This window comes from Phyllostomus discolor, chromosome X (assembly GCF_004126475.2).
Source record: "Phyllostomus discolor isolate MPI-MPIP mPhyDis1 chromosome X, mPhyDis1.pri.v3, whole genome shotgun sequence".
Lineage (NCBI taxonomy): Eukaryota > Metazoa > Chordata > Mammalia > Chiroptera > Phyllostomidae > Phyllostomus > Phyllostomus discolor.
Window position 1 is genome coordinate 71,485,384 of NC_050198.1, and position 72,089 is coordinate 71,557,472.

The following is a 72,089-nucleotide window of genomic DNA, read 5'->3' on the forward strand; positions in this document are numbered from 1 at the left end:
AAACACTATGGAGGACATTCGTGCCTTACTTCTGAATTTCATGGGAAATCACTTGATTATGATACTTGCTCATAGCTTTTTGATACTCTTTAAGTCTTCTTCTATTCCATTGTACTTACAGTTTTATAAGGAGTGGATTCTGATTTTTATTAATTAATTAATTAATTTTTAGGTAACATTGTTTAATAACATACATTTCAGGTGTACACATAATAATTCAATATCTGTATACTCCAGTGATTTTCAACCTTTTTCATCTTATGGCACATGTAAACTAATTACTCAAATTTTGTGGCACACCAAAAAATATATTTTTTGCTGACCTGACAAAAAATAGATATAATTTTGATTCATTCACACCAGCCATCTATTGTTGTGTTGGCTGTTGTCATTTTTTATTTGACAATCTAAGGGAAAAGAGGTCAGTGTCCCTTGACTAAATAGTCAGGTAGTGCATGTTCTAAAAAGTCTTGAGGCATACTTGCTGAAAATGAAAATGGTATGCTCTATTGCATACTCACCACCAAAAGTCTACTTTCCATCCATTAGCATATACAGTGGTACCTTGGTATTCATTGATAATTCATTCCAGAATTCATGACAAGTGCTGAGACCCATAACTACTGAGCTGTTTGCAACCTACTGTGAGACTGACACATCAACCTCTGTTTCATCAGGACAGAGGGGCACCAAGTAGCGAGCAAGCAATGAGTGCTGAAGTATTTTCTTATCAAAATGCGATGAGTACAGGGTTTGATGGGTTCTGAAGCTGATGAGTAACAAGGTATAATTATATTTGATCCCCTTTACACATTTCACCCTCCCCCACCTCATTCCCTTCTGGTAACCACCATTCTGTATGTATCTGTGAATTTGCTTTTGTTTTATTACATTTGTTTGTTTTTTACTTTTTAGTATTATGTTCCAGGTATGAGTAAAATCATATTGTTTTTGTCCTTTTCTGGTTGGCTTATTTCATAGCTGCTGATTTCTATCCAGTGCCTTTGGGCCATCCATTGACAGATGAGGCTAAATTAAAATTTAAAACTTTGTAATAAGTGCAGAAGTGAAATACAGAAACTACCCTAAAAAATAAGGAAAGGAAAAACTGGAATGTAGGGTTTTCATGAAACTAGGAGATAAATGTTAGATGAAAGCACAGTTATGAAGGCAAAAAGCAGGTGATCAGGTGGCTGAATGATGATAGCTAGCACTAGAAGCTCTCACAGTTTCCCATGGACTGTTTTAAGTGTTTCATGTATGTTACCCCAGCAAAAAGTTGTCTTTATTTTTAGAAACTGAACCAGAGACACCTGAATGCTCACGATAGAGCTGGTTCTGATAGGATTCTTAAGAGCTGGAAAATTTTAGTTTAAGGTAGTTATAAACTTAGCAAGTAATGCATATGTTAAAGCTTTTGTTTCAGACACTACAGATAAGGCCCATCCTGGCCCCTGGGAAAACAGCTGACCTCCTGGAGCACTGCTAAAGCTCACCGCCTGGGGCCAAGTGGAGGCATCCAAACCATTGTGTTTCAGGGAAGTGCAAATGAACGCCTGCCCCTGGGAACAGCTAACTGCCCAGGACAGGAATGTTAGTTTCTTCTACTTGACCCTCCCTGAATTTCAAAACCCCTCACCACACCTTGTTTATTCCCTGCTATAAAAACCTTGGCCTGGAGAGAAAAGAGGAGATGGTCTATTAGGGTATGAAACTGCAATCTTCTCAGATCATCGGCCAACTGAATAAAGCGCCCATAAAGATTCAATCGCTGTCATTGCTTATTGGGTTTGGCAGTGACAGGCAGCCCGAACTCTGGTGTCTTTTCTGGTTTCAGTTCTGCTAGTGAAAATTAATTGAACTATACACTTATCATTTGTACATTTCTGTATTCTGTGTAAATAAGAAGTTTTAAAAATAGATTAAAAACAAGTACATGAAAATGAACACAAGAGGTTATAGACTTGGAGACAAGTAGCAGTAGTAGAGTGTGCTAGATTGAAAAGAGGGAAACTAAAAGAAAGTCAGGTTTTTTTTCCCACACCCAGTTCCCAGAATATAGGCAGCCAGGCATATATCCCACATAGGAAATTTAAAGTATCCTCTGGAGAACTGAAACCCCAGGGAAAAACTAATGATACCATAACCATAAGCATCCTGCCATCCAATCACCATACAACAAAGTCCTCCTCACACACACCAGGCACATAGAACTTACAATCAGCTTTTTAGTGCCTCATTATTCAATATGAACAAATGATCAAGGATTTCAGAGGGACTTCTGGCCAAGATGGAGGTGTAGGTAGACACATTTCACCTCCTTCAACAACCATAAGAGGGATCATAACTAATTTCAAAACAAAAAACACCCAGAACTGCCACAAAATTGAACTATGTGGAAGTCTGACAAATAAGGATTTAAAGAACTGATATGCATCCAAGTGAGTCGGAGGGGCAAAGATGGGAGCTAGGGTGGAGAGGCCACAGTGTGATGGTGATGCAGCAACACAGCAACTGGCCAAACAGGCAGTCCCACATTTATGTATGGTGAATAAAAATCAGGAAGTTTACCTGAGGAGCAAGCTACTCCAGCCCCAGGCCAGAATGCGCAGCCCAGGGCTCCAGCACTAGAAACAAAGCCTCATAACTTCTGGCTGTAAAAACCAATGGGGGTTAGGGCAGCAGAAAAAAACTGCTGGTCTCTCAGGAAAGTGTGTTTAAAAGGCCCACACAGTCAGTCCTAGGACATACGCAAACCCACCCACTCTGGGACCAACACCAAGGCAACAGCTAGAGGTGCGCCAGTCACACACAGGAGGTGGGTGAAGTGACTGGAAGCAGGGTGAGTGCCAAGCAAGCCTCCAGAAGCCAGGCAGTGGCATTGTCCCTCTCTGACCCCTCCCCCACATACACAGCAAAAAAGCGGTGAAGCAGGTTGCCCTGCCCTGGCAAATACCTAAGGCTCTGCCCCATAAAACTTAACAGGTGTGCTAAGTCAGGGAGTCAAAGCAACTCTACCTAATACACAGAAATAAACATAGTCCAGAGGCTGCCAGGCTGAGGAGACAAAGAAATATGGCCCAAATGAAAGAAGAAAACAAAACTCCAGAAAAAGAATTAAACAAAATGGAGATATCTAACCTACCAGATGCAGATTTCAAAACACTGGTGATAAGGATGCTCAGAGAACTCACTGAGTATGGCAAAATCATAAGGGAAGAAATGAAGGCTACACTAAGTGAAGTGAAAATCCACAGAAAACCAACAGTGAAGGGAATGAAGTCAGGGTTCAAATCAACAATTTGGAATATAAGGAAAAAATAAATAGTCAACCAGAACAGAATAAAGAACAAGAATTCAAAAAAAAAAAAACATAAGGATAGGCTTAAGGAGCCTCTGGGACATCTTTAAACATACCAACATCTGAATTATAGGGGTACCAGAAGGAGAAGAGGAAGAGCAAGAAATTGAAAGCTTACTTGAAAACATAATGAGAGAAAACTTCCCTAATTTGGTAAAGGAAATACTCATGCAAGTCCAGGAAGGACATAGAGTCCCAAACAAGTTGGACCCAAAGAGGACCACACCAACACACATCATAATTAAAATGCCAAAGATTGAAGATAAAGAGAGAATCTTAAAAGCAAGAGAAAAGCAGAGAGTTACCTACAAAGGAGTTTTCATAAGACTGTCAGCTGATTTCTCAAAAGAAACTTTGCAGGCAAGAAGGGACTGGCAAGAAGTATTCAAAGTGACGAAAATCAAGGGCCTATAACCTAGATTACTCTATCCAGCAAAGCTATCATTTGTAATGGGAGGGCAGATAAAGTGCTTCCCAGATAAGGTCAAGTTAAAGAAGTTTGTCATCACCAAACCACTATTATATGAAATGTTAAAGGGGCTTATCTAAGAAAAAGGAGATCAGAACTATGAACAATAAAATGACAACAAACTCACAACTATCAACAACTGAATCTAAAAAACAAAAACAAAACAAAGCAAACAACTAGAACAAGAACAGAATCGCAGAAATGGAGATTATTTGGAGGGTTTTCAGCTGGGATAGGGAAGAGGGAGGGTGTGGGGAAAGGTGCAGGTATTAAGAAGCATAACTGGTAGATGTAAGATAGACAGGGGGAGGTTAAAAATACTGTAGGAAGTGGAGAAGCCAAAGAACTTATATGCACAATCCATGGACATGAACTAAGGGGGGGATTGCTGGAGGGGTGGGAAGCAAAGGGGAAAAAACTTGGACCACTGTAATAGCATAATCAATAAAATACACTTAAAAATAAAGTATTTCAGAGAGTTCATGGACAGTTCCAACATAAAAGCCGGAGGCTAAAACAAAAAACAAAAGAGGAGGCTTAGATAAAACAAAGACAATGCAAGGAAGAGTCAAAAACATAAAGATAACTGGTGTGCTTCTACTCCAATTGGTATATTCAGAGAAATAAGACAACGTTACACTTATAAAACATCAAACAGGATTGAGTGGAAAAGAAGGCCCATGTGGAGGCACACCACTGTGAAATTTCAGAATCCAATAGTTAAAGTGCAGACCTTAAAAGCTTCTGAAAGCAGGAAAAAGTAAAAGGTCCTATACAAAGGATTAAGTGTAAGAATTACATTGGTTTCTCAACAGAAATAGGCAAAGCTGAAGTGGAGCCATGGCACTCTCTTCAATATTCTTAGTGAATATCATTTCCAGTAGAGAATTCTGTATTCAGCCAAACTATCAATTGGGTATTAGAATAGAATAAATACATTTTTCTCAAAAGATTTCCTTCCATGCATACTCTTTCAAAAATGATTGGAGGACATGCTTCACTAAACCTAGAGAGTAAACCAAAAAGGAAGCCATGTCATCCAGACCCTGATGGGTGTGACTCCATTAGGCTGGTTCAATTTCCGGTCAGGGCACATGCCTGTGTTGAGGGCCAGGTCCCTGGTTGGGGGCATGTAAGAGGCAACCGACTGATGTGTCTGTCACACATCCATGTTCCCCTCTCTTTCTTTCTCCATTCCCCTCTCTTTGAAAATAAAATAAATACAATCTTTTTAAAAAAGAGATGGCATCCAGGAAACAAGATCTGACAGAAGGGATTGGAATATGAAGACATGGGGCTCTAAGATTAAAAAAAAAACACAACACAAACTACTAGATTACCCATTAACGTAATCTGTGGAAAGTTATACTGAAAGTTTGTTGGATAGTTTGGGAAGACTTAGCCATAGGCACAAACAGGGCTGCTGTGTACAGCTGCTCAGGCTATGTGCTGCACAGCTATGTGGGGCATCATAGAGGACTAAGCAAATAAAAAGGTGAGATAATTATTAAATCCAGAAAAATAAAAAGGTTGTTTAAGAAAGGAAATGTAATCATAATACAGTACCTGGCTCACCAGGAAATTATTTATACGTAATCATAATAATGTTGATGGAAGGAAACTTGGCTTGAAGTAGTGAATACACACAGAAAAACAAAACAAAGAATTATCACAATAATGTAAACAATTAGATCCCTTTATACAAAAGCTGCTATAATTCTACTGAGAATATGAAGAGAGAATAGGGAAAAGGTAAGAGGGCTAAATAACCTACAAACATACTACCCTAAACAAGCCAACTCTTGTCCAATCTTGAAAGCTGAGAAGGGTTGGGCCTGGGAGTGCTAAATTAATCATGCTACTGTGCAATGGAACACTACACAGCCATTGAAAAGAAAGTTATGGAATTGTATATCTGAAAGGTGTGTATGATGCATTAAGTGTGAAATAAGCTGTAGCCCAATATGTGTTGAATAATCCCCATTTTGGTTTTAAAATTATTAATAGATATATTTGCCTTATATATTCATGTAAGCATAGTAAGTCAAGAAGACCATAAGGCATACTATTGATATAGGGAATTTCTGGGAGATGGTATTAGAGAAGGGCACATATATTTTTATATCTACATCTATATCTGTATATCTATATGTGTATCTATCATCTGCTATAGGGTTGGCAAGAGAATAACCTCTGGTAGATATGGTGATGGGTCAGGTTAGGTGAGGGGGATTGATTGTGGGGGCCAGAGGGGGAGGTCAGTAGAGTCTTTGTCCCTAGTTCCTGTGCACAACTGTTGGAGAGACCTACTGGTGGTTAATGGTCTCTGAGTAGGCTGTTGGTGGTATTTGCATTCAAGACCTCTTTTTGGTGCTGCGAGTGGCTCTATTAGAAGTGAGGTGGGCCTAGTATTTAAAACAAGAGTTTGCCAGTTGTTGTAGGCAAGATCTCTGGGCTGGTCTACAATGTTGGCTCTACAAGGGTTCAGGAAGGTCAGAGATCTATCTCTTGGGGTGGTGGGTGCCAAGGAGCAAAAGCTACTGTCATAGGAGGTTCACTTGAGCAAAGTTTCCCTGAGCTTGAGCCTGACCTTTCAGGCCTGTGTGTGGAATTGGGAGAAGCCCCAGGGGGTGGAGGCTTATCTTGGGCATTGTAATTGACACTGGAAGAAGCTATTGTTTACTATTTATGGTTCTGCAGGATATGTCCTGCTCAAGGGTATATATGACTGAAGGGGTCCGTGTGTTGGGGTGGATTAAATCTAGCCTATATTCTGCTTGCCAACAAACTTTGTACCCTAATGCAAGGATGCCACTGTCAGAAGAGAAAGGTGAATGTTTTTATACTTGGACTACCCAAAGGGGTGCCTTTTTCTAATTAATTTACCCCAAGAGGGCCCTTTTTCTTTCACAGTTTTTTCTTCTCCAGGGTGTTGCCTGCTAGTTGCTGCTTTGACTCTCTCAGAAGCACTGATATGCAGATAGAAGATTTTTAAATCCTAATGGTCCTGTTTTGGAAGTTCTGAGTAATCAGAAGTCATCACTGGAAGAGGCCTTTCTGCTTGCGTCTCAGAGCAAGCCCTGGCCATTCTCCTTGCCTCAGGCAAATTGACACTTTGGTCAGATTAGATCAAGATGACAGCCTAAATGTTTGTTACTTTGTTCCCATCCTCTCCTCCCCAAATTCCTTAAAACATCAGAATGGGGAGGGGGAAGTGGTGGTGGGGGGAATGGATACAACTATACTTGAACAACAATAACAAATATGTGGGGGGGGCAAAAATTAAGCAAAAAAATATCAGAAGAGCAAAAGAACTCAGAGTGGTATTAATTAATTAAAGGAAAATGTACTATCAGTAGTTCAGAAATTGAGATGAATTCCTTAAGGATCCGTGGCTGGTGTGGCTCAGTGGATTGAGCACCAGCCTCTGAACTAAAAGGTCGCAAGTTTAATTCCCAGTCAGGGCACATGCCTGGGTTGTAGGCCAGGTCCCTGGCTGGGAGTGTGCGAGAAGCAACCAACTGATGTTTCTCTTGCACATTGGTAATTCTCTCCCTCTCTTTCTCCCTCCCTTCCTGTCCCTCTGAAAATGAATAAATAAAAATACTTTTAAATGGTTTAAAGATTTAAAAAAAGATTTTATTTATTTATTTTTAGAGAGGAAAGAGAGGAAGAAAGAGAGAGAGAGAGAAACATCCATGTGTGGTTGCTGGGGGCCGTGCCCTGACTGGGAATTGAACCTGCGATGCGTTGGTTCGCAGCCCGCGCTCAATCCACTGAGCTATGCCAGCCAGGGCAATAAAAATATTTTTTTAAAAATGAATTCCTTGAGTATAGAAATCAGATATGATCATATTGATAAGAGAGAAGAAGCCATCCAGTCCAAGAGAGAAAACCTGCAAGAGAAAAGTACTAGAGAAAATCAGATCCCAGAATGAATAAATTCAAAGAGTAGGAGTGGAAGAGGCCCCCTCTGGTCAATTGGAGAATCGTATTCAGAAAAGAACCAGTTGAACCCTACTGTGATTAGCCCTCTCCATCTTTTCCCCCAACCCACCCTAAGGTTAAAGACAAAAATTTCATCAAAAGAAAGTGAGCTATTGCTACCAAATGTTTCCTAGTCTGAGTATAGGATCCTAGAAAACAAGAGTGGACCTTGATGTAATTTGGCCTTCCCCGTGATATATAGAAAAACAAAAGAAGAGAAGGAACTTCGGTCAGGAGAGAAATACACTGGAGTCCTTCCCTGCCACAGTAAAATTGTTTTGGCAATTTACAGGGAGTGGAAGGAAATGGCCTTTCTGTCTCCTGCATACCCACCCACTTTAAAGTGAAGCCTGATAGGTGAACGCATGCAACTCACAAAGCTCTCCTCCTCAGGAGACAGGCCATCCAGGGACACATAACTACAGAGTAAACCCAGACAAGCTATCTTTGTTGATGCATCTTGTCCCTTATTCACTCACATGCATAGACAATAAAGGATAACCAGAAATATTTGGAAAAAAATATACAACATAAAAGAGAAGAATCAAAAAGAACACATAGAACAATTGACCCTGAGTGGGGAAGGAGGTGAGTGAAATAATTTACAGAACAAAACTGATTTTCAGATTCTAATTTTCCTGCACATTGAGAACACATTGCAGACATATTCAGAACCTTTGTGAATTACTCAGGTAGGTATTATAGCAAAGTAAAACATGAAACTTAAAAAGAGGAACATGTGGAATATAAGAAATATTGGTAAGCAAAGAAATAGTAAAATTTTGAGTTGTTCAAATGCTACCAAAAAAAAAAAAAAACCCTACTATTTGAATCAGACAAAAACAGAATTCAGAGCTAAAAATATTAAAAGAGACAAAGGGATATTTAATATTGATAAAAGGTGCAGGCCACTAAGAACATGTGATAATCATGGACCTTTAATGCACATAACAACATGAATTAGAGTTATATAAAGCAAAGTCTGTTAGAAATATAAACAGAATAAAAATTTACAAATAACTAATCATGGAGGAAGGAGATTTTCTTCTCCTCTTCTTCTTTTTCTCCTTCCTCCCTTCTCTCCTTTTCCCTTTCCTGCCTTCTCCCCTACTTTCCTCCAAAAATATATATTTAGTACCTAATATGTGCTAGGCATTGTGTTAGGCACTATGAGTACAATAGAAGCAAAACAAGCCTGATGCCTGCATCCTGAAGCTTACAGTCTAGTCAGGGTGACAAACATTCAAATATTTATTCTAATACATGAAAAATTGTAACTGTAATGAGTGCTTTGTAAGAGTGGTACACAAAGGTATGAGAGGTCAAGGAAGGTTCCCTGAGCAAATGAAACCTCCCCAGAAATCTGAAGAATGCATTGGAGTTAACTAGGTGAAGAGGGAGAAAAGACATTCCAAGCAGGGGAATGTCCAAGCATGTCCAAAGGTCCTGTGGCAGGAGGAAGCTCAGTGCACATGAGGGATGAAAGGGAGCTGGTGCAGCTGTAGCTCAGTCAGCAAGTGGAGAATTTTATAAGATGAAGGTGATGTAGATACAGGCCAGGTTATGCAGGGCCTCAAAGGCTGTATTAATGATCTGTGTCCCTATCCTAAATACAATAGGAGTTATTGAAAAGATTAAAAGTGAAAAGACTGTAAAAGTATTGGATGAGGGGCCAAAATCAAAGTAGGGAGTTCAATTAGATGGCTGTAACTACATGCCTGGTGAGAAAAGAAGATATCGTAGAGGTGGTGAGAGTGGTAGACATAGAGATAGAGGAAAGCTTTAACAGAGATCTACTGGACAAAATTGACATCTAGCTGGACATCCAGCTTCAGGATGGCTTGTGCGTGATGATGAGAGAATATAGCAAGAATGACTACTTGGTCTCTGGCTTTTGTAAGTGGATGGTGATGGTGCCATTCATTGAGAGAGAGAATGTTGCAAGAGGACCAATTTATTGTTTTGGTTTTAATGAGGGGGAGGAAAAGAAGAGTTTCATTTTGAATATGTTAAATTTGAGGTGCTTTTGAGACATACAAGAGGAGACGTAAGAGGAGAGGCTATAACTAAGTTGAATGTTAGCATTTAGTGGTTGAATTAAAGGAGGTAAGAAGTATCCAGAGAGTCTGAGGAAAGCCAGGAGAGTGATGTGTCAGATAAACAAAGGGAAGAGAATGTTTCAAAAGGAGAGAATGATTACTTGTGACAAGAGCGGCTGACAGGTTAAAGAGTGATGAAAAGATGTTTATTATATTTAGCAACATGAAGGCTGTTTTTAATGCTAATTTTTTTTTGTATAACACACAATCCCCCAAATTCAATGACTTCAAACTATATTATTATTGTTATTATTTTTATTATCATCAACATCATCACATCTCATGATTATTTGGGTCAGAAATTCAGATAAGGAAGATCAAGGATAACTTGTTTCTCCTTCATGACATGAGGGTCCTTAGTTAGGATGACCTGAATGACTAGAAACTAGAATAGTTGGGAACAGGTTGGGTATCTTTCTCTCCAGATAGTTTCTCCACATGGCTAGCTTAGGTCTTCTCACAGAAAAATAGACCGGGGTAGACAGACTTACATGGTGCCTCAAAAGTCCAAGAGTGAGTACTCCAAGAGGCCCAGGTGGAAACTGCAAGGCATTAAAACTAACCTAGTTTTAAAGAGAAGGGAATTAAAGTTCACCTCTTGAGAGAGATACAGATAGAGATCAGGACGGAAAATGGGATCATGGGGGGAGAGGGAGAGAGGGAGGGAGGGAGGGAGGGAGGGAGAGAGGTTGAGGGGAGAAATTTATAAGGCGATGTGGAAAAGAAAGTGGAAAAGGGTGTGCTCTCCCTCCTTGGAGCACTTCCTCTCCTTTCCCTTCCTCTTTTCCTTTTCCACAGGTGTGCATCTCCTAAACTCTAAGGGACCACACCAGGCTTGCAACTAGGAGAGCAATTGGCACTGCCAGCTGGTGTTGGGCTAACCCCCTGAACCTGTCTCCAATGCCCCCTTTTCTCTGACTTCTCAGTGAGCCAAAGCAAACCCGCCTAGGCTCTCTTGTTTCTTATATTCTAAGTCTTTCCTTGTTTCACTGTCCCCAGCTTTGATAAATGTATCCTCAAAATAAAAAAAAAGAAAGTGAAAGTTATGGAATTTAAAAGTCAGGTGGGATCAGTTTCAGAAAGAGGGAGAGCTATACAAATAAGAAAAGTTAAATGGAATAGGATGGGGTAGATAGTTTTAAGTTGTATGTTTGGTAGCAGATAGATGAGGCTAATCCCATCTTCTCTTCTATTCTATGTATAAAGTAGAATATGATGGAGCAGGGGAGGCTTGTGGAAGTTTGGGAAAAGTGGAAAAGGAGTTCAGAACAAATTGGCAAGAGGTAAGTATTAGGATTGCTAGCAGACTTTCGGGCATATTTGGGGTGAAACATTTCTCTCAGAAATCAACAGATCAGGTGAATAAGGAAGGATATAGAAAAGTTCATAACACTATTTAATAAGTTTGATTATATATGAGAAATTACCCTGTACAGACATAGAATATAATTTCTTTGCAAATGCAGAAATCATACAAGAAACATTATCTGATCACAGGGCAATGACATTAAAAATTAGCAAGAGAAAAACAACCAAAAATATCAACACACAGAAATTTTTTCTGGTTAAATTCCCTTAACAACAGCTTTCTTCAGATATAATTTACATAAATTATTTTGATAGTAATTTACATACTATGAAATTCACCCTTTGAAAGCATACAATTCAATGATTTTAGCACATTCACAGAGTTATGAAACCATTGTCATATTCTAATTTTAGACCATTTTTTCCACCTACAAAAGAAACTCTGTATTCCTTAGCTGTCACATACCCTGACAACCACTAATCTACTTTCTGTCTCTATGTATTTGCTATTCTGGACGTTCCATATAAATGGATCCATACAATATAGGTGTTTTATGTCTGGCTCCTTTCACTTCCCCTAACATTTCAAGGCTCATCCATGTTGTAACATGCAGTAGTACTCCATTCCTTTTTCATGGCTGAATAATACTTCATTGTATTTATATGCCAATTTGTTTACCAATTCACCTTCAGTTGAAGGCCATTTGGGTTGTTTTTATTTAATTTTTGTAATGTATTGATTTTAAAGAGAGAGAAAGGGAGAGAGAGATAAACATTGATTGATGTATGTCACAACAATGATCCAACCAACTAAGCCACCAGGCCAGGGTTGATTGTTTGTACTTTTCAAAAAAGATTTTATTTATTTGTTTGTTTGTTTGTTTGTTTATTTATTTTTACAGAGAGGGGAAGGGAAGGAGAAAGAGAGGGAGACAAATATCAATGTGTGGTTACCTCTCGAGTGCCCCCTACTGGGGACCTGGCCTGTAACTCAAGCATGTGCACTGATCAGGAACTGTCCAGTGTCTCTACATCCTCTCCCATACATATTGTTATTGTCTTTTTTAACAAATAAATTTTATTTTATGCTATAGAAAAACTGAACTGAGTAAAGCGATAGGGGGAGATGGTATTTTTAAATGGGGTGATAGGGCAACATCTTATCGAGAAGGTAACCTTTGAGTAAAGGTCTGAAGGAAGTGAGGGAAGTAGTCATGTGGAGATTTGGGGTAAAGCTTTCTAGGTAGAGCATCCACTGGAAATACCCTAAGGTGTGTGCATGCCTGATGTGTTATAAAAAGAGCAAGAGGTCAGTGTGACTGAGAAAGAGTAAGAAAAGGCAAGGAGGGGGAGTAGGAAGTGAAGTCCAAGGAGTAACAGTGATCTAGACAAAGACCGTGTAAGCTATTGTGCAGATAATGGCTTTACTCTGGTTGAGATGGGGAGCCATCAAACAGGTTTGAGCAGATAAGACTTTAATTTGACTTTCATTTTTAATAGAAAAATCTGGCATGTGTTGAGGAGAATGGATTGTGGTGGGAGAAAGAGGTAAAAAGGACCAGCTTGGAGGTATCAAAATAATCCCAGCAAGAGATGATGATGGCTTGAACCAAGATGGTGGCTGTGGAGGTCATTAGAAGTGGTCGCATTATTTATATATGTTAAAGAGTCAGTAGGATTTGCCAATATCTTGGTTGTGGAGTGTGAAAGAAAGAGATGAGTCAAGAAAATTCTCACCATTTTGGACCTGAGCACATGAATGGATAGAGTTATCAATAACTGAGGACCATGACAGAAACATTGATCGGTTGCCTCCCGTATATGCCACAACAGGGGATTGAACCCACAACCTTCTGGTGCACAAGATGACACTTCAATTAACTTAGCCACCAGGCCAGGGCTCTTTTATTTTTCAATTACAATTGACATTCAATATTTTACATTGGTTTCAGGTGCACAGCATAGTGGTTTGACAGTCATACACTTTACAAGGTGTCCCCACCAATATTTCCAGTATATAGTTATTATATTATTGAGTATATTCCCTATGCTATACTTTATGTTCCCATGACTATTTTGTAATTACCAGTTTGTATTCTTAATCCCTTCACCCTTTTCACCCGGTTCCCAAACCTCCCTCCAATTTGACAACTATCATTCTGTTCTCTGTGTCCATGAGTCTGTTTCCATTGTGTTTGTTCATTTATATTGTTCTTTAGATTCCACATACAAGTGAAATCATATGCTATTTGTCTTTCTGTGACTGACTTATTTCAGTGAGCATAATACCCTCTAGGTCTATCCATAGTGTTGTAAATGATAAGATTTCATTCTTTTTTTTTTTTTTTTTATGGCTAAGGGATATTACATTGTATATGTGTACCATCACTTTTTTCTTTTTTTAAAAAAGATTTTTAAAATTTATTATTTATTTTTAGAGAGAGAAAGGAGGGAGAAAGAGAGAGAGAAAAAAACATCCATGTGCTGTTGCTGGGGGCCATGGCCTGCAACTCAGGCATGTGCCCTGACTGGGAATCGAACCTGCGATGCTTTGGTTCGTAGCCTGAGCTCAATCCACTGAGCTACGCCAGCCAGGACCATCACTTTTTTATCCACTCACCTACTGATGGACACTTGGGTTGTTTCCATATCTTGGTGATTGAAAATAATGCTACAAGGAACATAGGGGTGCATATAACTCATATTATTTCAAATTTGTGTTTTGTGTTTGTTTGAATATGTACCCAGAAGTGGAATTTCCAGGTCATAAGGCAGTTTCTCTTTTATATTTTTGGGGAGACTCCATACTGTTTTCCGTAGTGGCTGCACCTGTCTGCATTCCCACAAACAGTGTACTAGGGGTCCCTTTTCTCCACAGCCTCACCAGCACTTATTATTTGTTGATTTATTGATTATGGCCACTTTGACAGGTGTGATACACTATGGTTAGTGACATTTAGCATCTTTTCATATGTCTATTGACCATCTGTATGTCCTCTTTGGAGAAGTGTCTAGAATCAGTTTTGAAATTAATTAATTAATTGTTTTTACCTGAGGGCAGAAGAAGGATTGTCTGGAAGTTGTAGTGTGGCTGCAAGAAGATGCCCACCTTGCCTCCTGACTCTACAGTACATGCAATGTGTAGGTATGAATTGCTTTCATTTGAAAGGGCTATAAGGGAAGCTCCATCCTCATGGGAAAGCCAGAATATCAGTGCATATTCAGAGATGAGTTGGAGGATAGTAGGAGAGCTTGTTAATCATGGTGTCCAGGAGGCACAGCAGAAGCGCCTGGAAGCTGAGGTGGAAATGAGCCATCAGGTGGGGTGGAGAAGAAGCACAGAGAAATGTGGGAATGAAGTTGGAGGAGAGCAATAACAACAATAACAATAGTAATTTAATGGTTACAATATACCTCAGCAATGCTTTGCATGTATTATCTCATTTAATCTTCATAACCTCATAAAGTAGAGCCTTTATTTTATAGACCTAAAGATAGTCACAGAATTAAGTGACTTGCCCAAGGTCACATAGCAAACTAGTTGAACTGGGTGCTTACATTTTGGGTGATGAAAAAGGAAAACAGGGATGTGAGTGAGGCACAGTGGCTTTGGCTTATCACAAGTGTGGCAAGATGGTTAGTCCTAGAAGTCTTCTGATAAATGAGGTGGGGGGGGGAGGTCTTAGGACTCTTCAGGTTTAGCTGTATTTGGTACTAGAGGTGAGGAGCTGCTGTTGCATTGGTGTTCCTTATATTGCTCTGTATATTGTTCCTTATATTGCTCTGAGGATCCAGGCAGGGGCTGGACCAATGTAGTTTCTCTCCTGTGCTCCCCAGAGTAATTGGTGGTGTGGATAGCACTGTAATTCTTAGCTATATCTTGCCCTTTTGGGGATATGAAGCCAGCTGCAGGGGTGAGGCTGACAGTTTGTGGGAAAAGTGACCCTAGTGGAAAACTTCACAGGCTGTGAAGCAGGTAGATTCTCAGAGATGTGAGGTCCTGCAGGAGTCTGGAGGTTGAACGATTCCTTCGTGCGGTGAAAGCAGCTTTTGCAGAGTTTAAAGCTGTGGTCTAGCTCTTAAAGGAACTTTTCTTCACTGGACACCCTGAAGGGTTTTGGTGCCATGCTTATTGCTCAAGGAAACTTATGATGAAGAAGTAGGGGCCTTACTACAAATCCTTTGGGCAGCATTGTATAGCCTCATGTAAAGATGATCCTATGAAAATTACTTCAAAATTCTAAGAAGGCAAATACAATCATTAAATATTTACTGTTTGTTCTAGTTACATTACTTATTGTAGTAAAATGTATGATAGACTTGGGTTTTCTGTGTTCTGTGCTGCATGTACATTGAGGACCCTCGTAAAATAAATTGCACAGAACACATGTACAAATTACGGTACAGAGCATGTATGTCTAAAACATAAAGTTCCTTTACAAGTATTTATTGCATGGATAAGTGAACTTTATTATTTTAATTTGTAAATGGTTTATTTTGAGGTACCGTATTTTGCCATATAATGTGCACTTTTTGCCCAAATTTTTGAGGGAAAAATAAGGATACACATTATACATGAGTAGTACAAATTCTGCATCTATATAAATATTTTTTAATTCTTTTATTTATGCTTCTGTATTAAAAGTGTAACTCTAGAAAGTAACTATGATATCCATATGCAAGATAATATTCTCAAATATGATATTCAGTTTTGTTTCTAAATATAAATAAATAAATAATTGAATTAAAAAATTAAAACAAAATATTTTTCCCTCAAAGTTTGGGCCAAAAACATGGGCATGCATTATGCATGGCAAAATATGGGTATTTATTCTTTTGTGACATATTGTTTATTGTAGTGGTGATTTATTTGATTAGTCCTTTGGCAGGAGCAAACTCCCAATTATAACCTTGGAAAACCAGAATCCACTTTATGATGATACCATTTACAACACTAAACCAGAAACACATTGCAGTGACAAGTACGCCCTGCTTATATGTCTGTGATGGTAGGTTATGAATGAAGGTAATTATGCACACATATAGAGCTCAATACCTCATTAATACTAATGACCTAATGGCATTTGTTATAACTCAGATTCAGTTCATGTGATTATCAGAGTGTATGAAAGTGGATTAGCCCTGGCTGGTATGGCTCAGTGGACTGAGTACCAGTTGTGAACCAGAAGGTTGCTGGCTCTATTCTCAGTCAGGGCACATGTCTGGGTTGTGGGCCAGGTCCCCAGTGGGGGCCATGTGAGAGGTAACCACACATTGATGTTTCTGTCTTCTTTCTCCCTCCCTTTCTCCCTCCCTTCCTGTCTCTCTAAAAACAAATAAATAAAACCTTTAAAAAAAGGAAAAAAAGAAAGTTGATTAAAATATGTATGTATACAACCTAAAATTAATATATTATTAAATGTCAACTGTAATTGAAAAAGAATAAATTAAGAAACATTTATGTACATGTGCTGCATATATATTCCTGTGCATGTGTGATTTGTCATAGTTCAGATAACATTTAATTTTATAGAATTAAAAGTTGGCTGTTGTTGCTTTTAAAAACAGATTTTATTTATTTATTTATTTTTAGAGAGAAGGGAAGGGAGGAGAGAGGGAGAGAAACATCAATGGATTTCGTCTCACACACCCTCAACAGGTGACCTGGGCTGCAACCCAGGCATGTGCCCTGATGGGAATCAAACTGGTGATGCCAAAACCTCTGAGCCACACCAGTCAGGAGTAGCTGTCATTTCTGACATGGCAAATATTCAGCGTAAAACTTTTTAATAAGTCTAAAATAAATAGTTTTCTGAAACCAAAGGTTCAAGAGATTAGGAAGTCCATGTAGGTGTTAGTAATTTTGGGGTCCACCAAGAGAAATTTTCTTTACTAGTGGAATATTTACAGGGTCTGCCACCAATAAGCCCCTTTGTTATTATAAAATCTTTTATTATAAAATCATAGAATATAATTCCATAACATAACATCACACTTGAGCACACCATGACATTTTAGGTGAAATGTTCAAATTAAAACTATAAATTATTACACTCATATTATTCCCCTACCAACCACACTTAAGCAGGCATTAGTTCTGCCTGAGCTTGTAGCTGTTACATTGTGTTATATATAGATCGAATACAAATGATCTGTTTTCACTCATCTTAAACTGCTTAATAGTAACTGTTTATTGCTGTTATAATGTATTCATTGTTACATGGCAGGCTCCCAGAGTGATGTGAGAATTGCCAGGGGAGGAAAGCTCTTTGGCAACAAAGTTGATACTGTAGCACTAACCACAGTTTGGGGGCTGGGCATCAGGTTTGCATGCTTATAAACTCAACATTCTGAAGATCTGGGAGTTGATTGATGCTGGGAATGCGAAGTCATGACGAGGTTGTTCAGAAGAGGCGGATGTGTAAACCAGAATGCCAATTTATTAATTTACAAACAATTGTTCACTGGATTTGATTTTAATAGAAAAGTCTGTGGGTAGATCTTCTTGGGAAGCTAAATTACAATCAGAAGATTGTTGATACCATAGAACCAAGGCAAGGGGAGTTAGCTGCACAATTCAAATGCATAGTAGCATTTGTTTTGATTGCTCCCAGGCCCGTCTCTCCAATAGAGACTAGAGTATTTCCTCCATGGAGGGACTCCTGTATTTGTTTTACAGGTCCGGACACATCTACCCCAAGGCCTGGGGGCAGTGCCGGTTTCCGTTGTTTTCATTCTTCTATGCATTGTTTGCTGATAAAAAAGCCTTGGTTCGCTCTCTTTTTTAAAACAACACATGAGTAAAATCTGTTTCCTTAGCTGTTATCTCTTCCATCAGATTAGTCTTCCATTGCTGGACTATAGGTCATTCTATCAGTCAAGGACATTGTCTTTCTTGATTTGTAGTGTAGCTTATTTTATAGGTATTGGGGTGAGGCAGGGGATGGCAACCTAGAGGATAATTCTATGAAGGAACTCATGGCCAGTGAATATGGTTGCCAGAAATACAGGATATCCTAATTAAATTCAGAAAACACATTTTTTCGCTGTGTGTGTAAAATTCAAATGCAACTGGATGTCCTGTATTTTTATTTTTACACTTGGGAAGCCCACTGGTACATTTACATGAGAGTAGGTCAGCCTGATTTTATGCTGGTCCGCAAGCACCAATCCATTCGGTGGTGTCAGGGAACAAAAATGCTTTTGCACTAAAAAATTGTTTCGATGAATAGTAGATTTCAAGGAAACACGAAAGAATGTTGATCCTTTGAGGAATCCGTAATGACGAAACTGCCATAAATAGTACTTTGATTCCTCCGCCCCTCCATTCTTCTTTCCCTGCATCTAGAATGATTACTGTACTTCTTCTTCCTTCTCAAGTCCCGCCCTTTCAGCTACCCGCTCAGGAGAGCAATCAGTTGCCCAAAAAGGGCCAGCAAAAGCGCCGACGTGTTCAGAGGAGCGGAAGTAGTCAAATTTCACTGAGAGTCGTAAAGTGCGGCTGCCTGTCTCCCTTTCCGGAGGACTGCAGCTCCGTTTGTCAGTGCTGGCCTTCCTCGTGTAAGGGGAGCTGCCGGACCCTTGATAATTCGATTTTTTCCCCATTCCAGGCCCTTCCCTATCGTCGCCCCCTTCACCTTGGATCATGTTTAAGAAGTAAGGACATGCTGTGGCCTCCATCCGCTGCTCACAAAGGTGGTGGGGGTGGGGGTGGGGAAGAGGGCGAGAGCAAAGATCCTCTTTCTCTCTCCCCCACCCCTGCCATCCTTACTCCCCAAGGTTTTCTGTAGTACTATACTCTCACTTGCAACTTGCAACACTTCTCTTAGCTTTCCATCCCTAGTCCTCAGTCGGGTTTTGGCTCTACCACCTTTATTTTCTGTATCTGTACCCCTCTTTCTCTTTTGCCCGCCCCTGCCCCCACAATCCTATCTCTATTTCTAGGGTTCTACCAATCACATCCTTGCACTGTGATTTAGGCGTATATCCTCTTTACCTAAGAGGAGAAGCCTGCACTCACTGCCATATGTTTATTAGTTATGAACTGAATAAGGGAAGGCTTGACTTCCTGGGTCATGGGAGTGAAGGAGTCTGGGTGACAGGAAGCAAGCGGGCTGTCATGCCTATTGCCTAGCTACCAGGTTAAAAGAGCGTGATTGTCCCATAGACTGGCTATTCAGTGTAAAGAAGACAAAAATTCCTTGGGAACCTACCTAGTTGGTTTCCCTTCCAGATTTGGTAGACGTAAAAAGCAAAGGGGAAACATGGGCAAAGGAAGGTGGGTTTTGTTCACGACATTTTCAGCAAAAATGAATAGGGATTTTAGAAATCATCACCATCACTTAAAAAACATCTCAGTACATTACATAGCCTAGCACGGACTGATTTTCTGTGTTGTATTTGGATTTGTCTTCTGTATCTCAGAGCTTAAGAACTCTTTTGTTTTGACTTGCTTTTGTTTTCCACACAGGTTTTGTTATAGGAACAAATCTCTTTCTTCCTGTTCTTCCTGGGTAGGGACGAATAAGATTTTCCAGAAAAGGCATTTGTGTAGCTGATTACAGATTATAATGTGAAATATGCCTCATATCCTCCCTCCCAGCTAATTGTGTATGTATGACACTTTATTTAATATTGTAGTAAGACATTGGTTTTGCAAGACAGAATAAAAGGTAAATGGTATTTTTAGAAACAATTGATTTCATTATTATTTTAGACATCTGAATTCTTGCTTGGGAATAGATGACTAGTGACAGCATTACCTTTAGCTGTTCTGATATGTCTACTCAGAAATGCCTTTTTTTCTTGCAAAAATCATTTGGCAGATTTGATGAAAAAGAAAATGTATCCAACTGCATCCAGTTGAAAACCTCAGTCATAAAGGGTATTAAGAACCAACTGATAGAGCAATTTCCAGGTATTGAACCATGGCTTAATCAAATCATGCCTAAGAAAGATCCTGTCAAAATAGTGCGATGGTAAGTCTTTATTTTTCTCTATGTAAAGCTCAGAGTAAGTAGCTGAGTATCATATCATTAGACTGCACTCAAAATAAATGGAATTCTTTTCACATTAACTGTTGATAGATTATGGAAGTAGATAAATAGAATATGTAAAACTAAGCAATATTTCTATTTTCAAATGTTTTCCTGTTTCTTAAAAATAGCTTTATATACTGATTTCTTTATCAGACTTAAATGCTTTTATTTAGAATTAATTTGTTTCCATTGTACTTTAGAGGTTTCTTCTATTGAATTATCTAGCAATGAAATGAAAATAATAACATAAAGTAAAATTGATTGTAGCAGCTCAGATTTTTTTTCTTTTTTCTTTTCTCTACTTGACTAGTATGATAGGTAAAACAGTTTAAACAGGTTTTTTTTTGGAGGGGGGCCTGGATCTTTATTGATTTTTTAAAATTATTTATTTATTTATTTATTTATTTTGAGAAAGGGGGAGGGACAAAGAGAGGGAGAAAAACATCAATGTGTGGTTGCATGTCTGGTGTGCCCCCCACCGGAGACCTAGCCTGCAACCCAGGTATGTTCCCTGACTGGGAATCAAACTGGGGACCCTTTGGTTTGCAGGCCGGCACTCAGTCCACTGAGCTGTACCAGCCAGGGCTTTATTGAAATTTTTTAAAAGCTTACTGTATCTCTGTATATGCATGTTTCATATTATACATTATTTAAAGGTTATTTGGCATATTCATTTTTGAAAGAAAATATCTAACTTGGTACTTTGTGACATTTGTCTTGCAGCCATGAACATATAGAGATCCTTACAGTAAATGGAGAGTTACTATTTTTTAGACAAAGAGAAGGGCCTTTTTATCCAACCCTAAGATTACTTCACAAATGTAAGTCTTGTTAGAAAACAATGTATTTAAGGATATGGAAAGACAAAAGGAGCTGAAAATGACATCTGGTCATTAACTTCTTTATTAGTACTAGGTAATATGGAATATAAAAAATGAATTCCCATATGGTGGTAAATCTGAAAAATGCAGTTTCTCATGCATTCCTGAAAGCCCAAGCAAAAACATTCATTCATTCATTCAACAAATATTGAACTTAATATGTGCTAGGCACTGAGCTAGGTACTGAGAATATGATGGAAAGCAAAGACAGACATGGTCCCTGTCCCTGTGAAACTAACACTCTAGTTGGAAGAGTAGACAACAATTAGGTAATTGCACAAGTATATATTCACACATTGTGACAGGTGTTGTGAGCAATTCTTTTAAATTTATATCTAGATTTGCCTTCCAGAGATAATTCTATGTAAGGGTGTTGGAGTCAGTTATTGTTAGTTGAGTATCAGGTGTTATGAAACAAAATAATGTTTATTATGTACCCACTTTTACATATTGTTAGATCGAGTACATTACAAAAGAAAATCCAAAGGAAGATAAAAATCCCTGTGTCCAAGAAGGCAGAACTGTGAAGTAGAACTTCTGCTTCTCAAACCAGTATGTTTATCTGGCCTTCTAGCCAAGACTCAGAATGGCAGGGAGTGACTGGAGGGTTCTGTAGGTGGTATTGGTGACTTAACGAGTTTTATTTTTGGTAATAGTAGATAAATTTTTAATTATTTGTTGAAGCAGAGATCTGGAGCAGTAAAGCTGTTAGGCAAGTCTTGAAAGATGTGAAGCACGTTAATATTTCTAAAGGAATATTTATAATTATTTGATTAAGTATTCATTTCATGAAGTTAAAAGACTATGATATGGACAGAAACTGAGTCCTGGTGCAAATAAAAATATTTTGGTGACATTAAGACATCTTAGTGACATTAATTCTTACTCAACTAAAAGAACAGAGACAAAATAATCATATTGTATGAATCTACATTGGATCCTGGTTTGAAAAACAAAATTCTAACTCTCCCCCCACCAAAAAAAAAGATATAAATGACTTTCTTGGAACTATTGAGGGAAATTTGCATATGGTTTGGTTATAGTATGATATAGAAATGTTGTTAAATTTGTAGGCATGATAATAGTGTTGTGGTTATGTAGGAGAATGAGTTTATTCTTAGGTGGTATGTGCTCCTTATGGTGAAGCATTATGTCTGAAATTTAAAGTAGTACAGGAAAAATATGTGTGTTTAAATAGAAAGAGATAAAGCAAATATAACAAAGTGTTAATGAACGATGGTTGAAACTGAGTGCATAGTGTCCAAGGTGTTCATTGAACTATTCTTCCCAGTTTTTCCATATGTTAACTATTATCTTAATAAGTTGGAAGAAAAAGATGTTCCTATTTAGTAGTAGTTTTCTGGGAACCAACCTTTTAGAACATCTTAAAGTTATTCTTGTACAAGAAGCAGGATAATATGGTGGTTAAAAGCATGAACTTGGAGTTAGGCAGACCCGGGTTCAATTCCCAGTCCATGTCATTTTTGTTAGATCATTTAATCCATTTAAGCCTTTTTTCTTTATCTTTTAAAATGGACATAGTTGTATATTAAGTCTCCCAGAGTTGTGAGGATTGAATGAGGTAGTCATGTACTGTACCTAACACAATGCCTGCAACACAGTAAGTGCTCACTAGATGATAGCCATTATAATAATGTAGTAGCTGTTTAAACAATGTCCACTAGTACCACTGTTGTCATCATCATTATTATTAAAGGGCAGCTATTAATGAGGATGGAGATCAAGAAAACAAATTATGGCTTATGAATAGTAAGTGTATTCATTCAGATTCCTTTTTAACAGTAAGTTGTTTAAATTAATTTGGATCGTGTTTAAATTAATTTGGAGCCTTGATAGGGAAAAATACTTATTTGTTATCTGGTGAGTTGGAGGGCTAATGGTAAAACATTAAAGTGAATAAATTTTACCAATTATTGTTGGCATTATTCCTGGAGAGCCCTGAGAGGCCTAAGCAGTTTTTTCCCAGAGACATTGTTTTAAATCCTCCTGGGATCCTTTAATTGTTAGGTTATTAATTATTTGCAGACAAACATATGACAAAAATATCTTTTAAGATTACAAAAGGAATATGTGTTTATTCTAGGGATTTGGAAAATATAGAAATAAAATCACCTGTATTCCCATGATCTATTGTTAACCATTGTAAATATATCAGTATACTTCCATGCAATTATTTCCTGTGCCGTATATGTCTGTGTGTGTAAATGTATCTATTTTTGCTTTTTCAATTGGGCTCTCTATAGTTTTTAAAAAATTATTAGATATGTTTTAGAGCAGTTTTAGGTTTACAGAAAAACTGAGCAAAAAGTAAAGAGTTTCCATATACTCACCCTTCTCTTGTTACTAATATCTTGCATTGATGTGATATATTTATTACAACTGATGAACCAATATTGATACATTATTAATAACAAAGTCCATAGTTTACATTAGGGTTCATTTTTTGTGTTGTACATTCTGTGGGTTTTGCCAAATGCATAATGTTCACTGTTAAACTATCATGCAGAATAGTTTCACTTCCCTAAACATCCTCTATGCTTCACCTATTTATCTCCCTCCCCCTGACAGACCCATAGAAACCAGTGATATTTTTGGTTGATTTTTATTGTTTTTTTTAACATTATATTATGAACATTTCCCACGGTAATTATGTATTCTTCAAAAACATGGCTCTAGTATGTAGATGTTGTAGATACACCTTAAGTAATTTCTCTTTATTGTTAGACATTTAAGTTGATTCCACTTTTTTCTATTATAAATATTAGTGCTGCATTGAATATCTCTACCTAAATATATTATGTCTTTCATTTTTTTTCCTTAGGATAAAGTCTTAAGAGTAGAATTACTGAGTCAGAGAGTTTGAAACTTTTCAAGGCTGTTGATACATGTTGCCAAGTTGTCCTAAAGAAAGGTTGTATTGACTTATAAGCCTTCTTGCAGTATATGGGAATGGCAGTTTTCCTACACTATTGCTAGCACTGGAAAGAACTTTTCTTTAAAATATTTACTAATTTGATAAGTAAAGGATGGTATTTGAGGGTTTTTTTTTTCTTTTCATTTGTCAGAGTACTGTAATTTTGGAAAATATTTGTTCTTGTTCTTTGCCTTTTGTTCTGGTGAATCATTAGTCTTATTAATTTATGTGATGTATTTCTTTTCTTCTAGATCCTTTTATCCTGCCACACCAGCAGGTTGATAAAGGAGCCATCAAATTTGTACTCAGTGGAGCAAATATCATGTGTCCAGGCTTAACTTCTCCTGGAGCTAAACTTTACCCTGCTGCAGCAGATACGATTGTTGTATCCTCAGGCTATAACATTGAAAAAAAAAAGTGTATTCATGTTATTAGTGAAAGATCTACCATCCAAAGGAACATTAGATGTGCTTTTTTGGAGGTTACTGTTACTATTATCTCATGCTTTTCTGGTTATATTTGAAGATGTGGGAAGTAACATCATTTCTTGAGACTAAATTGTGATTTATCTTAGAGGTTAAATGAGAACAAGTAATCAAAGAGTCCTAGCTGCATTTCAGCTCAGTTAGGACCTAATGTTATCAGATTCAGGATACAGTGTAAAACTCTTGGTTATTAATGGGGAGGATATAACTGATATGATTGGATAACTTCTTTGGACATCAGTTTGCTACATTTATGTGTGACTTACCCAGATACATTGGAGTAAAAGCACTCAAAAGGGAAAAGAACTTGGGTACCAGGTAGAGAGTTAGAAGTGAGTAGTGGGAAATATTGGCAATTCTCAATTTTTATTATAAAGTTCATTTTAAGTTGGTTGTTTGGGCCTCAGAACATGATTTCTCAAAGAGAAATGTTAAAGTCCCACATAGTCCTTAAGGATCTATTCAACTCATGATATAGCTGAACAATTCTGCATTATTTCCATTTCTATGGTGCTGTTTCACCTATACTCTAGATTAAGTAGGTTTTTGCCAACCAGTCTGGACAGGAGACCATCTTCTTTGTCATAAAGTGCCCATTTCCCTAAAGGTGAGAAGAAAACCCCATACTTGGTAGGAATGGGGAAATCACTGTGGAGTGGAAGGCCATTGGAATGAGCTCAAGAATGTGTCCTGTGCGCAAAAGGAGGCTGTCCTCTGTTGTGGCAGTTGTATCTAAGGGGTAGTATAAGCTGTATGTTTATATTTTAGGAACATTTTGTATTCATATAAATACTGGTGATGTATGAGGTACTCAAATTCATCTGTGGAATATTGAATGAATGAATTGAAAATCAGTGGAGAAAGTATTCTGTAAAAATAGGTTACCTTTTAAGGTTTATGAATTTTTTAAGTGTTGTAAGATTTTAGTTCTGAAGTTCCTTTAAATGTAAAATTTTCCTAGTACCTAGCCTTTACTTTTAAAATAATTTTTATTTTGAAATCACTATAGACTTTTAGAAAGTTGTAAAGCTAGTACAGACAGTTACTCTGTATCCTTGAACCTTTACTTTTAAAAATATGCACTGCAGTTTGTAACATTCTAGATGTGTCAAATGATAACCAAGAATGTTCTGAATGTTCTAGACAGGTTGACATTAACATTGGGCTCTTAAAGAGAGATGAGAAATATAATTATTGTTTTACTGTGTCTTTTACATAAGACTACCATTGAGTTATTAAGATACTAGAAAAATGGATATTTATTTCACAGTTTTTAATATGTGCAAGAAATTTCATCTCCTTTTTGTATGGCTTATTCTGGTTTTGTCGCCATTGGGTTATAGAATTAACATTTGACTTAAAAACCAAGAATGATTGTTAGATTCATTCAGTTAGCATTTATTGAGTATTCACAGGATGCCCATATACTCTGCTAGGTCCCTGCCCTCAAGGAGTTGATGGTGTAGGCGAGGATATCAGATGGGTTCAAAATGGCTTAACTAGTAATGTGATCATTATTTGACACTCCTTCTCCAAGGCATTTTGATAAATAGTTCTTAACTGTGTGTTTTAAGGCCATCATGGCAGAAGGAAAACAGCATGCTCTATGTGTTGGAGTCATGAAGATGTCTGCAGAAGATATGTAAGTCTCACGTTAGCCCCCTTAGCTTTTGAGATGTGAGTGACCTATGCAGGAAGCATCAGAATTACAGGTGAAATTTGCTCACATTCATACCACATCTTACACATATGTAAGCCCAGAAGCCTCATTTTTCATTTTTTCTAGCACTTAGGGAGCCAGTGAAACATATTGAGTGCATTCTTTCTTAAACACTCTGAAAAGAACCTGTGTGCCGATACAGCTGTTTTATATGCATGGGACATTTTAGGAATTTTTAATTTAGTGTGATTTAAATTAAGTGGAGGGAAAGATGTTTTGCTACTAATTTTTATTTGTTATTATTTTTAAAGAGTTTATTTATTTATTTTTAAAAAGAGGGGAATGGAGGGAGAAAGAGAAACATCCATCTGTGATCAATGTGTGAGAGGAACATTGATGGGTTGCCTCTCACATTCCCAACTGCGGACCTGGCCTTCAACCCAGGCATGTGTCCTGGCCAGAAATGGAACTGGCAACCTTTCTTTTTGCAGGCCAGCACTCAATCCTCCAAGCCACAACAGCCAGGGCATTTGCTACTAATTTTTAAAACAGTGACATAGTTTGGCACTACAAAGCATTTTTCTTATATTTTGACCTGGTGATATAGAATATTAAGGGACTATTAAAGATACATTATCATAATGTAGTCAATATATTAAAAAATTTTGCAACTCATTTGAAGACCACATTATTCCTGTTAATTTTGTTTGAGGCTTAGTTGTAACACTTTGATGTTCTCCTATGTCACCTATAATAATATGGTGACATATTATTACTCTGTTTCTATAGACCCACTAGTTAGATCACTAGAGTCACTTTGATATGAACTTCCCCAGAGTAATGTAGTTTAATGTAGACAGTAATGAGTATAATATAAATAAATTCCCTACATGTAGCTCAATAACTAAAAAACAGCTATGCACGTTGAATTATATGTACCATGAATAAGCCTATAAAAATGTGTAACAATATATTTATGTGTTTTTTCCTTCTATAGTGAGAAGGTCAACAAAGGAATTGGCATTGAAAATATCCATTATTTAAATGATGGGCTGTGGCATATGAAGACATATAAATGAGTATCAGAAGGAATGCACTTTGACTAATATGGATATTGTGCTGTATCGGTGTTTGTGTCTGTGTATCACATCATGAAGACAGTGCCTCTTTGATTATGCTGAATAAATTCAACAGATGCTAAAATTCTTTTCACTTCAAAAATTATTTTAGTTTTTCTTAAACTCAAATTATTTTAGTTTGTTTTAAACTCAAGTTCAAATTGGGTAACAAACTCGGACATTAAAAGGTATCTGGTAAGTAACCAAATTCAAGACAGCTTCATGTCCTTTTTTAGACTGATAAAGGAACTTGCCAGTATATGGCTGGCCCCTCCAGAGATTCTGACAACTTCTTGAGAATTTTGAATTTTGTCCCATTACCCCAGGGCACCTGGAAGTGCCCCTTCTGTTTCCTGTGTGTTGTTTGTTGTTTTTTAATTTTTCATTATGGAAAATTCCAAACATACAAAAGTATGGGGAGAATAGTATAATGTGCCTTTTCTGTATCCATCACCTAGGTTCAGTTCATGGCCAGTCTTATTTCATCTATATCTCACTTATTCCTTCACACTCTGCTCCTTAATTATTTTGAATCAAATCTCAGATATATAATTTTATCCATAATTACTTTAATATGTATCTTTAAAAGAGAAGTGGTTTTCTTTTTATAAAAAAAATAACCAAAATATCATTATCACATCTAAAAATTAATTTTTTAAAATATGAGCAAATATCTGGACTGTGTCCAAATATGTGACAAATGTACTTGTCTCTTTTTTAACTGTTGGTTTGCTTGAAATAGGTACCAAAATCCATTTATTGCATTTGATTGTTATTTAAATCTCTCTTTTTTTAAAAAAAGATTTTATTTATTTATTTTTAGAGAGAGGGGAAGGAGAAAGAGGGAGAGAAATATCAGTATGTGGTTGCCTCTTGTATACCCCATGCTGGGGAATTGGCTTGCAACCCAGGCATGTGCCCTGACTGGGAATTGAACCTTTGACCCTTTGGTTCATAATCTAGTGCTCAGTCAACTGAGTGACACCAGCCAGGGCTAAAGCTCTTTTAATTAGTAAGTTCCCCCTCCGTCTCTTCCTCTTTAAGATATTTAGTTGTTTTGTCTTACAGAATTTCCTCTGACATTCTGGATTTTGTCAATTATATCACTGTAAAGTAATTTAACTTGTTTTTATGCCTCCTGTCTAGTCTATAAACAGATAAGCTTAATCAGATTCAGGTTCCATTCATTTAGTGCTCTCTCAACACTATATAGATGCCCTGAACTTCCAGATTTGGGTTCCCACTGTATTCTTCAAAGAATATGTATCTCCTATCATAAGTGGCATAGAAAGACCACAGACCTACCTCAGTAATATCAGTAAGCAGTTTTGGGAGTTATATGAGCAGTTATGAACTTATACAGTGATAATAGACTTTTTTCCTAATAATCTTGCTGTCATTCTAGTGTCTCAGACATCTTTACTTGGATGTTTATGAATATGTGACATGTGGTTTTATTTTTCAGATGGATACAGACATTTACAAGATTGTGGTGACCTGTGTTACAGTTAGAAGTTGGTGAAAGCCCTTATTTTATGAAATGTTAAAGGGATTTATCTAAGAAAAAGAAGATAAAAAACATGTATAGTAAAATGACAGCAAACTCACAATTATTAACAATCACACCTAAAACAAAACCAAAAACAAACTAAGCAAACAACTAGAACAGGAACAGAACCACAGAAATAGAGAACACATGGAGGGTTAGCACCAGGGGAGTGGGAGGAGGAGAGAGAGGAAAAGGAACGGAGAATAAGTAGCATAGATGGTAGGTAGAAAATAGACAGGGGGAGGGCAAGAATAGTATGGGAAATGTAGAAGCTAAAGGTCTTACAACCCATGGACATGAACTAAAGTAGGGGGGAATGTGGGTGGGAGAGGGTGTGCAGGGTGGAGGGGAATGAAGGGGGGTAAATGGGACAACTGTAAAAGCATAATCAAAATATATTTAAAAAGAAGTTGGTGAGAAAGGTGAGAGACAGTAAAAAGAGAGAGGGCATTTAGCTGGCTGTTGTAGCTGGGCTGCCCAAAATGTAACACAGGTGAAGGTCATAGTTCCAGGGTCTGGCTCTCAGAGCGAGAAATGATTTCCCACTAATGAAATTTGTAAGACTTGAAGAGTCTCATGTTAGAATGTAGATGTATTAATTTATAGTGATAAGTCTGCTGAGGGGAAACAATTCGTATACTAGAAATTTCTTGGTGAACATGGCAAAAAGCAAAGGAAGGTTGATAATTTGGGGAAATAATTTCATCTGGGCTGGGGCAACGTTTGGAGAGAGGTTTTCTTGCTTCATCATCAATTAGAATTTTTGTCTGCCATACTCGGTTTCATAGCCTGGAGAGGAACCCTAATATTTTTACCTCCTCTATTTTTAAGTTCTCTGTTGAATATGTTCCCTTGTTATGAAAGTTACATTTTATAGCCTTCCCTATTATATTTTATTATGCCTGGTGGATACAAGTATAAATACTGTTACTACTAATACATTTATAAACCATCTCTCAGGATAGGTTTCTTCAACAGATAATCTCATTTTATGCTGATTTACCAGTGTGAAATTCAGAGATCTCCCCATTTGGGGGAGGAGGGACTGTATTTGAGGCCTATAGCTCCTTGTATTCTTAAAAGGAGAAGATCTGAGTCATTAGTGTCAAGACTAAATTTGAAACTTTGTTTTTGGTGCTAAGATAATTTTAATTGACCCAAATTGCCTATGGAGTGTTAGTAATAAAAAACAAAGCATACACATATATTAGAGAAATTAAAATATTTTATGGCCTTGGTTTCTGAAATAATTTATCCTTATTTCTAACTACTGTTACAGTGGGTATAGGGAATACTTTTTAAATATTCAACATCAACATCTGTGCTTGTTTTTTTCTATTGTGCTGAGGGACATTGCATTGCCTTGGTGATGTGGACTAAATATGTATTGTTTCTTGCTTCCCCTGGGCCTGAGGCCTCAGGTCACGCGTGTTAATCAGGTTAAATTAGGGAGCCTTATCAGTTTCTAAACTTTAGGTGATGCAGGGAACCCAATTCAAATAGGTTAAACTAACAGATATGTAAGCCTCTTCAGGCACTCTTCTTAAAGGAAATCTACTTTACCCACATTCCTGAGAGTAGGAATATAGGGAGACCCTGTTTTCATTCAGACAATGTGTCTTCAGTTCATTTTTAGTCTTAAAATTAATTTTATGTCAAGTCAACCTACAGTCTAGCCATTTCTTTATATCTGACACACTTTTACTTAGACAAGGTCAGTTCAGCTCAGTGGACATTGAATGTGTCCTAGGTTTTAGGTGATGTGGCACAAAGTGGCCCTTTCCCTTAAGGAGTTTCCAAGTCTACTGAGTAAATTTACATGTTAAAAAATCTGGGTAGTGGTGGTAGCCCAATACCAATATCAATTTATAAAGCCAGTAGGAAGTTACTAATACTTTTCTAATTTTAGTTATCAAAATCTGCAAGTTACACATGAACCAAATATAAAAATGCTCCTTCAATTGTATTCAATGTGATAAGGTTAAAACAACTCCAGATGCCTTGGAGTTTCAACAATTCAGAATTCCAACTCAGATAGTTGTCCCATTGTGTATTAATATAAAGGACTGATCAACAGTTTTCTAAGCAGACTATCTATTATAGTGGTTTGGTGGTATTCTGTTCAGCAGCTGTGTTTTTCCTTTCTTAATATTCTGGACCCAAAACAGGCAGCTGGATTTATCCCAGGAGTAGTCATAAACATTTCAGTTTGAGGTATCTGATAGACCCCAAAATAGAAGGTCATATAGCATTTGTCAGATAATAATATCCACCCAAGTTCCCTCTCTATGTATACATTAGCTACTGAGGATACAGTATTTCTAAGCACAGTACTTCAGAAGATTATAAGAATGCCAAATAACTAAATTTGCAGAGGTGTTTAATTATAATAGTTTACTTTTTCATTTTGAGACTATTAATGGGACTATAAATGAATGTGTACCCAAAGTGTAAATGTGTTAACTTGGTTTATCTAAGTTCCTTAATGCTGAGACTATATCTCTCAAGGCTCTTCAGGAAACTCAAAATGTTCCAATTTCTAAAGGATTATCCACTAAAACTGACTTATAATGAAAGGAAAAAAATGAATATATATGCATTCTATGTCAATATAACCATCACTTCTGAAGTCTCAAGCATTCAGAAAGTTATTCAAGTTATTCAATACTTGTAAGAATTGGGCCATTGCAATATATATTTTAAAGCCCTTCAGAACACTTATGTTTAGTGTTATTAACTGTAAGGCAATAAAAATTAGACTAAATATAATTCTATTCTCAAAATCCGAGTCTCAGCGATAGTTCCTAATGAAATCATGCCTGTCAACATGGAGACTGACACATGTAAATGTATATTTTGTATTATATGTTTTTATACTTGGTATACTTTATCATACTTTTCATAGCAGGTAAAAGAGTAGCTATAGTGAACTATAATACTGATTTGTTTGCTATTGTATTTAAACAAATTAAGTACTTGTAAAGGACTATAATGCCATCAGAACAGGAGTGAATGAACAAGATTGAGAACCACTTTTTAAATCTGTTGAGACTACTAGGCAGGCTGGTTGCTTGGTTGAAGAGGCTGGCCCTCTTGGGAATATAATTTATGTATGGAAAGAGATATGGGACATGACTTACTGGGATTTTCTCCTAATATCACATTCATTAGAACAGGTCATGGGGAAGAAAAATTGATAAAAACATATAAACTAATTAGTACTATTAAATTAGTTTAATTTAAATTAGTGAAAAATTAAAGAACGCCACGTTCTATTCTTAAACACCTTGAGAAATAAAACATCAATTAGTGAAATAATTTCTACTGATAACTAATTGTTATGGAGAATGACATGCCTCTCACTATTGTGCAATGTTAACTAAGTACTTATCTGATACACTTAAGAAATCACATTTTAAAAGTCAAACAAATAATGATTTCCACATCATAATTTTATTGCTTTTCTTGTTCCATTCCCCAATTTTAAAATCCTTTAATTTCAGCACATGTGTGAATATACTCGTAGTGGACTTCTAAGGCATAGTCATTTATCCCACTCCTTTCAAGCTCATTGTAAGTATTCTCATAACTCTACCATACCCATAAATTTAAAACATACAAAGATTTACTGTTCATTCCTTCTAATTTTATTTTATCATAAGACTTGATTACCAATGATAGCTATTAACTTTCTTCTATGTTGATATAAGCAATATTTTCTGATTTTCACAATCATAACTGGAAAAGATTGGATTTTAAACAATAAATCACTGGTTTTAATTAAGCACTTGCTCGGAGAGAGTGCCACTTCTGCAAACATATGCCTAAAAAACATCAAATTTCCTTGGGAAAACTATTGGGGAGACTTTTGAGGTCAGACAATCTATTTTTATTCTTACCAACTTGTTTCAAAATGGGATATTTTCTGTCTTTGTCCCTAAATGCTGGGGTTGTCTTTCTAAGCCAATGCATGATGAAGCCCTGAGGCTTGAAGACTCAAACCGGTAAGATGATTTCATGATAAAACTGCATGTTAGAGTAACACTGTCTGTTAAAAGTCCTTGAATGGGCTTAAATTTGAGACAACTTTTAAAAGTGCATACACTTTCTTCTAGTTTTGCTTCCCTGTCAGTGGGGCTTAAAATTTTTATTTCTGCATATTGACATTTTAACAAAATTTTCAGAAAGATTTCATGTATACTTGTTACTGTGGATACTGTTTTCATCAGTTCTAATGCTACCACACTGAAAATTCAGTTTTAATGACAAAATCCACTGTTTACTTACACATGGAGACTAGACTGGGCAAGGTAAGAAGGATGGGGGAAGTCCTTTTTGCCCTGTATGCTCTGGACAGATTTTTTAGAGTTGACTTATCCAAAATGAGGAAAAAGTATGCTTTTGTGTGACTAAGACTGTTCTAAAGTTTGCTTGTGTAAGCATTTTACATTTAAGAAAGTTCAACCTGAAAAGTATTTGAATATAGAGGTAGAAAGAGCTTCATTTAGTGGGATTACAGCAATCTCTAACCCATCAAATTAATATCTCTTCAATAGCTTTCAAAAAACACATGACCAGAAAATACTTTTTTTTTACTGCAATGCTTTGTTCTGTTTCAAAAATAGTAGGGGCTTGTTCTCGCTTCAGCAGCGCATATAATAATAAAAATAGTAGGGGCTAAAATGTAATAAAAACTTGGACAGCTATCCTGTACTTATGCTGTGTTTTACAAGCTAAAATGTTTGTTTTGTAAAATGTTTTAAAAGGAGTCCACAAAGTGACTTCACTTCTTCCAAATGCAGAGGTCTGAGAAAAGGCACTTGGCCTCATTAGCTTCTGGGCGTTGTCAATCCCAATGCTCTCTCAGAACTAAATGCCCAGGTACATTCACTTGGGATGCAGGAGTCTCACTTTAACCAGTAATTTTTGCCAATATAAAGAGAAACATCTTGATTAAAGTGTGAGGGGCCAGAAACCATACCGATATGGGCAATTTTGGCTCCTATGATTTCTAATTTGTTGTGAAAAGGGAACGTGTTCTAAAAGCAACTTCTGAACTTTTCCTTAAAAAGGTTTGCTTTATTAAAAAAAGATGTTTGAGGAAGAGCTATTTTATTACATGGCACAGATTAAATGTTCAGATGTTATCTGAAACTATTAATTAAGGCATTCCCTTGTGAATTTGAATATTCAATACCAGCTGTTATTCACATCAATATTTTAATATTTTACCATCAAGATATTTAATGAAAAGGATCGGCACATATTTAACTGTTTAAAGTAGTTAAACTTGTAAGAGGGAAAGGGAAATAACATTCCCTGAGTACCTACAATATGCAGAAGTTCTACTTCCATATCTTGCTTAATTTTTATGATGAGTCCGTGAGGTAGATTTTAATTCTCATTTTACAAATGAAGAAACTAAGGCACCAGGAAGATTATACAACTTTTCTGAAGATGCCCATTAATAAGTGGCAAAATTGGGATTTGAACTTAGTCCTGCCTGACTGCAAAGCCTGTTTTGCAGACAATCTCCCCTCATTTTTCATAAAAATGTTAACCTCGGCCCACAGTAGCATTACCATCTTTGTTTATGGGTTAGTGGAGAGAAATAAAGTTGCCAAGCCTCTGGTCCACAGTGGGAAATATGGGTGGGATGTGATTGCATAAGAGTGGGCTGTTGCTTGCACAATGTCTGTCATTCTGAGATTGTTTTTGTTTCCCTCTTTAGCAGGGTATAAGTTTTGAAACTGGACCTGAGATCTGAACCTTTTCTGTTATTAGTCACCTTCAAGCCAGGTGATTTTTGACTTTTTAAAGGTTACTCATTCAGAAGCCATGGCTGGATCATTTTAGAAAAGGATACAGGGGAAGGGTTAGTTAAGAACTGGAGAGATGACAGTGTTGAATGTGATGTGCAAAGGCAAGACTAGCAGCTGCTTTGTGACTACAAATATATCCAAAAGACAGATGGAGAGAAGGATTAGTGAGTATTAAAATCAATGACAGGAGCAGTTTGGTTCAGTTTAATCTAAGAAAAAAGCTAAGGGGTCTAATGTGTAATTTGCTTTCCATCCAATTATTTAACTTGGTTTGTTTTTAGAGAGGGGATGAGAGGGAGAAAAAGGGAGAGAACCGTCTGTGATTGCCTCACGCGCGCCCCCTACTGGGAGACCTGGCCCACAGCCCAGGGATGTGTCCTACACTGGGAATTGAACCAGCAACTCTTTCGTTTGCAGGCCAGCGCTCAGTCCACTGAGTCACACCAGCCAGGGCCCAATGATTTAATTTTGATAACGAAGATCCAGTGATTGAACTCATGCAAGGAGATGGCCTGTGGCCTATTAAAAGTCAGGTTGCAATTTCAATAGCATTCAATACAACCAGAAAAATAAATGGGACTTTTAGAAGAAATGAAGTTTTCTCCCATTCATAAGTCCTATGAGGGTGGAGTAGGGTCCTCACACTTATGGAATTGTTTCGACCTTTTGCTGTAACTGTAAAATACATACTGAATTTCAAAGAGTGAATTAAAAAAGAATAAACTATATTCTGTTGACTACATGTTGAGACAACAATAATTTGGATATGCTGTGTTAAATAAAAGATAATTCTATAAGTAATTTCACCTCTGTCTTTTTACTTTGTTAATGTGGCTACTAATGCAGCTTCAAAACTACACAGGGCTCACATTATACAGTGTCTGGAAGAAGTGATGCCTGCTTGAGTGTGGTTAGTAGGGTAATATAGGTGTAACAATTTATAGTTTTAATTTGCACATTTCACCTAAAATGCCATATGGTGTGCTTAAGTGTGATATTATTGTTACAGAATTATGTGCTTATGATTTTGTAGTAGAAGGTTTTGTTATAAAAAAGGGGCTTATTTGTGCCAGACCCTGTACTTCTATTGGATTGCACTGGAATGGAGAATGGGCAGTATTCCCTGAAGCTTCCTTTTAAAATACTTTTTATTAACGATTTTATTTATTTTTAGACAGAGGGGAAGGGAGGGAGGAAGAGAGGGAGGGAAACATCAATGTGTGGTTGCCTCTCACTTGCCCCCTCACCAGTGACCTAACCTGCTGGCAACCCAGGTATGTGCCCTGACTAGGAATGGAACCCTTGATCCTTTGATTCACAGGCCAGTGTTCAATCCACTGAGCCACACCAACCAGGCTGAAGTCTTTTTTTTTAGAGGCAAATACTTTAGAGTGGTAAAAATGGAAAACATTCTCAATACCAGTACTGTCTACCATCAAGCTAGGAGAAGTTTTTCCTTTTTCCCCTCTGATGGTATGAGGTTGGGGTTTTGAAAATTAGAGTGTCCCCATTCAATATGTTGAGTTGCATCACTAGATCAAAGTATTTAATTTTTTTTCAAATGCAAGCCTGTCACATATTAAGGGCATTCTTTTTCCTTTGCTCCCATCCATCCATCCATGCATCCAAAATCAGTCTTATTTTTAGGCCTTGCTCTTCCTGCCAGCAATGACATAACTAATGTGGCATTAGTGAAAACTACCAAAGAAATGGAATTATGTGGGATAAAAGAAATAGATAGTATTTATCAAATATAGGACTTTTAAGGCAAAAGGACCACCACATTCTAATACACCATGGCTTGTTTCACTGCTCAAGCAAAGCTCACACAAAGTGATTATTTGATTCTCTTTATGTATCATGAATTTGGGCTCTTTTTGCTTTACACAAAATACCAGGTCTGATGTTGAGCTCATATTCAGTATATATGGGGAATATTATAGGGTATAGACTCCATGCTAATAAGGGTGATTTCTCTCTCATTATGATAGAGACCCCAGATGCACATCATTTCATTTCATACTTTTGCAACGAGTCATTGATCCCATTACCCTTTAAAGACTTTACAGTATTTTATATTTGATGATATGGGAACTGGTGATTATTTTAAATTAGACTTTGCAGGACTCCTTTGCAGGGAGGTTGGCAAACATTTCTGAACTCCTTTGTATGCCAAAAGAAAGCTAAACTTTTACAAACATGCTCTTCATGTAACCACTGAAACATCGAATCACTAATCCAATCTAGCTGGCCTAAAAGGAACACCATATTCTTAACAAATGAAGGGCAAATTAGTGGTACATCATCACCAGACTACTTTCAGGAATGTTTCGAATACAGGTGTGTCCTATTTTAAGAAAAAGCCCAATAGATGGGGTTTTTTAAATGCATTACAGGAGCACTTGAAATCTTGCTGCTTGGTAGTTGTCATCAGTTTGACTCAAACACAGGCACAGGGGATACAGTGAAAATGAGGCTGTCAAGGTTTGTGCTTTCATGGGACACAGTTTTATTGGAGAGGCTCATAGGACATCTGCATAGCCGAGGCTCTGCACCATTTGTGATCAACCTGGACACAGCTGTGCAAGAGGTTCCCTTCCCTGCCAATACTGATATGTGTGACATTGCGAAGTATAAAGAACTCACGAAATATGGACTTGGGCCCAGCAGTGGCATAGTGACCTCACTCAATCTCTTTGCTACCAGATTTGATCAGGTGATGACACTTATTGAGAAGGCCCAGAACATGTCTAAATATGATTTGATTGACACACCTAGGCAGATTGAAGTATTCACCTGGTCAGCTTCTGGGAGAATCATCACCAAAGCCCTGGCATCCTCAATTCCAACAACTGTCATATATGTAAAGGACACACGAGGAAGTACCAACTCAGTGACTCTCATGTCCAATATGCTCTATGCCTGTAGTATCTTGTACAAAAACCAAGCTTCCTTTCACTGTGGTCGTAATAAAACTGACATCATTGACTATAGCTTTGCAATGGAATGGATGTAAAAAATTTTGAGTCTTTCCAAGATGCCTTGAATCAGGAGACTAAATATGTCAGTAACCTGACATGTTCAATGAGCTTGGTGTTAAATGAGTTTCACAGCTCACTCAGATTTGTAGGTGTGTCTGCTGTTCTGAATACAGGCTTAGATGGACTCTGTGCAAGTCACCAGTGCTGCAGAAGAATATGAAAGGGAGTTTCATCCTGAATATGAACGTTTGAAGAAATCACTGACTATTGCACAGAGCTAGCAGCAGAAAGAAAAACTGGAACACCTTTGGGAAGATATGGGCTCTGTAGCCTTGGACACAGGAACTGCTACACACAGCTTATCCTCTGTGCAGGATCCTTCCTTGCACAGACTGACTCAGAACATCGGGTGAAGAGAATGAGGAAGCAGAGTGACACTGATGATACTGACTGCAGAGAGAAAAGCCACAAAGAACCAGAGTTCCAGGATTTTATGCAAGATTCAATGGCACAGTACTGGAAGAGAAATAACAAATAGTTTCTAGGAGTCCAAAAGTTTGTAACTCTGTGAAGTAACTACCCTTACCGCTGATTGGGGTCACTACAAGGAACAATTCTGTTCAGAATAGCAGTTTCTCTTTTTAGGGAAATCTGACTCCAATGATGCTAGGGATAGAAGACATTTGGACCTGTCAGGTAGATGCCAATTTCCCTTAGTCTTTCCCTTGGATTTTTGCAAGGAGGGATATTCTGACTGTTTTTGGATGCTAGTATTCCTTCTAGTGTAAAACCACATTTTATCATTTGAACTCAAGTACTTTTTGCTGCTGATGGATGGAATAGAGAGAGAACATATTGTTCGCTTCACATCTCTATTATTAGGCTGCATCTATAGGCTCTATCCCTAGCATCTTGCGCTTGACCCACAATTTTCCCTTCCTTTTAGCACAAAGGAGGAGGGGAAACATGAGCTTGTGCAGAGTAGCAGTGGAGTCTCCTTGGCAACCCATCAATGTTGGGATGAAATGTGTCTCACGCTTAGTAGCTCATTATAGGACACCAGGTTTGTTAAAGAAAGTGAGAAAAATGTAATTAGTGGATATGAATCTTGCTTTTCGTGGTGACTTGGACAAAGAATTTTTAACTTTGTTGTAAGCCTGCCTGTCATAAATTTCAAAGAAAATTATATAACCACAAATAGACTCACTTTTGTTCATCAGAGAGGTTTAAAGCCACATGTCCAAACCTGCCTCAGTAAACAGGTGATGTTCACTGAAGTTTCCCCTGTACACATACCCAGTAGTCCCTATTTGTATTGTACTTTGAACTTAATGCAAAGTATCCTTGGTGATTTACGTAAAGGCCATGGATTTGCGTCAGCTGTACATTCCATATATAACAGTCATAGTAAGGGTTTACCTTGCCTCCATTCTTCACAATCTCTTAAAATGTAGTACATTTCTCTTAAGGAATTTTATCCCTGCCTAATCTGTACTCCAGTGGTTTTGAAAGCGTGGTCTCTGGACCAGAAGCATAAGCAGCACCTGTGAAATTGTTAGAAATAGGACTCTGAAGACCTCAATCAGAAACTGGGGGTGGGGACCAACAATCTGTTTGAACTACTGCTCTAACTCCAACAGCCTGTGACAATTCCAGGCCAGGTGAATCTCACATTCCCATATGACCTGCTTTAGTCAGAGTACCCTAACTTTGACTATCTGGTGCCTATTCTCCAATTTAAACATTCTAAAAATAGAAGTATTGAGCCCCAGCCAGTGTGGCTCTGGGGACTGAGTACCAGCCTGTGAGCCGTAAAATTGTGGGTTCAATTACCAGTCTGGGCACATGCCTGGGTTGCCAGCCAGGTCCCCAGTTGGGGGCATGCGAGAGGCAACCAATCCATGTGTCTCCCACATATAGATGTTTCTCTCCCTGTCTTTCTCCCTCCCTCCCCCATCTCCAAAAATAAATAAATTTAAAAATATATTGAATATTTTATTTTACTAAAAACAAATGCACTACAGAAAAATCTGGGCATTATAAATCAGATTGGACACATAAGAAATCTTTTAGCTACATGAAAAAAAAAGTCGAGGGGTCTAATGTGCACACTGCTCCAAATCCAATGTTTTATTTTTGAGAAGGAAGATTTAGTCATTGAACTTGTGTAAGGAGATGGCCTGGGGCCTGCTAAAAGTCAGGTTGCAGTTTCCACTGTACTCAAGACAACCGAAAAGATAAATAAAACTTTTAGAAGAAACTTCAACTTTTTTATCATTTGCATTTCAGTCAGTGGGTCTCACACTTCTGTAATGCATTACACCTGTGTTGTCTAGCATGGTAGCCACTAGACATATGTAAAATACATTCACTATCATGATCAATTTCCATCAGACTTTCATTCTTCCCATTCTCTCCACAAGTAACAGAATGGGGTTAGATTTACAGTTTTTGGCTGTTGAATGCATGGTGAGCAAATATGTAATGATAACCTCAGTAATACTATTTTCTATGTTACAGAATCATATTTTATCTACAAGACTGGGTATAAATAAATTCAAAGAGACAGCATGTTATTTAAGACAACTAACATTTTATAAAGAAATACTTATGTATAAAAATATAATAAAAAACATCAATTTGGTTTAAAAAGCAATTGTTACCTTAGCACCCATTAGGAAATCAAACAATGGATTACCTTAGCACCCATTAGGAAATCAAACAATGGAATGCATTCACTGATATATTTGTTACAACTATACCTTGATACACTTACATAACTCAAGGTGATATAGTAGAAATGTAACATAGTGGTGTTGGAAGCATTGACTGGGTGTTACAGTCAATGAGATACTATTTATCATTGGAATCACACTGAACATGATTTGATATGTGATAATTTGCATCTGAGACCACATATTAGGGTGCCTGATAAAGTGGTTTTATTATTTTTCAAAATTAATAATGCTTCATTTTAACCCAAAAGCCCCAATAAGGAAAATTAGATAAATTAAAACAAATGGTTTTTACATGCTATTCTGATCAACAATTTGATATCTAAGGTCCTCTTGAGGAAATTCTTTCTGGTTTGCAAAAGCTGTGGGAGACCATTATCATCATGAGCCCAGTTTACAAGAAATGTTGAGCTCTAAAATGTCATGATCTCACACCCTATAGGTGTTTATAGATCTAACTTAATAGAGCAGAAAAAGGCCCAATTATAGGACAAGTCAGCTCTAAGTATTTTACACATTTACAAGCACAGGAGCTATTGTATTTACCACTGGATAAAGCTTCTGGGTAGCCACTGAAATTAGGCAAATGATATGGTCATCCAAGGTGAATAGTGAGGTTAAGCCTTCTACACCAAAACCAGTTGGATATTGTGCAAACATAAACATAGGGAAAATGTCAAAATTTTAACAGGTGAACAAAAACAGGAAGGACTTAACTAACTCAGGTAAATGAAACTGCCTGATTGCCAAAAGCTTTTTTTTTTTTGTCCGAGGTGGCACACCATTCCCAGAGATAACATAATACCAGGTTAATGCAGGCATGGATGGGGCAAGTTCCTGTTCTATCCCCCTGCTCCAAAAATCCATGTAATACATTGTTCTCAGAGAGAGATGTATTGGATGTTAAAGTGGTAAGAATACGCACACTCGATCTTAGCCAAAAGGCTGAGACATGGTCAAGTTTTTTAAAGGAGACTTCCACAGAACTCATTTGCCAAGCAATATATAAATATCAACTGATATAGTTTTATCTGAGTCACAGCTGAGAGCTTGATGAACTGGGAAACCACACAGTTAAATGACATTACATTCTTGATAGTCATTCACTCCAACTTCAATATCTGCCTAGAGAAGCACAGGAGTTACACTGAAATTGTGTATGCTGAGGAATGCCATTATATTAGCTCCCAGGAAATATTAAACTCTACAAGTAATTATGATTTTTTCTCACAAGGATAGATTCCAACTTCCATTTTTACACTGGTTGAGATAATTTCCTTTGTTGCTTGGTTGTGTAGTTTGAGAAAGCAAATTCACTGGCACTTGCAGAGGCTTAGAAAATAAACCAACATTAGAAGTAATGGAAACACAGCTGAAAGTTTTACTTTAATCAGAAGTTCACAACTACAGATTTGTTTGCCTATCTTAGCCAAAAAGACGTTAACATTTTAAGCAATCAGCAAAAATATGTGCCACAGATTTTAATGTTCATAATTTAGAATTTATCACATAAATATATTTATAAATATATGCTTTATTTGCAAAAGTACTATTCTTAAAACATTTCTTCCAGCATGTTTGAAATTTTCATATATGTTTTAAGGAAAAAACCCACCATATTTAAAAGTGTACTACTAAATTTTAATATGTGATTAAACCAGTGTCACCAAATGGAAAAGGAAAAAAGAAACATACTGCTGTGTTAGATACGTAATTGTTACTACAAATAATGACAACACGTGTCCTATAAGGTGATCACATACATGCTCTTGTTTTACTTCCTAGTCATTGTCAGAACCATTTGGAGGTAAGAAAACCAATGCATCATTGAAAATATGTCCAAATGCCCTAAGACGGTATACCCCATACATCATCACATGCATTTGATTAGGAGTCAGTCCATTAAAAGTAACAGCCATATCTGAACAACATCCTTGTACTACCAAATTGGGTTGATTAGTCATTGCCTCTTTAATAAAGAGCCCAACAGATTTGGTATTAAATACATCTTTTCCTTCAGAATCTTCTGCATTTTCTGCAAACACTCCAGCATATTTCAGGCAGACTGCTAGCTGCTTATCTTCAGATATCTTCCAAATCATCCCTCCCTGTTCAGGACACTTTTCAGGGACACTGAGAAGGCTGTTAAGTCTTTTCATTGATTCTATACTTAAGACAATTCCTCCTTCCACATTCACATATTCAAGGTCTCCAGATTTTACAGTGTGGCCTAGATAGAAAGGTTGTGATGGATCCTTTTTTAACAAAAAATACTTTAAGTTTTCAATAATAGCAAACGTTGAGGGGCGTGCAAGGAAGAACCAGTTGTACTGGTCTCTGTATTTGTCAAAGGCGTATTTGTAAGCTTTTCTCATCATTAACCACATGTCATCTGTTTCCATGTTAACTGACTCAAACACTTTAACATTTTCAGAACTGAAGAACTCCGCTTTGTCACAGTGTTTTGTCCAAGTCTCCTTCACTGCAGCCCAAAGACTCACATCTTTGGGTTTTACAAGGATGATACAGTATACCCGAAAGCTCTTACTGAGCTCCATGCGTTCATTTTCTGAAATTTTCAAGATATCTTCTTTGTTAGGAGCTTGTAGGTGATGATGCTCATGGTGGAACATTCTATTTCCATAACCAATCCTAACGTGCCCTAGCATAGTGATCAAGGCACAGAAAATGCTTCCCAGCATCACACCCTTCAAAAATGAACTGCTTTCAGAAAGCATTTTTTCCTATAAAGAAGAAAGAAATCCTTAGGATACTTAGAAAGAATACTAGTGTAGTGACTTGATTTGGTATTCCTTATACACTTACATTTTGCTCTTAACATTAAAAAAGCTTCCCAAGTTTGAAATCAAGTTACTTGCATATAGTACCAAGGATTCTAAGACTCATTAGCTTCCAATTCATACTGTTCAGTATAAACTGGAACTTTGTAGCAACACCTCTATGCAGAATTTTTTTCTGGGAGGCTAATTTTGTACTTCATTTACAGGGATTTAATTAACCAAGTACTACATCAAAGCATTAGCCTCAGAAACCACCATTACATAGGTTATCTGTCCATAATTCCCCTTAAATGAATTATTTCACAAGCTTGTGTTATACTATTTATATACCTCCCAGATAGAAATAGACTTTCATATCAAAACCTTAAATTGAACAGATAAAACCACCAAAAACTGGAAAATCATCAATGGAATCTGTGCTGACATTTTTGTTCTCAACCCAGTGCTTTATTTCAATGATGGCTGCTGTCCTTGGGTGTTTTGAGTACATCCAAAGCAAGTTTCTTGAGATTGACACCATATATGCTAATATTTACCCTTTTGTTCCTAAGACTAAACGGTTTCCAATAAATATTTCAATTAGTTGATGTAATAAAAGTCCATAATGAAAACAGTTAAATTATTTGCATAAGAACTGAATCAATATAGGCATATCTGGGGACCATTAATGAACACTTTTATTTCCTCTCAAGGTATTTTCTTATTCTTCAGGGAAGTAAAAGGGGGAAGTCTACACTTGTATTTCAATTACAAGCTAAAAGAAAAGCCAACATGAAATACAACTGTTGAGATTTTCCCAGTCTCCCCTCTATCTCTACAGGGAATGGTCTACTTTGCTACTGAGATTTTCTCTTTGACTTGTAAAGTTCAAATGGTCTTAGAAGCTACCCAATGTCATTTCTCTCATGTTACAGATATGGAAACAGAGGGTCCAGAGAGTTCAAGTAACTGACCCAAAGTCACACAAGTGTTAGAACTGAACTAGAAATTAGATCTCCTGACATCAATTTAATGCTTTTCTATCACAGAATAATGATTTCAACGGTGCTTCTATCCGTATTATCAAGAATTTAATAAACAAGTTATAGAATAACCCTGTTTTCCTATAAATGGAAAAAAATGTGGGACTTGTTAACCACAACTGACATTTTGCACACCTCACCATACTGTTACAAGGAAACCATCCCTTGATTTTCTTGTAGAGGAAATGGACTTTGACTTCTGCTAGGACAGATGTGGAATAGCTTGGCAAATGTAATTCCTTAGTGGGTGTGGGGAGGGTGAGGAAAGAGGAAGGATGGTTTTCCTGTGTCACTCACAGAACTTGGTCAATAAACACAGCTCTAAGAAGGCAAAGATAATTGACAGGAAACAAGTTCCGCTTAATATCAAAATTGTCAGATGCAATCTAAAATTAACTTAGATAGGATTCTGGCATTTCATATTATGTAGTCTTCATTATTTCTGGCCAATATATAATTCACACGTGTCTCCCAACTTTATGAGGGCATATGAAAGAAACCTTTCTAATTGGGATACTACTCATGTATTACTTGTACCAATTTTTCTAGGGAATAGATCTTTTTTCCACTAGGGGAGGCCAAAAAAAAAAAAAAGTAACACAGGAGATGCACATGATAGGATATTTGGTGCAGGAGAGGGAAACTTAAAACTGCATATGGGCACAAATAAAGCAAAAACTACTCAAGTGATTTTGAGATGCGTCTTTTTTAGGTGAAGATAGTTGGGGTGGAGTATGGAACAGGAAGGAGGACGAAATGGACAGCACAAGTGAGAGGGAGGTCATGGACACTATGATACCCCATTGAAGGGCCAAGGAGGGCCTCCAGGAAGGCGGCCCTCAGTCTCTCCATCCGCCCCTCCCACGCTACTCCTCCCACTGCACCTGCCCGGGTACCCCGCGTAGAGCATGCTGGGAGTGGGCCACGGCCCAGGCCATCCCCCAAACACGGGCGAGGTCGGGCCCTGCCGGGGCCACTCCAGATGCAGACCGATGCCCTGGCACTCACCCGCGTCTAGAACGACTCAGGGGTGGGAAAGCGCAACTGCCCACGGCTTTCCTCTCAGGTTTGCGCGCCCCTCGGTTACGCTCCTGGTCGGGCTGCTCTAGATGTGGGCGGTGTTCTCTCGTTGGTTTCGCTAAAAGTGGGGAGGGCCAGGAAGTGGACGCCGCGATGGCGAAGGCGCGGGCAGCGGGGCGGGGCAAATGAGCCCTAAGCCTGGCCCAGCCGCTGGTCCGCGGAGACGTTGGAAGCTCTGAGAGCCAGCAGCACGCCCCTCTCCCCGCCCTCTGCCGAGGTCAGAGACGCGCGTCCTGCTTGCGTGACCCGCACGCTCCTCTCTACCCAATGGGACACCCAGAGAAGCCGGTGTGCGTGACCTGCTGACACCTCCTACCACTTTGCGTTCTGGGCGTGAAAGCTGCGGTAACTAGCAGGAGCGTATCTCGTTGCAGACCACGTACTCCGTCATCATTGTACCCTCCAATTAACAAGAAGGTGCTCAACCCAGTACTCATGGACTGCGACCAAAATGCAAGCCGCAGAGATAGTCATCAAATTAGGAGGGCAAGGATTCGCTGCGGTTCGTGAAATGGCAACTGAAGCTCCAGTGTCTGCAATCCAATCCTGTCTTCGCTGCGTTCTTTGGTATGCTAGAAAAGTTACTTCACCTCGTTACGCCGCAGTCCCCTTCTTTGTAAAGTACAGAAAATATCACGGCAGTGCTATCTCATAGGAGATTAAATGAGAGTGCATATAACTCCATCAGCATAAAGTAAGCATTCATTAAATGTTGGTTATTTTCGCCCCTGTATTCACTAGTACTTAGCCTAGTGCCAGCACATAGTTGGCAGTACATATTTGTGGAATTAATGAGTGCTAGAGCTACAGATAAGGAGCCAGCATCAGGATAAGGCGATTTCTATAAAAGCCACAGCTAAATTAATGGCAGTGGTAGGATTAGAACCCAGGTCTCCTAATTACAAGTGCAGAATTCTCCGCTAAACACATTATCTGCATTTTTTAATTCATTAAAACACCCTGCATTTTGTGGCAGGCAGGGTGTGTTGCTGAAGTACAAATTCTTACTTTTAAAACGTACTGTCACTATATTCTATCAAAAAATATTGAGTGGTGACTTACTCAGGCCTGAGTTCCTAAAGGCACACGTATTTGAGTATTGGCAATGACCCAGTTTAGATGGAACTTTTCAAGAAGCACTGAAACAATGAACAAATAGATTTTAGGCATTTACTATTTTGGCAGCATTACCCTAAATTCTGGAGTTAGTGGTGAACAAAATTAGACCCCCTGCCTTCATGGAGTTCTCAGTGTAGCAGGGAAGAAAGATATAAAACAGTTCATTATAAATAATTATAATGATGTTATGTTCTTTAAAGGAATACAAAGAGGAATTTGAGTACTGGAAAAAAACTTAAATCTGAAGAGCATCTTCAGTATATTTTGTTCAGTAATATAGTCTATTTTCACATCACATAAATATATGTATATGTATGTACATATATAGTTAAGATGAAATATGTTGCAGAATAATATAGTATGATTATACTTTGGTGAAAACAAACAACATTTTATATATGTACACATATTTTTTTATCTGTTTGTGTGAGCAAGGAGAGTTGGGGAAGGCTCCTCAGCAGGCTGGTACTATTGATTGCATCAGGAAGTTAAGGTCTGGGTGATTAGTTTTGTCCTCGTACATCCTCATATTGCGATGTTTCACTGCTTATAGCAAGCACTTGTTACTTTTGAATTTGAAGAACAGTAGCTAAATGGATCTTTAAAATTGGAGGGATGAAGTGGATAAGAGGAAAAGATACCAATAAAAATACTTTTTAAAGAATGAAACCTTTTGTGCCAGCATGGATGGGCCTAGAGGGTATTATGCTAAGGGAAATAAATCAGACAGAGAAATACAAATATCACATGATTTCACTTATATGTGGAATCTAATGAATGAAACAAACAAAATAGAAACTGACTCATAGACACAGAGAACCCACTGACAGTTGTCATAGGGGGGCGTTTGGGGCTGGGTGAAAAAGGTGAAGGCATTAAACAGTACAGTTTCGTAGTTACAGAAGAGTCACAGAGATGTAGGTTACGGCATAGGGAACATAGTCAAGAATATCGTAATAACTGTGTGGGGCCAGGAGGGTATTTGAAGCAGCAAGGGGACCACTCTGTAAAGTACATGATTTTTTTAACCACTTTGCTGTACATCTGAAACTAACATAGAATAATATTGAGTGTAAATTGTCATTGAGAATTTTTAAACAAAAAAGAAACCAACAGGTTAGGTAGAAAAGTAATTCAGGAGAAAGAAAATTGAATAACCTCATTAACAGTCTATGACTGTGTATAAGACAGAAGAAAATAGTACATCTTTTTACATGGTATGTTGATAATTAGTTTATGTGTTATGCAACTTTACAAAGGAAATTTTAGCTAATTTCAGAAAAAAATCACGAAATGCAATAGAATACATTGAAAATAAATAAAAACGTGATACAAAAAAGAACCTTTTAAAGAGTGCAGAGAACTAGTATCTCCTTGCAAAAAGAGACCAAGGAAGGACAGATAGAAATGGTACTCATAATTCAGAGACAGTGACAAGAAGCTAATTTAAAATGCATCATTTATCTAGTACAAGGGTATACCAAACTGGAAGTATTGCTACAAGATGCTCTGAAGCAAAAATACACCACAGGATTTTCAACACCAAAAGCACTGTTAATGAGAGATTGTCCAAAAACTTAGTTTCTTTTTAACTTAAAGCAGAGCTTAAATATACTTAGTATTTGAAGTGAAGTTAATGAGATAATTGACTTGTAGTCAGGTGATTGCATTTTTAAAATAATTCCATAGTGTAGCTCTAATTTAAAATTACATGCAATTAATATCTGTTAAAATTAAGAATATTTATACTCTTTGGCCCAGTAAACCCACTTATTGTGATATCTCTCCCAGAAATTAAAGCACCAGAATGTAAGGCTAAATGTGTAAGGGCAAATGAATTGTTGTTTATAATAGTAAAAATGGGCACTATCCATCAATAAGAGGATGGTTGAATTAATTATGGTGCATCCACATAGTGGACTGTTAAGCATAAAATAAGCATCTCATTTCAGCAACCTGCACTAAACACATCACTAAACACACTAACCTGTACCTTCTTGGGGTGGATAGCTTTGAGTTTGTTTGCCTTTGTGTATGCAATAGGTAAAGCATTCACAGCTGACAACACTGCATTTTTGGTAATGCCCTCCTGCCAAGTACATGCATTATTCACCATGAGAAGCCATTTATTTCTACTAATTGGCGATTCACTTTCACATCAGCACTCAAATTTTCAAAACAGCCACAAAGGCCTTTCAGAAATGAGCATGGCTTTCTATGACAGAGCACTGGAATAATAAATGTTGAAAAAAATCTAAGGTGGGTTGTTTTCTGCATATCATCTTTTTGGAGGGTTAAAAATGCATTTCGTGTTTACCAACATTAAGTACCTGTAGTATATGTACCAGTTCTGCCTAGAGTTTCACAACTGTTCATCTTCAGTGAACATATTCCCTTGTCTGAGCACATTCATTATTGTTTCCATTGGAGTATAGTTTGGTCCCTAAATGAATCTCGTTTGTGTGTTCAGACACATTTATGCTTACAATCTCATTTCAAAAATGTTTTTCCACTTGATGGCCATCTGAGAGCTTTCTCTTTTTTTTTAAGTTAACAAACCCACATACCTGCCACTAAATGTGTATTAAGTGTTTACAGTAGATAAGGCACTGCACTAGGTATTACTTTTTAAAAAAAAACTTCATGGGGAATTTCAAACATATACAGAAATAGAGAGAAAAGTATAATGAAACCACATGTAATTTTTAGGAAGCTTTAACATCAATTCAAAGCCAGTCTTGTTACATCTCTACCCTGTCCACTTCCTTCCCCTTCAGATTACTGTGAAGCATCTTTAGGGCATCATGTCATTTCATCCACAAACATTTCAAATATCTCTATAAGAGATGGGAGCTTCTTAAAACCTCCCCACAATACCACTAGACAACTAAAAATGAATAACTCCTTAATATAATCAAATATCCAGTCAGTGTTCAAATTACCATTATCACAAATACCATGATTTTTAAGCAATCTGAGTCAAAATCCAAATAGTCTAAACTGTTGGTTTTTGTGTCTGTTGAGTCTCTTTTTAGTCTATAGGCTCCCTCTGTCTTTCTCTCTCTCTGCCCACCCCTGCCACTCATCCTAATTCTGCTATGATTTTTTATTGTTATTCAATTACATTTGTCCCACATTTTTCCCCATTGCTTTCCTCTGCTCTGCTTGCCTCAGTCAATCCCTACCCCATGTTCTGTGCCCATGTGTCCTTGATACATGTTCCTTCCCCTTCTTTCCCCTATTATCCTCCTCCCCCCTCCCCCTTGGTCACTGTCAGTTTGTTCATTATTTCTCTGCCCTTGGTTCTATTTTTGTTATGTTTTGTTCATTAGATTCCACTTATTCGTGAGATCATATGCTATTTGTCTTTCACTTCCTGGCTTATTTCACTTAGCATAATGCTCTCCAGTTCCACCCATGCTGTTCACAAAGGATAGGTGTTCTTTCTTTCTGCTGCATAGTGTTTCATTGTGTAAAATGTACCACAGATTTTTGATCCACTCATTTACTGATGAGCACTTAGGCTGTCCAGCACTTGGCTATTGTAAATAATGCTGCTATGAACATTGGGGTGCATAGGTTCTTTTGAATTAGTGTTTCAGGATTCTTAGGGTATATTCCCAGCAGTGGAATTGCTGGGTCAATAGGCAATTCCATTTTCAGTTTTTTGAGGAAATTCCATACTGTTTTCCACAGTGGCTGCACCAGTCTGCATTCCTATAGACAGGAACTAGGGTTTCCTTTTCTCCATAACCTCGCCAGCACTTGTTTGTTGATTTGTTAATGATGGCCATTCTGACTGGTGTGAAGTGGTATCTCATTCTGGTTTTAATTTGCATCTTTATGATGGCTGGTGATGTTGAGCATTCTTTTATGTGTCTCTGGATCCTCTGTATGTCCTCCTTGGAGAAGTGTCTGTTCAGATACTTTGCCCACTTTTTAAGTGTATTGTTTGTCTTCCTGGTGTTGAGCTGTATGAGTTGTTTATATATATATGGAGTTCAAATCCTTGTCCGAGGTATCATCGGCAAATATGTTCCCCCATATGGTTGGTTCCCTTTTCATTTTGTTGATTATTTTTTAGCTGTGCAGAAAGTTTTTATTTTGATGTAGTCCCATTTATTTATTCTTCCTTTATATTCCTTGCTCTAGGGGATGTATCAGTGAAAGCATTGCTTCATGGGATATCTGGGATTTTCCTGCCTGTGTTCTCTTCTAGGACTTTTATGGTGTCACAACTTATATTTAAGCCTTTTATCCATCTTGATTTTATTTTAGTGTATGGTTTAAGTTGGTGGTCTAGTTTGATTATTTTGCATGTACTTGTCCAGATCTCCCAACACCATTTATTGAAGTGGCTATTTTTATTCCATTTTATACTCCTGCCCCCTTTGTCAAATATTAATTGACCATAGAGATATGGGCTTACTTCTGGGGTCTTTATTCTGTTCCACTGGTCTATGTGTCTGTTCTTATGCCAGTACCAGACTATTTTGATTACAGTGGCCTTGTAATAGAGTTTGAGATGAGGCATTCTCATTCCTCCTACTTTGTTCTTCTTTCTCAAAATTGCTGAGGCTATTCAGGGTCATTTATGGTTCCATATAATTTTTTGAAATACTTTACTATATATGTAAAACATGCCATCGTTATTTTGATAGGGGTTGAATCTATAGATTGCTTTGGGTAGTATAGACATTTTAATGATGTTAATTCTTCCAATTGTACACATTATATGCTTCCATTTATTTGTATCTTCCTTAACTTCTTTCTTTAGTGTTCTGTAATTTTCTGAGTACAGGTCTTTTACCTCTTTGGTGAGGTTTATTCCTAGGTACTTTAGTTGTCTTGTTGCCACAGCAAATGGGATTTTTTTCCCTAATATCTGTTTTTGATATTTTATTGTTAGTATATGAAAATGCCTTTGATTTCTGAGTATTGACTTGATATCCTACTGTTTTGCTAAATACACTAATTAATTTGAGTACATTTCAGTGGAGTCTATAGGGTTTTCTGTGCACACTATCATGTCATCAGCAAACAGTGGCAGTTTTATTTCCTGTTTTCCAGTATGCATGCCTTTTACTTCTTTTTCTTGTCTTATCACTGTGGCTAGAACTTCCAATACCGTGTTGAATAGAAGTGGTGAAAGCAGACACCTTTGTCTTCTTCCTGATCATAGGGGGAAAGCTTTTAGTTTGTGCCTGTTGAGTATGATGTTGGCTGTAGGTTTCTCACATATGATGTTAGCTGTATGTTTCTTGTATATGGCCTTTATTATGTTGAGTTAGGCTCCCTCTATCCCCACTTTGCTGAGTGTTTTTATCATAAACATGTGCTGTAGCTTATCAAATGCTTTTACTGCAAATGCTTTTACTGCAGCTATTGATATGATCATGTGATTTTTGTCTTTTGTTTATGTGGTGTATTACATTTATTGATTTGCAAATATTGTACCATCCTTGCATCCCTGGGATGAATCCCACTTGGTCATGGTGTATAATCTTTTTAATGTATTTTTGGATGTGGTTTGCCAATATTTTGTTGAGGATTTTAGTGTCTATGTTCATCAGCGATATTGGCCTGTAGTTTTCTTTTTTTGTTGTGTCTTGATTTGGTTTTGGGCTAGCTTCATAAAAAGGGTTTGGGAGTCTTCATTTTCTTGAATTTTTTAGAGTAGTTACAGAAGGATTGGGGTTAGCTCTTCTCTAAATATTTTGTAAAATTCTCTTGTGAAGCCATCTGGTCTAAGGCTTTTGTGTGCTGGGAGATTTTTTATTACTGCTTCAATTTCACTAGCTGTTATCGGCTACTCAGGATTTCTGCTTCTTCCTGGCTCAGTTTTGGAAGATTATATTTTTCTAGGAATTTGTTCATTTCACCCAGGTTTTCCAATATCTTGGCATATAGTTGTTCATAGTAGTTTCTTACAGTCCTTTGTATTTCTGTGGTATCGGTGGTAATTTCTCCTCTTTTGTTTCTGATTTTATTTATTTGGGTCCTCTTTTTATCTTGGTTAAAGCATTGTCGATTTTGCTTATCATTTCAAAGAACCAGCTCCCGGATTTATTAATCTTTTTCATTGTTCTTTGAGTCTCTATTGTGCTTTTAGTCATTTAATTCTGTTCTGATATAGATTATTTCTTTTCTTTTACTCACCTTGGGCTTTGTTGTTGTTCCTCTAGTTCTTATAGGTATAGGGTTAGGTTGTTTATTTGAAATGATTCTGTCTTTTTGAGATAAGCCTGTATTGCTATGAACTGCCCTCTCAGGACTGCCTTCACTGTGTCCTCTAGGTTCTGGGCTGTTGGTATGTTCATTTTCATTTGATTCCAGAAATTTTTTTGTTTCTTCCTTCATCTTGTTCTTTACCCATTCAATGTTTAGTAACATGTTATTCAGTCTCCATGAGTTTGAGTGATTTTTAAATGTATTTTATTGATTATGCTATTACAGTTGTCAGATTTTCCCCCTTCACTCCCCTCCACTCTGCACACCCCCTCCCACCCACATCCCCCCCCTTTAGTTCATGTCCATGGGTCATACCTATGAGTCCTTTGGCTTCTACACTTCCCATACTATTGTTACCCTCCTCCTTTCTATTTTGTACCTACCATCTATGTTACTTATTCTCTGTACCATTTCCCCTTCTCCCCCTCCCAACTCCCCTGTTGATAACCCTCCATGTGATCTCCAATTTTTGTTGTCTGTTCCTGTTCTAGTTGTTTGCTTAGTTTGCCTTTGTTTTGTTTTAGGTTTGGTTGTTAATGATTATGTTTGCTGTCATTTTACTGTTCATATTTTTTATCTTCTTTTTCTTAGGTAAGTCCCTTTAACATTTCATATAATAAGGGCTTGGTGATGATGAATGAACTCCTTTAACTTGACCTTATCTGAGAAGCACTTTATCTGCCCTTCCATGCTAAATGATAACTTTGCTGGATAGAGTAATCTTGGATGCAGGTCCTTGCCTTTCATGACTTGGAGTACTTTTTTCAAGCCCCTTCTTGCCTGCAAGGTCTCTTTTGAGAGGAGAAATCAGCTAACAGTCTGATGGAACTCCTTTGTAGGTAACTGCCTCCTTATCTCTTACTGCTCCTAGGATTCTCTCCTTAATTTTAATATTGGGTAATGTAATTATGATGTGCCTTGGTGTATTCCTCCTTGGGTCCAACTTCTTTGGGACTCTCTGAGCTTCCTGGACTTCCTGGAAGTCTATTTCCTTTGCTAGATTGGGGAAGTTCTCCTTTATTTTTTGCTCAAATAACTTCTCTACTTGTTGTTCTTCCTCTTCTTCTGATACTACTATAGTTCAGATTTTGGAATGTTGAAAGGTGTCCTGGAGGTTCCAAAACTTCTCCTCATTTTTTTTGAATTCTTGTTTCTTGATTCTTTTCTGATTGGATGTTTCTTTCTCCCTTCTGGTCCACACCAATATTTGACCCCCAGTTTCCTTCCCATCACTATTGGTTCCTTGTACATTTTCCTCTATTTCACTTATGGTAGTTTTCTTTTTTTTTAATCTAATTTGTGACAACATTCAACCAATTCTATGAGCATCCTGATTACCAGTGTTTTGAACTGTGCATCTGGTAGGTTGGCTGTCTCTTTATTGCTTAGTTGTATTTTTTCTGGAGCTTTGATCTGTTTTCTCATTTGGGCCATTTTTTTTTTTTGTCTTGAGGTGCCTGTCACGTGGGTGAGGGGTAGAGCCTTAGGTGTTTACCAGGGTGGGGCAACCCAGGTCTTGGAGTTGTGATGCTGTATGTGGGGCAGGGGTCCGAGAGGGAACAATGGCTCTTGCTCCACTCTCTGTCGGATTTCAGTGACTTCCTCTGCTTCCCACAAGCAAATTGGGCCCTTCTGGTGCTGATTCCCATGTGGGTGGGTTTGTGTATGTTCTAGGACTCTGTGGGTCTCTCCAAGGAACTCTCCTGTGAGGCTGGGAGTTTCTTCTGCTGCCGCCTCAACCCCCACAGGTGTTTTCAATCAGAGGTTTGAGGCTTTATTTCACTGTGCAGGAACCCTGGGTTGTGTGGTTTGTCTCATTCCCTAGTTGTTTCTCCCAGTTTATCTGTGCCCGAATGTGGAACCACCCAGTCCGCAATCCACTGCCTCACTAGTCCACCAGCCACCGTCTTGCCATGAGTCCTCTCTGCCTGGCTGCCCGACTCTGCCCTTCCTATTAGTCTGGATAAATATTTCTTCTTTAACTGCTTGGTTGTCGGACTTCATACAGTTCGATTTTCTGTCAGTTCTGGTTGTTTTTTTGTGTTTAAATTGTTGTTGTCCTTATTTTGGTTGTGCAAGGAGGCACAGTGTGTCTACCTGCGCCCCCATCTTGGCCAGAAGTCTTGAGTTTGAGTGTTTTTGCGTTTTTTTCTTTCAGGTTGGTTTCTTGTTCAGTCCCTTGTGGTCAGAGAAAATGCTTGATATGATTTCAATTTTCTTGAATTTGTTGAGGCTTGTTTTTTCCTCCTATCATGTGGTCTGTCTTTGAAAATGTTCCATGTGCATTTGAAAAGCATGTATATTTTGCTTGTTGTGGTGAAAGTTTCTGTATATATCAGTTAAGTCCATTTGCTTTAGAGTGTTGTGAAATGCTACAATATCATTGTTGATATTTTGTTTGGAAGATCTGTCCATTTTTGACAGCAGGGCGTTAAAATCACCTAGTATAAGCGTGTTGCTGTCAATATCTTTCTCGAAGTCCTCCAAGATTTTCCTTATATATTTGGGTGCTCCTTTGTTGGGTGCATATATGTTTATACTGTTTATGTCTTGATGGGTTCTACCATTAAGTATTATGAAGTGTCTTTCTCTGTCTCTTGTTATGGTCTTTGTTTTGAAATCTGTTTTGTCTGATATAGGTATTGCTACCCCCGCTTTTTTTCCTGTCCATTTACTTGGAATATTCTCTTTCAACCCTTCACTTTCAATCTGTGTAGATGTTTTTTTCTGAGGTGAGTCTCTTGTAGACAGCATATATGTGCGTCATGTTTTCTTATCCATACAGTTACCCTATGTCTTTTTAGTGGAGTATTTAATCCATTTACATTCAAGGTTATTTAAGCCCACCCTCTCTTCTCTGTGCCTCTTCTCTGGGCTGGGGCTGAGAAACCACCTTGATTTCCACCCTGCCGATCAGTCCACCCAGCTGTACTGAATGGGATCAAATTGCACCCACAATCCTCTCTCCTTTTTGTCAGAGCAGCTGTATTTGTGGGGTCCCTAACCAGCAAGTCTCAGCTCCCCTTTTAAAAGATGTCTCTCTGGGCACTCCCACTGCAGCACCAAGCCACCCACTGGCTTTCCACACATTACACCTCTCCAATAAGTCAAGAGTGTATCTCAGTCATGGCCAGTGGTGGCCCTCTTTTTTCCCCAGATCCAGGTGTAGACAGTATCCCTATCACTCTCTGGCACTCTGCTGGTCAGTGTCCACTACTGCAGCTAGTGTGTGCTGCTAGCTGTGTGTGTATGCAGTCTGGCTCTCCCAACGACTTTTTATATCCAAGCTACTCCTAGCTGGGTCTGGGGATTCCCTACCCTGGGAGGGGAGGGAGCCACTAGGCTGCTATCTCTGACTGGGCTCTCCACTGATGTTCACTCTGAGGCAGATGCTGTTGCTGGTGCCACACCTGGGGACTTTCCCCATCCATTTATAAAACCTCCTTACCGCCTGTTTTGAAGTGTCTTCTGCACTCTTTGGCTTCCAAACTTCATATCAGTTAAGATTCTGTTGATTGCTCACTTTGTTTTTCAGAAGATTTGTTAAGTGTCCCAGTTGGGTGCACAAGCAACTGGGCTCAGCTCCCACCTACTTGGCTGCCATCTTCTGAATCTGCCTTGATATATTTTTGTTGAAGAAATCTTTTCCTTTTTGTCCTGTACATTTAACCACAGTCTGATGCAGGTAGCCTTATCCTATTTCCTTTAATAAATTTTTCCATCCTTTGTGTTCCTTATACACAAGTAGGTAGATCAAAAGCTGGGTTGCCAGATTTAGCAAATAAAAATACAGAGTGCTCAGTTAAAATTGAATTTCAGATAAACAATGAATACTCTTTTAGTATAAGTATGTCCCAAATATAATGCATGTGATATACTAAATATGTCATGGTACATGTTTACACTAAAAGAAATATTTGTTGTTTATCTGGCATTCAGTTTTAACTGGGCATTGTGAATTTTACCTGGCAACTGTAATCTGAATCTAAACATTTTGCTTAATTCAATTTTCATTTATTTTTTGGTGGGGAGCAGAGGCAATATTACTTCAAAGATGTTGGCATGTGGTGGTTCGTTCAGGAGCCTTATCTCTAGTTGTCACTCTTGTGATGTCAGCTGCCATTGATGCTTAATGCCTAGATCCATAATTCATTAGGATTGCATTACAGTGATCTAATTTTCCAAGGCATATTTAATTTTATTAAAAATATTTTTTCAGGATACAGGTATTTTTTTTTATGTTTTGATTTAATCTTTATTGTATTTTTTTTTCCATTACCATTTAACCCTTTTATATCTCTCTCTCTGCCAGGAATTACCACACTGTTGTCCATGAGTCCTTTTTCCTTTTTACTCAATCCCTCCACCTTCTTATCCACTCGCCCTGACTAGCAGTCATCCTGCTCTTCATCAATGAGTCTGTCCCCATTTTCCTTGTAAGTTCAGTTTCTTCATTAGATTCCACATATGAGTGAAATCGTGGTATCTTTCTTTCTCTGACTAGCTTATTTCACTTAGCATAATGTTCTCCAGATCCACAAATACTGTCACAAAGGGTAACATTTTCTTCTTTTTTATGGCTGGAGTAGTATTCTATGGGTAAATGTCCTGTAGTTGTTTTATCCATTCATCTACTGAAGGACACTTGGGCTGTTTCAATATCTTGGTGATTATAAATAGCACTGCAATGAACATAGGGGTGCTTATGTTCTTTCAAATTAATGTTTTGGGTTCCTTTGGATATATTCCCAGAAGTGGGATTACTGGGTCAAAAGACAGATCCATTTTTAATATTATGAGGTATCTCCATACTGCTTTCCATAGTGGCTGCACCAATCTGCATTCCCACCAACAGTGCAAAAGGGTTCCCCTTTCTCCACATCCTTGCTGACACTTGTTGGTTGTTGATTTATTGATGATAGCCATTCTGATAGGTGTGAGATGGTATCTCATTGTGGTTTTAATTTGCATTTCTCTGCTGATTACTGACATTGATCATCTTTTCATATGTCTACTGGCCATCAGTATGTCCTCTTTGGAGAAGTGTCTGTTCAGGTCATTTGCACATTTTTTAAATTGAGTTGTTTGTTCTTTTGGTGTTGAGTTTTGTGAGTTCTTTATAAATTTTGGATATTAACCTCTTATCAGATGTATTAGCGAATTTTTTCTCCCATTCTGTGGGTTGTATTTATATTTTGTTGATTACCTTTGCTGTACAAAAAACTTTTTAGTTTGATATAGTCCCATTTGTTTATTTTTTTTCTTTTGTTTCCCTTGCCTGAGGAGATATATGAGCAATGTCTGAGATTTTGCTGCCTATGTTTTGTTCTATGAGTGTTACGGTTTTGGGTCTAACATTTAAATGTTTGATCCATTTTGAATTTATTCTTGTGTGCAGTGTAAGGAGGTTGTCTAGTTTTATTTTTCTGTACATATCTGTCTGATTTCCCCACACCATTTATTAAATAAACTATCTTTAGCTCATTGAACGTGCTTGCTTCTTCTGTCGAATATTAATTGACTGTAAAGGTGTGTTTTTATTTCTGGGCTCTCTGTTCTGTATCTGTTTTTATGCCAGTACTAGGCTGTTTTGATTACTTACTGTGGCCTTACAGTAAAGTTTGGTATTAGGTAGTGTGACGACTCCAGCTTTGTTCTTCTTTTTCAGGATCACTGTTGCTATTTATGGCCTCTGTGGTTCCATATAAATTTTGGAAGAATTTGTTCTAGTTCCATGAAATATGTCATTGCAATCTTGATAGGAATTGCCTTGAATCTGTAGATTGCTTTGGGTAGGATGGACATTTTAATGATGCTAATTTTTCCCACCCATGAACATGGCATATTCTTCCACTTATTTGCATCCTTTTGAATTTCTTCTTTTAATGTGTTATAGTTTTCTCAGTAGAGATCTTTTTACATCCTTGGTTAGGTTTATTCCTAGGTATTTTACTCTTTTTTAGCAATTGTGAATGGGATTTTCTTAATTTCCCTTTGTGTTAGTTCATTATTGGCATATAAAATGCAACTGATTTCTGGGTATTAATTTTGTATCCTGATACTTTGCTGAATTTGTTTATCAGCAAAATATCAGTGAATGGGTCAACAATGAGATCAAGGAAGGAATCAAAAGATATCTTGAAACAAATAAAAATGAAAACACAACAAGCCATTCTAGTAGTTTCTTGGTGGAATCTTTGTGGTTCTCTATGTACAGTATCATGTCCTATGCAAATAATGACAGTGTTACTTTTTCCTTTCTAATTTGGATGCCTTTTATTTCTTCTCCTTGTCTGATTTCTGTAGCTAAGACTTCTAGTACTGTGTTGACTAAGAGAGGTGAGAATGGGCATCCCTGTCTTGCTTCCGATCTTAAGGAGAATGCTCATAGTTTTTGTCTGTTGAGTATGATGCTGGCAGTGGGTTTGTCACATATCTGTTATTATGTTTAGATATGTTCCCTCTAATCCCACTTTTCTGAGAGTTTTTATCATAAATGGGTCTGGGTTTTGTCAAGTGCATTTTCTGTATTTATTGATATGATCATGTGGCTTTTTTCTTTCATTTTGTTTATGTGGTGAATCATATTTTTTGATTTGTGCATGTTGTACCAACCTTACATTCCTGGAATAAATCCCACTTGGTCATAGTGTATGATCTTTTTGATACATTGCTATATTTGGTTTGTTAATATTTTGTGGAAGATTTTAGCATCTATGTTCATCAGGGATATCGGCCTATGATTTTCCTTCTTTGCTGTGGCTTTATCTGATTTTGGAATTAGGAAAATGCTGGCCACGTAAAATGAGTTTGGGAGCTTTCCCTCCTCTTGAATTTTATGAAATAGTTTGAGAATGAGAGGTGTTAGTTCTCACAATGTTTGGTAAAATTCACTTTTGAAGCCATCTGGTCCAGGGCTTTTGTTTGTCGGGAGTTTTTGATTACTGCTTCAATTTCATTAGGTGTAATCTGTCTAATCAGATTCTCCGAATCTTCCTGATTTAGTTTTGGAGGATGATGTATTTCTAGGAATTTATCCATTTCATCCAGGTTGTCCAGTTAGTTGGCATACAGTTAGTTGTTCTTAACATTTTCTTACAGTCCTTTGTATCTTTGGTGTCAGTTGTTACTTCTCCTCTTTCATTTCTGATTTTATTTATTTGGATTCTTTCCCTTTTTTCTTGATGAGTCAGATCAAAGATTTGTCAATCTTGTTTATCTTTTCGAAGAATTAGGTCTTGGATTCATTGGTCTTTTGTATAGTTTTTTTTTTTTAATTCTATTTTGTATATTTCTGCTCTGATCTTTATCATTTCCTTCCTTGTACTCTGGTCTTTGTTTGTTATTCTTTCTCAAGTTCCTTTAAGTGCGAAGTTAGTTTATTTGAACTTTTTTTTTTGAGGTAGGCTTGTAATGCTATGGATTTCCCTCTTATGATTGCTTTTCCTGTGTTCCACAGATTTTGGGTTGTTGTGTTTTCATTTTGATTTGTTTCAAGGTATTTTTTTGATTTCTTCCTTGCTCTCACTATTGACCCATTCATTATTTAATAGCATGTTATTTAGCTTCCACATCTTTGTGTATTTTTAAGTTTTGTTCTTGTGATTGATTTTTAATTTCATAGCATTGTGGTCAGAGAGGATGCTTGATATGATTTCAATCTTCTTACACTGATTGAGACTTGTTTTGTATCCTAACATGTGGCCTATCCTATAAAATATTCCATGTGCACTTGAAAAGTATGTATATTCTGCTGCTTTGGGGTGAAATGTTTTGAAGATATCAATTAAATCTATTTGATCTAGTGTGTCATTTAAGTTTGCTGTTTCCTTGTTGATTTTCTGTCTGGAAGATCTATCCATTGAAGTCAGAGTTGTTAAAATCTCAAAATATGACTATATTTCTGTTGATCTCTCCCTATATGTCCTTCAAGATTTGCTTTACATATTTAGGTGCTCCTGTGTTGGGTGTGTACATGTTTACTAGGGTCATATCCTTTTGTTGGATTTTTCCCTTTTTCATTATGTAGTGTCCTTCTTTGGCTCTTACAGTCTATTTTATCAGGTATAAGTACTGCTTACTCAGCTTTTTTTTCCATTTGCATGAAATACCTTTTAACATTCCTTTACTTTTAGTCTGTATATTTCAATCTGAAATGTGTCACTTGGAGGCAAAATATATATGGGTCTTGTTTTCTTACCCATTTAGCTAAGGCTACATCTTTTTGGTTGGAGCATTTAAGCCATTTACATTTAAGGTGATTATTGATAGATAAGTATTTAGTGCCATTTTATTGTTAGTTATTATCCTGTTTTCTTTTTCTTTCTCACCTTGTTCTTTTTTTTTTTTTCTTAAAGCAAGCCCTTTAATATTTGTTGCAGTTTTGGTTTGGTGTTAACTAACTGCTTTAGCTTTTTCTTGTGTGGCAGGCTCCTTATTTTTTATTCAATTTTAAATGGTAGCCTTGCTGGGTAAAGTAGCTTTGGTTGTAGGGCCTTGGTTGTATGGCCTTGCTTTTCATCACCTTGAATATTTCATGTTGGTCCCTTCTGGACTGAAATGTTTCTGTTGAGAAATCAGATGCCAGTCTAATTGGAGCTCCCTTGTTGTAAATATCTGCTTTTCTCTTATGGCTTTTAGGATTCTCTCCTTGTCTTTAAGCCTTGCCATTTTATTTATGATGTGTCTTGGTGTAGGCCTCTTAGAGTCCAAATTTCTGGGACTCTTTGAATTTCCTGGATTTGTGTGTCTTTGTCCTTCACCAAATTAGTCAAGTTTTCAGTCATTATTTTCAGATAGGTTCTGGATTCCTTGCTCACTCTCTTTTCCTTCTGGTATTCCCATGATATGGATGTTGTTATGCTTCATGCTGTCCAAAATGTTTCTTAAGCTCTCCTCATTTTTTAAAATTGTTTTTTGATTTTGCTGCTCTGCTTGGGTGTTTTTTCCTACCTTGTCTTCCAAATTATGTATTTGATCCTCTGGTTCATCTAATCTACTGTTTATTGCTTCCAATGTATTATTTATAGCAGATACTGTATTCTTTATTTCTGACTGTTCTTTTTTTATGGTTTCTATGTCTTTTTTAATGCTGTTGGTTATCCTTGTAATCATTAGTCTAAACTATCTGATAAATTGCCTGCCTCCATTTCATCTATTTCTTTTTTTTCTTTTAATTGTTGTTCAAGTACAGTTTTCTGTCTTTTACTCCCACACCCCCAGTCCTCCCCACCTCCCTCCATTTCCACCCCCCCCCATTTTTTGTCCATGTGTCCTTATTTCATCTATTTCTTTTTTCTGGAGATTTCTCTTGTTCTTTCATTTGGGGTCTGTTCCTTTGTCTTCCCATTTTGGCGGCTTCTTTGTATTTTCTGTGATAGGTGTTAAACCATCAGTGATATGGCCTCAAGCTGTAATCAGCAGCCTGGTTTAAGCTCCACAGGGTGGGACTTTTGCTTGACCTCAGGCTGATGCCCTGAGAGGGGATTGCTCTGCCTGAGAACGATGGCTTCTGCATAATGGGAAATGACTCAGCACAGGGATCCTGGAGGGAGGCTGACCCTTCAATTTTCTCCCCAGAGCCACCCACCCCAGACTAGTGTTTTTAGTCCCCTCTGCCCTCCCTCTACCAGAGCCCAGATTAAGTGGCTGCAAATGAAACTTTGTATGTTGGCCCTTCAAGAGTGTTTCCAGCCCACTCTCCCTGGCAGACAGAAACCCTGCTGCTTTTCACAGCTGGATGTTATCTGGGTTCCTTTTCTGGCTCTGTTGCTGTAGGCTGGGGAGCCCAGTTTGGGATTTAGACCCCACACATGTCAGGGGGCATCCCCCAGCAACTGAAACGTCCCTCCAGTGCTTCAGCTGCTGCCTGTGGGAGCCCAGCCAGCCCTCTTGCACCTCCTCCACACTCCCTACCAGTATAATTGTGGTGAAGTGTTTTCTTCTTTCATCCTTGGTTATAAGGCTTCTCTCCACTTAGTGTTCAGTTGGTTATTTTGGATGCTTTCTCTACAATTTAGTCATAATTCCAGATTGGTCCTGATAGGAGGTTGATGTAGCTTCTACTTACTCCTTTGCTATCTTGGATCTCCTAAGGCATATTTTAAGATGAAGTTTGTTGTAGTGATGAAGAGGTTAAGAGGTCAGGCCCTGGAATAGGATAGAGTTCATTTGAGCTTTGGCTCAGTGGCTTATTCACTATGGGACCAGGGGCAAGTTAGTTTCCTTCTCACAGCCTTAGCTTCCTCGTCTGTAAAACAAGGTTAGTAAGTGTACCTATGTCATAAGATTTTTTTGAGGATCAAATGAGTATGTGGAAGATTTACAACAGTGCACAGCACAAAGCAGATGCTGATAAGAACTAGCTATTAGAGACTCTTGAATTATGAGACTCTTGAATTGTGGCCTTTCAAATTCATGATTTTCCAGTATTAAAAACTTTAAATCCTACATTCAACAGTTAAGTTATAGTTTCACATTATTAATAAAAAGCAATACATGTTTATCAAATGAACAGTGTCTTGTAATTAATTGTCCAGTGTAGTTGACAGAGGCTTTCCTCATGTAAATCCATTATCATTTGATCCTCATAGCAGCAGCCTTTTCACTGGAAGGAGTGGTCTCATCCATTCTTTACATCTGGAGATTCTTTATCTTAGGGCAGTTGTTACAGTGAAGACCTGGTGGGGGGGTGAATGATATACTGTTACCAAATGGACACCCCCTTGTGGTCCGGGGGTCCCCCCATGTACTAGGTTTGTTTTGCCCACCACCAGGGAAAGATGTCTCTCAATGCCAGAGATTGGTGAAAAGGAAAGGGATTATTTATTCAGAGTTATACAGACTTAGAGTAATGACTTAATGTCTTCATTAAAATACTAAAGTCCTTTAGAATACCCATAAATGCACATAGTCCTTCCTTCTCCCTCTGCCCAGTCCAGGTTGCTGTATCTCAGGAAAAGAAGTAGTCTGTGGCTCAGGTAGGCCCGTGGTTCCCAGCACCATCAGCTGTGTCACCACTGAGATCTCAAGTTCTCAATCCAAACCCATGTGGTACCTTCTCCTGGCCCACCAGCCAGAGTCCTTTCACCCTTTTCCTTCCTGCAATGTGTCTCCTGCGTTCTTACAAACTGCCAAGAGAGAGCTCTGCATCACTGCTACATCTCTCTTCCCAGCTTCCTAAGCTGCGTGGCAAAGGGAGCCCCAAAGCCGAGTGGTCCCAACCATCCAGCATGGCTGCTGTGCCTGGGTTTTAAATCCCAGCACCAATCTTCCTCTGCAGCCGTGTTTCCGACTCCTACAATCAGTTACACCTGCCAGCATTCCCTATTTTTCCAGCCTTTCTTGGCTGCTGTAGTAAGTCCAGACAGGCATGGCCCCATGGCGTGGAGCCAGTCATCTCCAGGCTCTCACACAGGTGCTGTAACCAGGGGGAGTTGCCTCCCAGTTATATCCTGGGTGGAAGTCACTTCCATTCCCCTGGCTCAAAGCATGTCCATAACTATTTAACATATCCATGAAACCAGTTAAAATGTATAGATATGTTAATGACCATGCCTGAGGTTATTTATAAAACTGTTGCTATGCAAAACAGCTCTCAAAGACCCTGTTCTTTGTGTCCCATCCCCCAGTTCAGAGCTGCAGGGGTGAGGACATCTCATATTTTAAAAATATTTGCTGTATACCCTGAGTTCTGGACCCCATTACAAATCCCTGTTTGGGGTCCCCCTGGCTGCACCCTGTTACAAGGTGGCTTGTTCTTGCTGTGTATAACACAGCTAGAAAGTCACGCAATTGGTCAGGGACTGGGTCCTATCCCATGGCTCTTCTGATGGAAAACATAAAGTGAGCAACCTTGTGTGGTCCTCCCTCTGTGCAGTGCTTTCATTTCTTGGTTCCAGTGACAACTCTATCTTGTTTTCCTTTTCAACTTCTTTTCCCCCCTCCAACTACTCCCTCCTTGTCCCCATTCTTGGTATCTCTTTCTCTTCTGAATGTACTTTTGCCCCAATATTCTATCATTGGGTCATTTTTATTGGTATGTTCTCAACTTTGATATCTACTCAGTAGCTTCATCTGTTCAAAGAGCTTCAGCCATTCTCTCCAGGAAGATATTTCTAAATCCATATTTCTGGCTGCTACCTCTTCCTTGAGTTTTGGACCTAAATTTCAATAACTGGTTTGATATCTCCATATGGCTGTTTCAGAGAGAATCTGAACATTCAGTAGGTCAGCTTATCTGTATCCAGATGTTAACCAATCAACTATAAACAAACAAACAAGGATCAAATTGAGAAGATTTTACCCACTTACTAATGACATTTAGTATTTGATGACATTAAAGGCTTATTTTTTTTATGTGAGATAATGATATGTGCTATATTAATACTATCTCTCAGAAATACATACTGAAGTGTTTATGGACAGTATCATGTGATGTCTGGGATTTATGTCAAAATAATCCATTTGGGAAAAGGAGAATGGGTAAGGGTATTGAAATAAAATTTATAATAAGTCAATTAGCAATGAGTTGAAAATGTTGAGCTAGGTATTGTGCATGTGGGAATTCAATATCCTATTCTCTCTACTTTTGTTTATGTCTGCAAATTTGCATAATAAAATCTTAAAAACTTAAATAGGTCCAAAACTAAATTGATTAATCTTGCTTATATTTATCTCCTGACAGTCATTTTTCTATTGATGTCCCTTTATCTACCCAGTCACTTATGAAAACCCAAAGCTCTTGATTTGCTTTTTCTCCCTGACCTCTACAGCCAATCAGTTGCTAAGTCAGTCTGAGATTCCCTTCATAGTGAGTCCTGATTCTATCCTTTCTTTTCCATCTAAACTGCCACTTTTCTGCCCTGGCAGGGTGGTTCAGTTGGTTGGAGCATTGTACCATGCACCAAAGGTTGCAGGTTTGGTTCCTGGTCATAGCACATACCTAGGTTGTGGGTTTGATCCCTAGTCAGGGTGCATACAGGAGGAGGCACCCTCCTGATGTCTGTCTGTCTGTCTGTCTGTCTCTCTCTCATCAATAAATATATCTTCAGGTTTTGTATGGGGATTAAAAAAAACTGGCACCCTTCTATTAAGTCTGTCATTAGTTTATGCCTGGACTAGTGTAATGACATTCATAAATTTCTCCCTACTTCCAGTCCCTCCTTGGTGTATATAAAGCATCTAACATAGTGCTTGGTACTTAGTCCCTTCTCCCTTTCTCCTGACTTCAGAATTTACCTTCCTTACTGCTGCCTGCTTAATCCTCAGATGATGTATTATCCCCCTTCCCTGAGAGAGATTGCTCCTGACTCCTTTTCAGAATGCTTCCCTACTATTTCCTTCTGGATCCTGTAACACCACTACTGCTGCCACTGTACCCTAACTGCCGTGCTTTGTGGAGGAAGCAAATGTGACTGAATAAAGACTGATTTCCCAGTTCCAAAGTTAGATATAAGATGAGGGGGGCCTTTACTTACAGAAAAAACAAGCATACTAAATGTGAGTAAAAGAGAAGCAAAGCTTTTTTTAAGAGTTTAAACATTTATCAGTGAAGCAGTAAGACAGAAAGTAGGCTACTCCATAGGCAAAGCCACTAGGAGCAAGTTTTAAAGCTGCATCTTGTCTCTCCAACTCAGTGAGGAAGAAAAGGGAGGATCTTTACTCTGGAGGGATCAACTTCTAGATCCAGGCTGAGTAGGGTAAATGCTGATGGCAGAGAAGGAGCTTGATGGATATTATTCTTGCATGCTGAGGGCTTCTTGAGGAAATCCATCTTGCCTAGTCTGGCTAAGGGAGGAAGAGCAAGAACTGCCTCCAGTGGATCTCAGGGGTAATATCAGCAGTATGGATTGGGCAAAAGTCCTGTCCTAGGGCTGTCCCAGAGAAGTGGCTGTACAACACTGGCTTTTGATGGTCTGTCTGGGTATAGTTCTGTTATGGAGAGCAGCTAAGTATTCAGGGACTAGGCTGACCAAGCACAAAGAACCCCCTATAAGTCAGTCACATGCTTCATTTTAAGCATAACACTTGCAATTAAAACCAAACTGCTGTATTATAATCAAGAAGCATCATCCTGTTTTATATTTATTTTTAAAATATTTAGTTTTAGAGAAAGAGGAAGGGAAGGAGAAAGAGAGGGACAAAACATCGATATGTGGTTGCCTCTCAAGCACCACCTACTGAGGAACTGTCCTGCAACCCAGGCATGTGCCCTGACTGGGAATCAAACTGGAGACCCTTTGGTTCACAGCCCGTGCTCAATCCACTGAGCTACACCAGCCAGGGGAGTGGGGATGCTTTTAGATTTTAACTAGAATACTGCTACTTAGTGACAGCTTTATTTCAAGTGATAATATGAATTTGCCCAGAAAGTTAGAATCTAATGCTTAGAATTTCCTCTAATTCAAGAAACAAAATTAAAAAGTGATGATTAAGATTGGCAGAATGTAATTGCTGAAGCTGAGTAATGGATACTTGGAACTTCATTGCACTATTCTCTATACTTTTGAGTGTGTTTGAATATATCCATAAGTAGACGTTTTTATATGACAATTGTGGGACCATGGAGGCCACTCAAGACCTGGGAAGTTTGACTGTCATGTTAGTAAAACTAGTAGAGGATGTTTGAACCAAAAGAATCCTCAGGAAATGTGATGATTTCTCTAATTCTTACCTAGTTATTTGGATTTGAAGGATTAAGGTGCATGTAGATAAAACATTTGGTGGATGTAATATAAATTGATCTCAAAAAGCTTTTGACAAGATGTTACAGCCACTATATTTAAGGGAATTGAGTCACCATAGGACTGTGAGTCTCTTTCCTCTCAGTAGATATTGCCTTAGAAATGGGTAACAAAGGTAGAGATAAAGGAGGTTAAGGACATTATTCTGACATTTCAAAAGCATGATTTTTTAGGGATAGGAGGGGGGTTAGTTTTTAAAAAATAAATCTTTACAAAAGATCTGAAGGAATTGCAGTGAGATATCCAAGAGGACAATTACATGAAATGCTTCCTGACAATAAAAAGTTTAGTTGATAGGAATAAAGTATAAAGAAATCTCAGGGGTATGGGTATGGGCTCATTATTGAAAGGCCTAAGGATAATTTACATATGTAAATGTATACACGTGCATTTGATGCTAAGGCAGGTGGCTGGGATTGATTGTAGAACTCAGAACAGATTTTTCTCCTGCTGAGATTGTCTTTTTGGAAGGTATTGGCAGACAGACACTCTAATGTGGACATCCACAATACATCCTGTCAAGGGCCACGAAAGAGTGTAAAACTAAAATCTACTAGGGAAGAAAAATAGTTTGGCCTAAGGGGTTTCCCCTCCATTTCCAGAGAGTTGATAGGCCTGTTGACAGTGGAAAAAATGAGTCAAAAGCCACCTTGTTGAGAGCTTTTCCCCTTCTACTTGAAGGAAGGAAAATGAGAGTAGCAAGTTCTCACAGTGGTGATGGTTATAGATCAACACACTTTAGGCAAGCTGTACTGCTGACAGGACCAGCTACCTAATTCACAGGACCCAGTACAGAAGGAGAATGTGAGGTCCCTTGCTCATGAATTATTCAGAATTTCAACACAGTGACAGCAAAATATTAAACCAAACATGGGCTCTTCTAAGCTTGGGCCTCTCTGTGACAGCATAGGTTGTATGCCTATCACTTACTCCTGGGCAGCAGGGCTAGCGATAGCAAAAATTCATAAGGCATAATAGAAAGGTGTAACACAGAAAGCCAAGCTAATAGAAAATGTCACTGAACTTTTCTACTAGAAACAACCATTGTTATCATTTTGACCCTTAAAAAAACATTACATCTTGGGCAGTTTTCCATGTTAGGAGATATAAATCATCTCAATCCTATTGTGGGGGGAGGAAAAATCATTTTCCTTATAACTTTCTTTTTTTTAAAGATTTTATTTATTTATTTTTAGAGAGGGAAGGGAGGGAGATAGAGAGATAGAGAGAGAAACATTAATGTGCGGTTGCTGGGGGTTCTGGCCTGCAACCCAGGAATGTACCCTGGCTGGGAATCGAACCTGGGACACTTTGGTTCCTAGCCCGTGCTCAATCCACTGAGCTATGCCAGCCAGGTTCCTTATAACTTTCTAAGTTATTCTGGCTGGTCTGATAACTAGGATAACATGAGCCAGATTAACATAACCAAATTTATTATAGGTATACATACAGGGGTTTTGTAAGAATATGAGACCAGAGGACATACTGAGCAGTTGAGACTTATATGCCATTCTGGACTAAGGAGAGGAAGGCAGGGATATGGGTCTGGCACTTCAAAGGGAAAGCAGTCAATTCACAGATAGGCCAGAAAGAGCAAACATTTGGTAAATTCTTGCTAGGCCTCCCAGAAACAGTGGGACATAAAGGGGAAACTAACAGATAGACTTTGCTTGGCTTCTTCCTGTCTGCCACACTTACATCATATTATGATGATAAGGTGACAGCTCCCTTCCTTTAAGCAGGGTTTTCTATCTGAATTCCTTTTGGTATGAAAAGGGGGAAGTTCAGAGTTTCTTTCTGAGCCTTTCATTTCTTAAAAATAGCCAGCTTAAAATAAATATGCCTCCAAAAGGGGCATATTTTGAGGTGGCAAAATCTGCTCTCCTTCACTGTTGTATAGAGGTTCCATGTTCCATTCAACCAAACTCTATTGTTGGGTATCTGAGGAGTCTTGAGTCTTTCATTGTTACAAATGGTGCATATTGAATATCAATAAAGTTAAGTGAGGATGGAATAAGTAAATCAGTATAAAACACTTCACAGAGTGCTTAGCAAATAGCAAGCTCATTATAAATGTTAGTGTTACTTTTATATTGTCCAGTTGCCCCATGTGAAGGTGAATTGGTTTACATTTTCAACAGAGTTTGATTATCCTAAATCCTTGCCAATTCTTTCAGTTTTTCCTTTTGTATCTCTTTCTTTGTTAATGACCTGTTCATGTGCTTTGACGGTTCGCCTATTGGATTCCTCATGCCTTCAAAATTGTAATTGATTTCTGTATTGGGGCTACCGATCCTTTGTAATATGAATAACAAGGACTTATTTTCCCTATTTTTTAGTTTGATGTTTGATTTTCTTTGCTTTAACTACACAGGCATTTTGAAGTTTAATATAGTACAGTTAAATCTGTCCATCTTTTATGTTCAGATTTTTGTCTTTGCTGCCCTTTAGCAAGTCTTTTGCCACAGAACAGGTCTAGAGTTCAATGGTGGTGAAGCTTTTCCTGCTGTAGGTTGGCCCTCCTAGTTTTCCTCTGAGGCTTCATTCTTCTGGGGCATCATTCTCTAAGTTTGACCAACAGAGGTCACAGCGCTATCAGGAGTGTCCAACCTTTTGGTGTCTGTGGGCCACGTCAGAAGAAGAAGAGTTGTTTTGGGCCACACATTAAATATACAAACACTAATGAAAACTGATGAGCCAAAAAAAAAGTTTTAAGTAAATTTATGATTTTGTGTTTGGTCACATTCATAGTCATCCTGGGCCGCATGTGGCCCATGGGCCACAGGTTGGACACCTCTGCATGTATATGGGAAGGAAATACATATATTAACATTGAATCTATCTGTGAAGACACAAGATATATTGAAACTATGTTGTCTATCTTCAAACCCAGGAAACAATTCTGCTCTTTCCATATTTTCTGCATTTCTTTGCTTTGTAGGGAGAGTTCTGTCTTTACCAGAGCTATTCTTTTGGAGGATCCAACCAAACAGAAATTGAGTTGGGGTTAGTGGCTGTAGTTATGTGGTTTGCCATCACTTCTGCATATAGTTAAGTTATTGCTGGCTATACCAGTGTAGGAATAACTAGTGGAAACATTTCTAAAGTAGTAAATCTGAAGTTTATTTAAGATTAGTCACTATATAAAAAACATGACATATCCTAAAATATTGCAGCTAATATATAAAAGAAATGATGGAGGTTTAATAGTGGTTTTTCCAAGTTTGACAGTCCAGAAAATTTATGACATTAACTAGTGATGAGTGGTGGTGAAGCTGAAAAATACTTTTCTAAACTAAGCTCAGAAAAAACTAAATTGTTTTTTTGTTCTCGCTATAGAAATTACAGTACAGCCCTGGCTGGTGTGGCTCAGTGGATTGAGTGCTGGCCTGTGAACCAAAAGGTTACTGGTTCCATTCCTTGTCAGGGCACATGCCAGGCCAGGGTTGCCAGGCCAGGTCCCCAGTAGGGGACATGTGAGAGGCAACTGGCTGATGTGTCTCTTGCACATTGATGTTTCTGTCCCTCTCTTTCTCCCTTCCTTTCCCTCTCTCTGAAAATAAATAAATACAATCTTAAAAAAAAGTAGTGGTATCTCATTGTGGTTTTAATTTACACCTCTCCGATGGCTAGTGATGCTGAGCATCTTTCTTTTCATGTCTCTGTGCTCTTTGTATGTCCTCCTTGGAGAAGTGTCTGTTCAAGTCCTTTGCCCATTTTTTAATTGGGTTTTTTGTCAACAAAACAAGCAAGCAAAATATAACCAGAGACAGTGAATTTAGGAACAAACTGACAGTAACCAGAGGTGAGGTGTTGGGGGGTAATAGGGGGAAAAGGGGGAAGGGTTCTCAGGAACATGTATAAAGGACACATGGACAAAACCAAAGCGGGGTAGGATCAAGGGTGGGAAGTGGGGATGGCTGGGGTAGGGGGGAGTGGTGAGGGGAAAATGGAGACAACTGTACTTGAACAACAATAAAAAAATAAATAAAGTAAAAAAAAGAAATTATACTACAAAAATTGGTTTCAGTTGAAGAGGTGATCAAAAGATATGCAGCCCCCAAATCAAAAAAGGGTACCATAGAGGTGTATTAATTTAATGAAAAACATTGTTTTTTTCAATATTGTGATGTACATGGTATTTGTAAGTTTTTAAAACATGTAATTTCTTGTGACTATTGTTTGATTATAAATAAATATTTGGAATTGTTCCTAATTTTTCACTTTAAAAAATGTATTTAACCCAAATGGTATAAACTTCAGGCCCCACAATACCCAGATCTGCCATTGCTTATGGGGTAAGTATTGATGGTCATTCAGAGTGTTTCTTGTTGCCAATGACCCTGGCTTGCCCAACTCTGAGTCTGACTTGCCTCAATGCTTATATTTTTTTCACCATCTAAAATTGTCTTATGTATCAGGGCATTGATATATATTATTTCATTTGAACTGCACAATCGTTTAAGTATTATTGTATGAGTAGTATTATTGTCATTTTACAGATGGAAATACTGAGATTCAGAGAGGTGAATTAAATTACCCAAGCTCACACAGATAATATGTGCTAAAGCCAAGATTTGAACTCTTGTTTCAATGAGTCTAAAGCATCAACTGTTGTATACTGCCTGGGAAGAAAACTCTGGAGTCATTACAAAGGAAGACCC

General features: G+C 37.9%; 2 protein-coding genes, 1 non-coding gene and 1 pseudogene across 4 annotated transcripts; 2 read left to right on the top strand and 2 right to left on the bottom strand.

Moving 5' to 3' along the window:
- The first annotated feature begins 18,693 nt into the window (after positions 1-18,693).
- Positions 18,694-27,429, top strand: MCTS1 (MCTS1 re-initiation and release factor). Of its 2 annotated transcripts, none has more exons than XM_028523150.2 (6): positions 18,694-18,880; positions 20,050-20,202; positions 20,986-21,083; positions 24,330-24,463; positions 26,138-26,205; positions 27,221-27,429. In XM_028523150.2, the coding sequence occupies exons 1-6, from the start codon at positions 18,870-18,872 to the stop codon at positions 27,300-27,302; spliced, it is 546 nt and encodes a 181-aa protein (XP_028378951.1). In that variant the 5' UTR covers positions 18,694-18,869; the 3' UTR covers positions 27,303-27,429. The 2 variants fall into 2 exon arrangements, with proteins under 2 accessions (XP_028378951.1, XP_035872995.1); XM_036017102.1 differs by lacking the exon at positions 18,694-18,880 and adding an exon at positions 18,987-19,502.
- Positions 27,430-37,182: 9,753 nt separating this feature from the next.
- LOC114505517 lies at positions 37,183-38,231 on the top strand (annotated as a pseudogene).
- A 1,710-nt stretch (positions 38,232-39,941) lies between these two features.
- C1GALT1C1 (C1GALT1 specific chaperone 1) lies at positions 39,942-45,518 on the bottom strand. Its single transcript, XM_028522970.2, has 3 exons — positions 45,260-45,518; positions 40,392-43,172; positions 39,942-40,356 (listed from the first exon to the last, which is right to left on the bottom strand). Exon 2 carries the CDS (start codon positions 43,164-43,166, stop codon positions 42,210-42,212), a length of 957 nt encoding a protein of 318 aa, XP_028378771.1. The 5' UTR covers positions 43,167-43,172; positions 45,260-45,518; the 3' UTR covers positions 39,942-40,356; positions 40,392-42,209.
- On the bottom strand, positions 41,200-41,385 carry LOC114505917. The gene has a single exon (XR_003685365.1). It is a non-coding gene; the product is annotated as a U2 spliceosomal RNA (small nuclear RNA).
- Positions 45,519-72,089: the final 26,571 nt, after the last annotated feature.

Excerpts from the sequence above, each read along its gene's own strand:
- MCTS1 (XM_036017102.1), top strand. Across the intron at positions 21,084-24,329 it reads CCTAAGATTACTTCACAAAT|ATCCTTTTATCCTGCCACAC; the intron begins GTAAGTCTTGTT and ends CTTTTCTTCTAG. Across the intron at positions 24,464-26,137 it reads CTGCAGCAGATACGATTGTT|GCCATCATGGCAGAAGGAAA; the intron begins GTATCCTCAGGC and ends GTGTGTTTTAAG.
- C1GALT1C1 (XM_028522970.2), bottom strand. The coding sequence starts at position 43,166 with ATGCTTTCTGAAAGCAGTTCATTTTTGAAGGGTGTGATGCTGGGAAGC.